Source organism: Choloepus didactylus, chromosome 9, assembly GCF_015220235.1.
Source record: "Choloepus didactylus isolate mChoDid1 chromosome 9, mChoDid1.pri, whole genome shotgun sequence".
In the NCBI taxonomy this organism is placed as follows: domain Eukaryota; kingdom Metazoa; phylum Chordata; class Mammalia; order Pilosa; family Megalonychidae; genus Choloepus; species Choloepus didactylus.
The window spans coordinates 91,333,165-91,405,253 of NC_051315.1; the positions used below are offsets into that span (position 1 = coordinate 91,333,165).

At 38.4% G+C, this 72,089-nt stretch overlaps 2 protein-coding genes across 6 annotated transcripts; one reads left to right on the forward strand and one right to left on the reverse strand.

Moving 5' to 3' along the window:
* Positions 1 to 3,738: 3,738 nt before the first annotated feature.
* On the reverse strand, positions 3,739 to 21,208 carry TYW5 (tRNA-yW synthesizing protein 5). Its single transcript, XM_037849947.1, has 8 exons — positions 20,881 to 21,208; positions 17,949 to 18,103; positions 13,749 to 13,818; positions 11,688 to 11,732; positions 10,678 to 10,815; positions 8,864 to 8,951; positions 8,360 to 8,476; positions 3,739 to 4,043 (listed from the first exon to the last, which is right to left on the reverse strand). The coding sequence occupies exons 1-8, from the start codon at positions 20,956 to 20,958 to the stop codon at positions 3,787 to 3,789; spliced, it is 948 nt and encodes a 315-aa protein (XP_037705875.1). The 5' UTR covers positions 20,959 to 21,208; the 3' UTR covers positions 3,739 to 3,786.
* Positions 20,890 to 32,870, forward strand: MAIP1 (matrix AAA peptidase interacting protein 1). Of its 5 annotated transcripts, XM_037849943.1 has the most exons (6): positions 20,891 to 21,718; positions 26,682 to 26,753; positions 27,183 to 27,309; positions 28,579 to 28,670; positions 28,764 to 28,906; positions 32,630 to 32,870. In XM_037849943.1, exons 1-6 carry the CDS (start codon positions 21,272 to 21,274, stop codon positions 32,706 to 32,708), a joined length of 960 nt encoding a protein of 319 aa, XP_037705871.1. In that variant the 5' UTR covers positions 20,891 to 21,271; the 3' UTR covers positions 32,709 to 32,870. The 5 variants fall into 5 exon arrangements, 3 of the variants coding, with proteins under 3 accessions (XP_037705871.1, XP_037705874.1, XP_037705873.1); XR_005218840.1 differs by lacking the exon at positions 32,630 to 32,870 and having other exon boundaries at positions 20,890 to 21,718; positions 28,583 to 28,670; positions 28,764 to 28,896; XR_005218839.1 differs by lacking the exon at positions 28,764 to 28,906 and having other exon boundaries at positions 20,892 to 21,718; positions 28,583 to 28,726.
* Positions 32,871 to 72,089: the final 39,219 nt, after the last annotated feature.

The window sequence follows — 72,089 nt, forward strand, 5'->3', positions numbered from 1 at the left end:
GCCTCTGGGAAAGAGCCCCCGCCGCGGGTACCCTCCGAGCAATCCTGGGAGCCTAGGATTTAGCAACCGGCCGCCACCCCCCCCCCCCGACGAATCAACTGCGACCGCATGTGAGTATGGAAATGTGTAATAGGCTAAGGCTTAAGAGGTAAAATACCAAACAAATGGTAGTGTATTTGTGAAAGAACTATTATGTTAGACATCACTGAAAGGCCTATAAGAGAATCATGCGTTAGAGGATCAATTGTGGGTGTAGACAGACCCAATCTGTAAATCCAGACTGCTCTTTACAATGGCAGACAGGCCCAGCAACTCTCACTCCAGTTAGTGGTAGAGACAGGCAGAGTCTTGGAATGGTCATTTTAGTTTCCAATTAAACAGACCTTTTAAAATGGTCTGTCAAAATACACCATTTAGGTGTATTTGAAACACTCAAACATTCATGACCTGTATACTCAAAATAAGACTAAGGGAACACCAGGGATGTGTGGGTGACTGCCAGTCTACTTTAGTTCCAATCATGACCAATATGTGCTTTTTTTTGCACTGGGAGAAAGACCCACAGTAGCAGAGTTTCAGTCCTGTCCACACCTGCATTCCAGCTTCCAGCATTTTTTTTATTTTTTTTAAATCTTCTTAGATTTGACTTTGATGCCTGTTGGCAACTTAAGATACACAAGTAAGAAGCCTTTGCCAAATGTTCACTTAGCTGATCAAAAGGATCAAAGGATAAAAAATAGACCCTGTTGACTTTGTTGCCCTGGTTCTGATATTCCATAAAGTGAGAAGTTTGAACTTAATTACTGAATAAACAGAATTCCATTGTAATGATGTACCAAGACAAACTACTGTTAATGTTCATGAACATTAACACTTCACAGAGTATTTTTTAAATGCATTTTCAAAGGTAACGTAACAAGGCAAAAGAAAAGAAATAATCATACAAAACATCTCCAGTTTACCCACCTATTTCAGTCTCTTCCCAGAGGCAACCACTACGACTAGTTGCTTATGTATGCTCGCATAGATAATTCTGGGCATATACAAATACATGTTTATACAGCATACCTTTGTTTCACACTAACAGCAGCACAAACCCATAGTTTCTCACCTTTTTAAATATAATTACCTTGGGAAAATTCCAAGCCAGTACATATACCTCTACCTCATTCTCTGACTGCATAGTATTCCATTTATATAATGGTCTGCTGTATACCTATTCATCATTAATTTTACTTTGAATCCTTTTCTGTGCAGCAAACTGCAGTGAGTTACGTTGGCAAAGGGAAAAACTTCCTCTGTGCATCAGGTCAAGTCCCCAAACATGGTAGTCAAAACATAAACTATATATTCAGAAGCATTTGAGATGCTGCATAGAAAAGAGAAAGGGAGATTTAGTAGTCTAGTCACCACATCTGCTAATTCCAGTCTTTATTACCCAACACAGTCATTTAAGCAATTTAGGTTGATAAGATAATTTCTAACATCCTTCCAGCAAGAAAGGGATTATGACTGGAATTTCTGATAAGTGCAGTTAACATAAACTGCTTATTTATGCTTTAAAAACAAACATCTCATTGGGCAAAAAAGATTAGAATATTTTGAATTTAAAATAAACGGACCCTAACGTTAAAAATCATAACCAGAAAAATAATTTTAAAACTTGACAAAGGGCTCATTTCTAGCTTTCCAAGTATTATAATTCACTATTGCAAAGGGAGCCACTTCAAATCTGTTAGCAAAAAAATAATCAAATGGGAGAACTAGCACCAGCCATTGACTGTATGCCTACCCTTGAACTCTCCTTGCATTTTGTAACAGCCCTATGTAGTATGTTAGCTCTATTTTTAAGGATGAGAAAAATAAATTACAGAAAGATTAAGTTATTTAACTTGCCTAAAGTTAGCTTAGGAAAGTTTATTCCCCAATTAACAAAGTGAATTAAAATATATGTTCAGTGGACAAACTAATCTTAGTTTTACTCCCCAATATCCCCCCTGACTGAAGGAATACTTTGTACCTACTGTTTTTTTTTTTAAGTAGAACCAAGGAGCATTTATTAAAAAGCTGACCATAAAAATTGTGCAAACAGAGAAAAAAGGGTTTTTGTCTTTTTCCCTTTCTGAAGTTAAAAAAAAATCATTAATGAAGCTCTTTGCTTAGCTTAAGAAGATCAGTATCTAATAATTTGATCTGGCAAATATATTAAAACAATTACTTTTTTGACAGCTCTTTTACCTTTGTTGACTCAACTTCGGTGTCTCTTCCCAAAGACACCCAGGAAATTCAGAATAATTTTAAAAACACTTTTATTTACAGTGATTTGCTCTTCACACCTGAAATTATTCCAGTTCCAAACACAGGAACTCTCTTAAAAAGAAAATGATTTTTTCACAGATCAAAATGCCCCAAACTGATGTACTGACATTACTTTAAGATGGGCACATTTATGCTCAGTAAATGGATTTGGTCGTTCTCCAGTGACACTGCAATGCAGTTACTAGATGCAAAACAAAGAATGGCACAGATCCACACACACTGGCTCCTTGTCTTTCAGTGATGACATTATTAGGGTCTCTCATTCAATCTAAAACATTTTTTTAAAAAAAGGGGGACATGGAAAAGTGTTTCAGTGAGGAAAACTTCAGTTGGGTTAAAGCTAAATGTATACATTAAAACTAATCTGAATGTTTTCTGTCATTTAAAATCTGAAAAAGTCATGCCTGAGTTATACTGAGTGGCAAGAAAAAGCAAGATCTGATTAAACATTTGTTTTGGACAAATCACAAAACTAATAATCCTAATTACTATTATCTAATCCAGTGGTTTCAATGCTGATTATGCATCAAAACAACCTGTGAGATTTATTAAATGCAGTACCTATGCCAGATCTCATACCTACTGAATCAGTCTACAAAGTGGGGCCTAGCCATCTATGTCTTAAAAAGCACCTCAAAAGATTCTGATTCTAGGAAAACGTAGTAGACAACTGTTGGTTGTCCATTTTTTTTTTGTTCCCTTTCAGAACCCTGATTGAAAACAAAACAACTCATTCTGCTTCTGTATATACTTCATGTGCCTCAGAGAAAGCGTCTACTTCTGACTCCAGGAGTGGACCTGACTGGCCTAAAATGTCATTCCATTCCCTTTGATAGTGACTGGCTCAGGGATGGACAGGTCTAAGCCACTTTAGACCAATGAGACTCAAGGATTTGCTAGAGGATTCTGGAAAAGCGTTCCCATATTAAGAGGGCCCCTGGAATCTAGCTTGGCTCCTCCACTGCATGTAAATGAAAATGCACATGTAAATAAAGATACACACAGCCCCAACTGCCATTGGCAATCATCCCCTCACCACAAGGGTGGCCAGCCTTATGTTGATGCCAATGATGTGTTTGATAAGAGATGAGGTATGAGGGAGGGGGAAATCTTAGGTTCTTGGTGATACTATTGAATCACTGGATCAGAAACACTGTAGCCCATTCTACAGTAGATTTCATGTATCATGATTCAACACATATTCTTACTGAGTCACTTAAAGTTGGATCTTCAATAATTTACATCTGAAAGCTAAAGAGTGATCCCAATACAGCATTCTTTCAACTATGACAATTTGTAGCAAGCAGAAACCACACAAACACCCATTTATACTTTTTATATCTATATAACTTGATTTATCTTTCCTATTTTGACAATGAATCTTATAAAAAGTAATTATACCATTATATTTTCCCAATATTTGAGTTGAATTTTATTATAAAGTTTATATTCACTATACCACATTATTTACTCAAAGTTCTTGCTGTAGGCTTTGTCTTGAATGTGCAAGACCATTCGCCGTGCATAGAAGTCCCTGTATTCCTCTGGTAATTCAGCCAGTGTTTTTAGGGCTCTGTCCAAAATTTGTGCGGCTCTTGCTGCTGCTGTAGGATCTTTGTTTCCATACGTATCTGTCTTATCATAGCATTCAGAAGGAAGATGCTTCCAAAAGACATTCACTCCCACTCCAAACTCTTCAGAAATTACGTTATGGAACCATAAAGCTGGAGAAAGTTTAAAAAAAAAAAAAAAGTTAAAAATAAAACCTACAGTTAAAAAAAAAAACAACAAAATGTCAGTAAAATATCACGAATTGCATATAACCAGTGTAAGAAATAATCCTTAAAACCAGATTCTTTCGTTAGCACAGCCCAAGCTTTTAACAGAATCCTTTTAACTTTTGTGAATTGCCAACCAATTTAAAGTGTCAATAGCACAACTCTAACTTTAAAAACCTTTAGAAATAGCAATTTTTCCTTTTAACTTGAAAGACAATAAAGTTATGTTTGTTTTGGAGCTCTCTAATTTGGGGCTGTGGTTTGTGTTAATTGGTTGCACTTCCTGAATCATGCAACCACATCAAAAGTGTATATATTTTTTTGGACACAGAACATTTCAATTATTTGAAGAGTATCTCTGACCTTTTCTGATTCAGTACAGCAATCCTGTACTTGTGTTCTCAAAGACTTCCTATTCAAGCTGCAATGTGGTTTTCTAGCTTGCTTATGTTTGCATTCATTGTAGCCTCTTTTAGTTTTATATTTCTGATGCAATTATAATGGTCTTAAGATTTCTTTCAGCTCATTTACAATAAATATATAAAACTGAAGTAAAAAATATGGTGGTGGAAGGATAAAACTTACTAGTTTTATATTATATAGCTAGCTAATTTTAAAAATAAACTAGAAAGTTTCTTAGTTTTCAATTGAATCTAAATATTTTCAAAATACTGGTACTGCAGGAATACTAAAGTAACACCACAATATAACAAAGACGAAATAGTAGGATGTCAAAAAAACATTTAATCTTGTGAACTGAAGAAAGGAAGATTTACAAGATGCTAAAATTTAGAAACAAACTCATTCTAAGTGTATCCTAGGAAAAACAACCTTTAAATATTTTGATTTTGCAAAACCAATTTTCAAACATGGTTTTATACTTTTCCTCTCAGAATCTTTTTTTTTTTAACTTATTCAATACAATAGGGGCAAAAAGCCAACAATTCTGTTAAATTTAAATACAAAGTTGGGGCTTTTGCTTTTGTTTCAAAATGTATGCAAATGTTTAGTGTGTGGGTTTTTGTGTGTTTTTTTGCTTTTTTAAAGTTGTGCACAGAAGAAACATTGCACCATCCTTACCATGCTCCAAAGATATTAAAACCAAAAATTTAAATATAAATTTTAAAAATGTCCCTGCCATTTAAAGGTTAATGGTTGTTTTCAATAAATTTAAGTCAAAGTATCAAACTTTTGTAGACTATTAACTTTATGAAGGACATTGTAGCAGGCTCTTTAGGGAATACAGATTAATAAAACATGATTTCCTTATTGTTGGGGACGATTAAGGTAGCATGTATAAAATCCACCCTCAGTGATGCGGGAGATATGCAACATGACCGCTAGGGCTGATGCAATAGCGGCTTAAGTTGCCCTCAGCCTTCTACGGAAGTGATAGCCGTTCGCGCCTAAGATTCGCGCCTAAAGTGCTAGCTTTACTACCTGCCTTCTACCCCAGCAACAGTAGCCACCAATCCTGTGCTAGCCTTACATCTGCCATCCGCCCTAGCAACAGCAGCAGCCAATCCTAGACCGCCACCCGCCTTTGCAGCCACCAATCCTAGGCCGTCACCCGTTCGTACTAGCCACTCCCTCTACCTTAGAGTATATATACCCTGCCTCTTCAATAAAGTTCAATAAAGTTTTGCAGCTTGATCAGAAACCTGTCTTGTCGTGTCTCTTGTCCCATACCATTCCTCCCTCACAGGGACTTGGAGCCCTCCGTTGAACGTCCCGCCGGCCGGGACACCTTATCCTCAAGGAACTTAAAAATTAGCCACAAATAAGATATTTTTAGTAATACTTATTTTAGTTACTTCTAGCGCAAAAAGTGGTATTAATGATTATTAGTAATTCAGAAATGTGAAATACAACTATAAAAATAGAATTTATCAATGTACCCCTTTAAACTTAATTATGATTTTAATGATTTTCAGGGGTTCACTTTTGAATATTACAGATGTCAATTACTTTGCTCTGGTTATGAACCACATGGAAATTTTATGGACTTTCAAACTAATGCTTATTCATTATATGAAGAAATTAAGTGACACTAAGTCAGACTGTGTATAGAAAAATAATGCACTCAAAAGATACCATAGGTGTTGAAATTATAAAATTTTGATATTTAATAAAATCTCTAATCTGGCTTTGAAAAATATATGCAAATATTTTAGAAATAAAATTATTTAAAGAAACCAAACATTGCTGCAAAGGAGAGGCTAGGCCTCCCTGTATTTGTGCCTAAGAGTCTCCTCCTGAATGCCTCTTTGTTGCTCAGATGTGGCCCTGTCTCTCTGGCTAAGCCAACTTGAAAGGTGAAATCACTGCCCTCCCCCCTACGTGGGATCAGACACCCAGTGGAGTGAATCTCCCTGGCAACGTGGAATATGACTCCCGGGGAGGAATGTAGACCCGGCATCGTGGGATGGAGAACATCTTCTTGACCAAAAGGGGGATGTGAAAGGAAATGAAATAAGCTTCAGTGGCAGAGAGATTCCAAAACGAGCCGAGAGATCACTCTGGTGGGCACTCTTACGCACACTTTAGACAACCTTTTTTAGGTTCTAAAGAATTGGGGTAGCTGGTGGTGGATACCTGAAACTATTAAACTACAACCCAGAACCCATGAATCTCGAAGACAGTTGTATAAAAATGTAGCTTATGAGGGGTGACAGTGGGATTGGGAATGCCATAAGGACCAAACTCCATTTTGTCTAGTTTATGGATGGATGTGTAGAAAAGTAGGGGAAGCAAACAAACAGATAAAGGTACCCAGTGTTCTTTTTTACTTCAATTGCTCTTTTTCACTCTAATTATTATTCTCGTTATTTTTGTGTGTGTGCTAATGAAGGTGTCAGGGATTGATTTAGGTGATGAATGTACAACTATGTAATGGTACTGTAAACAATCGAAAGTACAATTTGTTTTGTATGACTGCGTGGTATGTGAATATATCTCAATAAAATGATGATAAAAAAAAAAAAAAAGCAATTGACCATAAATGTAAGTTTATCTCTGGATTCTCATTTTTATTCCACTGATTTTCTGTGCCTGTCTTTATGCCAATATGACCCAGACTTGAATACTGTGATTTTGAAGTGAGTTTTGAAATGGAGAAGTGTGAGTCCTTCAACTTTGTTCATCTTTTTCAAGATTGTTTTGGCCCATATTTACTTTTGTGGACACCTGCATTCTTTGTTATTCTACAAGGAAATAAAATGCCCATACTTCTCCCTCATATAGACAACCTTATGGCCTTGGAACAAGACAAAATATAAATATATATTTTTTTACAAATGGAAGCTACTGTGGTTTAATAGAAAGAACATGGATTTTGGACTCAGAACAATCTGTGTTTGAATCCTGTCTCAGCCACATTGGAGCTGTAGGACCATGAGCAAATAACTTAATTGTTCTCAGGTTCAGTCTCCTTATATGTAAAATGGGTATAATAATACCTACCTCATAGGATTAATATGAGGATTAAAGAAGACAACAAGAATGAACTATTGATACATGCAACAACATGGATGAATCTCAAGTGTATTATGTTAAGTGGAAAAAAGCCAGCCTCAAAAGGCCACGTACTGTTTGATTCCATTTAAATAACATTCGCCAAATGACAACATTACAGAGATGGATTACAGATTAGTGGTTGTCCAGAATTAGGGTTGGTGGGGGTGGGACGTGTGCCTGTAAAGGGGTAGTGCAGGGGAGATCTTCACGGTGATAACAGTTCTTTATTTTGATTGCAATGGTGGTTACACGAATCTACGCATATGATAAAATGTCATAGAACTACACATACACATTGTACCAATGTCGCTTCCTGGCTTTGCTATTGTCGTAAAGTTATATAAGATTTAATCCTTAGGGGAAGCTAGATGAAGGGCACACGTGATCTCTTTCTGTATTATCTTTGCAGCTTCCTGTGAACTTATATTTCAAAATAAAAAGCTAAAAAATTAAAAAAAAAAAAAAAAAAAAAAAAAAAAAAGAAACCAAACAGGCATAATCTTTTCCCAGATATAAAGGGTTCTGCTTTATGTTATTTAATAGAGTACAGTAATATTATATTTATATGGTTGCTTCTGTTAATTTTATAAGAATTTGCCTAAGTGTATTTTAAACCCACAAACAGTTGTGTACAGAAATTATCTTGGATATATGTAACAAATAAAATTTTATACTAAAAATTCACACAAAGGATGAGTGACAGAATACAGATTTTTAAACACATCACTGAGGTTTAGAAATCTTACCAGGAATGAATAACACATCTCCAGCTTCAAGGAAACATTCATACCTTCTAGCCTTGGAAAAGAGTGGATATTTAGTGAAGTCTGGATTATCTATATTTAGCACTTCTGATTTAGTACCTGAAAAATCCCCAAAAAGGATAATACAAATTGAGCAAAGTTAACATTTTTTAAAAAGCAAACACAATTTGAGAATTTATTCTTCTCTGTACAATTACTTACTGTACTGACACTGTGAGAACAATGGCTATTCTCCCAAATCCTAATAAAATTTTCAATGATCCCCCTCTAATTATGGCCACTGACACCCATGTAATATAATTAACTTGAAAATCTCATTCTTTGTATAGCATATCATTACCTGTATAACAGACACAATGGAGAACACAATACATCGTAATTAGGAAGGACTACTAAGATGTTTTTCTATGGGAATAAAGAGATTTCTGAAAGAGTACCTGATTAAAGTAGACTTCAGAAATATGAACTTAAAAACAGAAAAAGTACCTGATAAATATAAATACTGAGCATCTCGAGGACTGAATAGTACAACACGCTTTTTTCCTGTCACTTGTATTAAGAAGTTATCCATAACCTGGAGAACAAAAACTTATGAATAAGCAGTATCTAAATTTCAAAACAGGTAACTATAAAATACTCTCTTTTTCAATAATGACTTGACTTACATTGCATAAAACACTTCTAGTAATATTTTAATCTAACAATGAAAACGTTCGTATTCCACATACAACTGTGCCTTTAGTAAAGACATTTCTGCAAGACTGCCTTAAAACTGAAAGGAATGGCAAGTCATTAAGAAAACGAGTCAGAAACTGTTTGCCCTTGCCCTACCATGAACCAGAAGTGAGGGTAGATAAACCTATATGAGGCTCCCCTTGGTTAATATTTATTTTATTTATCTGTCAAGGAATGCTGTAAGGTTCAACAGACAACAGATTGAAAGCATGTGGAAAATTAGGTACTGGGAAAATAAAAGGTACTACTGCTACCAATGCTAAAGCCTTTTAATATATAGCCAATCATAGTTTAGTTATAGAAGTCTTGATCCCCAAATTATTTCTAAAGTAATACAATCTGGCAAATGTTCTTAATATACTTATTAAAGGGACAATCATGACTTTCCCTGTGTATGCAAGGATATATTTTCTTGGTGCGGACTGTGAAAAATGTTAAAAGGCAGAGACATTTAATTCTTAGCTAAGGAATCAAAATACATACTATAGCAGGACATATTCATGATTATTTACATATCACTTCTACCTAAGCTTTCTCCTTTTAGCACTAGCTCTTATGTAACTTTAACTCTGTAGTTATAACTACTGTTCCTTTGATATTTAAGAAAAGTTTATATATTATATTTCATTAAAACTCAAGCAAAAGGGATATTAAAATTTATAACAGTCACAGAATACAGTTAAAAATGTATTTCACTTATCACATCATTTTCTTGTTACATCCTTCATGTAAGACCTCTTTAAAAACCAATGTGTTAAAATTGTGTCTGTCTCACTAAATTATTGCTAGCATGTTAAACTCCTCCCAAGAGGTCCTCAGGTAAATTATAAAATATACATATATGATATAATATAGTTTGACTTAGAACTTTAAAAAAAATTTCTTTTATTTTTGGAAACCTATTAGATGTCATCTTAGCTTGCTAAATGTCTCCACACCCCACACATTATATAAGAAACTAACATTTTTAATGATTTAAAAACATATATATATAAAAGCAAATAAAATTACAACACCATAGAATAAATAATCAAGATCAATACTCTATGTATCTTGCCACTCTACAAATAGACACTTAACATTTTATTAAGGGATATATATCCTAAGACCTTCAAATATCCCCAAATTCTTGTAATTAGGAATGGATCTCTATAAGCTTCTGCCTTTCTCCTAAGAATTCCATCCAAAGTCATGTGTATCACTCATATATTCTCATACTATAAATTTACCAGTTTTTCCACTTTCATAATTTCCACCCCCTCATCTAGTGGCCATTTTTTCACTAAAAAAAAACCCACTTCATAAAACTTAGTATATACATGATGAATCAAGAATAAGACCACAGAGAAATACAAATGTGAGGAACTAACTAGGTTTAGGTACTAGCTGAATAATTCACTCTCACATCACTGCCTTGCAGAGCACCTCATTTCAAAACTTGTGTTTTCAGCAAATTACATGCCCAAGATCTTTAGGATAGCCCACAAAAAGCTGAAACCATGAATGTTAAATCCATAAATGCTAAAAATCTACTCTAGCTTTAGAGTTCACATTTTGTAACATACATCATAGTGGGTCCAAAGTTGTAATCCTGGTGAGCTAATTCGAAAAACACTGGAAAAGAACTGTTCTTCTTTGAAGAATTGTGGAAACTTAATATCTCCTTCCAATAATGGAAACTGTTTTCTGATATCTGCAACATCCTGCATTGAGAGAAATACCATAATAAAAATTTAGATAAAAAACAGTATCAGGAAAGAATTTTAATAATAAACACAATATTATCATAATGCTTATCTTATCCAAGGCTGCCACAGACCCCATAATATTAAGGAGGAGTGGGAGTGGGAAGTACTTGGTTCACTACTTTAAAATACTATGATATGAAAACCCATCTGCCAACACATGATCTTTCAAATGAAAGAATAACAGAGTTTATAGCAATTGCAGACTATCACTAATGTTAAGCTCAATATGATTCATTAATATAAAAGTTCTTACTTTAAGCAAGAATTATACATTTATTATCTACTCTATTAAGTATTGTAAGTCAAAAACTTAAAACATCATCAAAGAAGTCTAACCTGTGGGTTCTACTGAGGGAAGAGGATAAAAGGTAGAAGGTTAAGAATTAAATGCTGACACAGAGGGGAAAAATAAAATTTTACTTGTACTATTTTAAAGACTACTCCTTGACATTGGACATTGTAGCTATATTAATTTGACTCTTGAATACATGTCAAAGCCTATACAACAAATAATTCAGGATTTTAAATAATTATTTTATATTAGAATTTTATAAGTTGAATGGCCATCTGTAAAATATGCAGAAGGGATTTCTTAATTGTATGGAGATGAGAGCAGATGCCTTTAAACACTAAGATTCTATGGTTCTACCTGAAAATGAAGTAATCAACTTTTAATTATCTTAATTCTTATTCAGGGACACAAATTACTGAGACAAAATTGGAGAAGGATAAAACAGGTTGTATGTCAGTGTAAAAATTACAGTGCCAGTAAACTTATATACATCCATTTAGGTTTTAAGCAATTTTTTTACATTCAGAATTCTTACCTTTCTAGGATCTTCCCCAAGTGACCGTAAGTAGTACTTCTCATCCTTAAACATCCCAAAGAAAAATAGCATCAGCATTCATTTTAAAATATTAAGAAATAAAGAAGGAAGGAAACAAGGCTTAAAATGTAACCCAATCAAGTTGTTTTCTAAAAAAATTTCAGTTATTTTACCATTTCTTTTAATGCTTTCTGGTGGCCATATAAAGAAATGCCTTTATTTGTTGTTTCTAATGACTGGATCCACAAAACATTAAGTAAAATAAATTTTAAAGGCATCACATACCTACCACATCTAAAGCCACAATGCTTAATTTATACTTTATACCACAAATTATTTAGACTCTTTAACAATGTCTTAAGACTATTTATAAAGGAATTCCCATATGTATAGCACACATGATCTCAAAGTATTGTTGAGGGGCAACAACAAACTTTTTTAATATAATACACATATAGAATAAGAAATCAATAAAATGCCTTGCATTTTAATTTAAAAAAATCTAAAACACTGCATTTTATCAAGCTAAGCCTATGCCAGATCATATAAATTTTCAAGCCAAATCCATAAGAGCTTATGTAATGAATTAGATATCACTTTATAGTAGTAAATTTAGATTGATACATTTAAACAATTATCAGTTATACTTCACTGAATAGCTATAATAGAAAACTTGGAAACATAAAATATTCATTCTTGCCTCCATTTCCTATAAGAGGTAGAGATCTGAGATATACCAAGTCAGGCAAATGGACAATTCAACCCAAGAATTCTGCCTCATTTATGCTAACAGTGACCATTATAACCCACACTTCAAAATATACCTTACTTAGATTAACAACTTATTATTAATCTATGATCAGGAATTTAAACTCTCAGATTCACTGTTTTTTACTTTTAGCTAATAGCCTATCAGAAAAGTTCTATAAATTTACTACTGGCTAAATCATTTCAAAGTATCTTCTTCAAACCTCTACGGGTTTTCTGCAAGTTCAAATGTTGCAGGATTTTCAAAATAAGTTCATGTGGCAGACACAAAGATAAACTACTCAGATTCCCCCTTAAAGAAAGGACTTGCGGCTCAGTGGAAAGGAGTGTGATTAGCTTAGAGCTGCCAACTGTTAACTCCTTCAGATGCGAATAAGCCTTTGAACCAAGGTCATACTTTTCTTGGGATGGTCCCAACAATGATTCAGCATGATGATAAAAGGCCTAGACATTTCCACCAAACACAGGACTCCTCTACTAGGCAGTCTTTGCTCACAAGCTCCCTTTTGGGCAGGCAGAGACTGTCAGATACGTATTGCTCTCTGATGGCTCCCCTACCCAATCCTGCTCCCTCCCTTTTCCTTTCGTAAGTATTCTCCCCAATAAACCTTTTGTACTAATTCCATCTCAGCATCTGCTTCCTGGAGAAATGAACTGATAGTCTATGTTCACCTTATTCTGAGACTTTGTGTAAGTCTCAGACTTTACTCCTTGTTACGGGTTGAACTGTATTCCTTAAAAAGATATGCTGAAGTTCTACCCATGAATGTGTTTTTATTTGGAAAGGGGAACTTAGTAGATGCATTTAATCCAAAACAATCATGTTATAGCAGAAATCACGTTAATAATAATGGACAGTAATAAAATAAGGAAACTAACAGTCAATAAGATACAAAAATAAAGCGCTTAGCATTTGAACTTGGCATACGAGACCAGTGCATCTTCAAAAGATATATTAGTAGTTAACATTTAATGAGTAGTTTCTATGTGCCAGGCATTGTGCAAACTACTTGACAGATTTTATTTAATTAAACCTCACAAAAACCTTTTAAAGTAGGTATTGTTATTACCCCATTTTATAGCCTAGTATACCGAGGCATAAAAAAATAATTTAGCCAGGGTTTGAGAGTTAATGAAGGGCAGAACTAGGATATATGGTACATCCAACCAGACCTTAAGAATGGCTATCAGAGAAAACTACAGCTCTTACAGATCTAATGTTCTTTTATAACCAAATGTATTTAGCATATAGAGATTAATGCTTTCTAAAGAAAATATGTCAAAAACAATTACCTCTGAAATAAAGAATTCTTTATGCTTTTCTTCAGCTGCCCTCTGGACCAACTTGTCAAAAGGTAAAGTTCTAAAATAAACACAAAAGAATCCTTGGGCTTAATAATAAAGCAACTGGTAATAATCTATTCATATTTATAGGCTTGCTGGAATTGGATATGATCTTGTTTTATAATATCCATTAATTTTTATTATAAACTATTATGTAGAATTCTGTATTTTCAAAATCCATTTAGCAGTATGCTTTTTTGACATAAGTTGACTGAAATTTTGGAATTAAAGACTTTTAACTCTATGGTACAAATGGATTCTTCTCACATGTCAACATCCTCCTATTTCCAGTTACTGACAGGAAATGTTTCCATGGTATCTGATTACCTTTGGTAATACACAAACTTTCAGGCTCTGACTGCTACCTGTTTTCAAGTGTTATGGCAAAATAAGTCTTATGATGAATGGAGTACATGAGTAATTCTACTTTGGAAGAGATAATAGGCAAATGGTCCAGCAAATATGAAGCCCCTTCCCCACATCCTTGATGATATTCCTGCCTTTTGGTACTACTCAACCTCCTACACCACTCTCTGTCATTTTAAAGCTTCTGAGGAGCAACTCAAGGAAAATTCCAGTGAAGTGACTGATTTTTATTATTCTTCAAAATGTATGCCAAATGCCTGTTCCCTCCCAGCCTGGTGAACAGGACTGAACAATGTAGAAGCAAAGTTTCCATTTCCTTCACCTCACATTCTTGAGCCTAGAGAGCTATCTTTTCTCTGGGTTCCATCCTAGCCCTTCAACTTTCTAGAATCAAAAGTGCTGCTCCCTAATAAGAAGGTGATACCTATTTAGTAAAAACTAGATGATGAAAAGTTTTCAAAAGCATTTAGGTCAAAAGCCTCTCCTCTGTTCTCCCACTGCACTCCTGCCTCCAAACCTCTAAGTTAAGAACTATAATTTTTTCACTCCTACTACCAAACATCTTTCCACTTAAAATCTATACTGGGGGTGGAAGAGAGGGTAAACAAAATCCTTTTTTCTCTCTTTATGAGAAAATCTTTGGGCTTACCTTCTTTTTGCACTGTTTACCTAGAAACATACTGGGTTACGATAAATGTGGAACGTCAGCTGTGACATCAGGCAACATTTATTGAAAAAATGTCCCTTGATTGGTGAACTATTTCTGGACTGTTCTGAACTGTGAGTAGACTATAAATACTTCTTAGGAAGCAAAGTATTTTGGCTTCCCTGCATGCAGTATAACACTTGTAACTGAGAATGTTCTTTGAAGAAAACTAGATGCTAAGTTCAAGGGATGTTTCAAGCTACTGGTATCTGTAGACCATGTGGCTTGCCTACGTTAGGGTATTTTTGTACCCACCTCCATAGTCTTGTTCCCTTACAACTAAGTTGTCATTTGATGAACCAATTAATGACCCCACAGCTGGTACAAGGACTCTCACTGATACTACCTTACTACAATGCTGTTTGTTCCCTGTATCCTTCTGCAAAGCTAAGTGAATCTAGTGCCAGGTCATAGATGATTGGGTCCTGTGAGTATGTACGTCAAGCTGAATTTGAGCTCACTGCTAGTAATTACGCAAAGGGAGCATTGTAGGAGGGAAGAGAGGAACCTGCCATCTATTCAGACCAAAGCAGGGTAGTATGTCTCCTCTTAAATATAATTTTTGGCCAATAATATCAAATTTACTTGGTATCCTCATAGTCAATATTTTCCATCCCTGACTTCACCATATACTCTTCATTCCTATCAAGGCAGCTTTGAAGAGCTGGGCCAGTAGGAAGGCAATTTCCCAGACTTAGCTTGTTACTAGAGAGAATCCAGAAGTGTTTCAAGGCCTTTGTAATAACAGGGCAGGACAGTAATCCTACAAGAGCAGACAGAGTAGGATTAAACTTTTCAACTTGGGTGCCCCCAACAACCTTCTCCCTTAGGTAATGGTACCTGTCATACTTCTGCAGAGCAAAGCCCAGAGAGGGGGAAATAAGGTACATGAATTGGCAAGTTCCTTGGCCTTGAGGCCTTATCTATTCTATGAATGTTTCAAAAAGGAGGGCCCCTGCTACTACTGCTACTAAAGTACCATTTGTCTGGACTGGCATACACATCAGTAAGGGAAGAAGGATGGCAGAGTGGTTAAGATCATGTGCTCTATGAAGTTAGATAAACCTAGGCAAAAATCCTGGTTCCACCATTTTGAGCCACATGATCTTCAGTAAGTTACTTAACATTTTTAAGCCTCTGTTTTCTCATCTGAAAAACTATTATAAAAATGTCTAGTTTTCAGATTTGTTATAAAGTTTAGATGAGTAATAAATAATCTAGGAAGTCTGGTCAATATACAATAAGTGCTCATTAAGGTCAGATGATCGGGTTAACAACAATAATAATGAAAGTAGTCAACAACACTTTAAAAAGAAGGAAAAATAAAACTGTCATGTTCTGTTGCCCATTTTGGAAAGGCTGCTTTGCAAAATCAACATCAAGACTGAGTGAAGATTTAATAAAGAATACAAGCAGGATGATGACAGGAATTAGATAATGAAGTAGGCAGATGCAGCAAAGCAAAGCTTCCATAAGATTCGGACTATATATTCATTTTTTTAACCTATGACCAGCAGAATCCTTCTACCACACAAGACTCTGTTGCCTAGTATCCTGACTTTGGGAGGAACAATGAGAGTACCAAGAAGAAGGTAGTAAAAGCTAAGCCTTAAAAAATTACTCATCTTCAAATATTTGGTAAAACAGAAAACTAATATAATCTAACCTCAAATTGAGGTAATAATAGTATGTGTGGGGGGAGGGTAAGATTTCTTATTTTCTGGTCATTCTTTGGCCTAGACTCCTTTCTTTCCCACCTCTGATAATTGTTTAAAATGACTAAACATATTTTTCCCTTGAACTAGGAAAATAATCTTGCAATTTTTTTAGGCGCGCTAGTAAAAGTCTTGGAGGAAGCTGGGATAGAAACTACTACATAATTTATGTGCTTCAGAAGCAAGATTTGAAAAGTTTAAAAGACATGACAAAACATCAATTAAAGATGAAGTTTTAATGGCCAATTGTTACGTATGACCTTGGCCCTTCTGGAAGATAAACATTACTTAACTGCAAAACACTCATCATTCCAGCACCTTCCTCCACTTTCTTGAGATTTAATAAAAAATGAAAAGTTCTTTCGCTTGGAAAAACTTCTGTTAATTAAAATTCAATTCATGGCCTATTAAAAACCGAAACTGTAATAGTGAATATTTAAAGGAGAAAAAGCTGAGAAATGCTTTGGCAGCTGCTACATGAGCTTGGAAAACTCTAATGAGAAAGGAATGGCCCTAGACATTAGAAACTCTGTTGAACTCACCTCTAATCTGAAGGCTTTTGTGAACTACACGGTATTTCAATAGACTGAATTTGCTGAGAACTGCCATGTGCTCAGAATTTGGAAATTGTTGTTTAATTAACATTTTTAATGAAGCCCATGGGAATAAACAGCATTATTAAATCTACAAGATACAGCCTTTTAAAAAAGCTTTCAAGTTTAGACATTGCACAGCTTTTTAAATGTCTTATTTACTTTCAGAGATTTGAAAGCGTAAAATGACAATCATGAGAAAAATTAAAGCTATTTAAGGTTATTTTGTCAAAAGAGAAAATGAAATACAATTTTTACCATTATCAAACTGATGAAAGAATATATCAAATATTGCAATTACCTGTCCTATATTTCTCAAGAGGTCAGAAAAACTAAAAATGGGCTTATACTTAACTAAAACAATCATCTGGAATTCGAAAATCTTCCAACAATAAGGACATTAAAAATCAAAACAGGTTACGGAGAGAAGCTTTAGAATTTCTTATTCTACATAACAGTTACAAATGTGGCAGGATCAATCAATCCTAATCTAACTTCAAAGAACTTCTATATTCCTTCCATGACTCCAGGAGGTATAAGGTACCCACCCTATTTTAAAAACGGTCTTTAGAAATGTCTTTGTATAATTATGTAAATTCAGAATTCTTGTATTTTAAAAGCCATTTTTAAAAAAATTAAGTTATCCATGACTATATCATAACTCGCCAAAAGACCAAATACCATATGATCTTTGCATAACAGTACAAAAATATTTTAAAGGTTTTTAGAAAGTATTTGTATTCCCAGAGTAAACCTCAGAAGAAAATACCTATATACAAAGTTCTTACTAATGAAGTCCATCTGTGTAACTGCAGCAACATGAATCTTTACTTCTTTGTTCCCTCCAACTTGGCTTAGGTAATCCACTGTCCATTTGCTTGTACATGCCCCCAAATCAATTCCTTCCAGCACAAGAGGTTTTCTCTGTAAGTGGGGAAAAAATATAACAGTGAACTCAGTGGAAACCAATGATATATCACAGCTATATTTGGTTATAGAGGAACAAAAACAAAACATGATCCTTGATCCCAAGACACTCAAACTCAAAGCTTTTGACAGGAAGAAGTATAGTATATCAAGAACAAAATTTTAAAGAAGAGAAAAAAGAAAGAAAGCCAGAGGTACCATCAACAGCTTAGAAATTAAAAAATCTGGATATTATATAAAGCATTAAGTTTTATGGCAGTATACTGTAAATGATTGAAATTTGTACTTCATAATACTGTTTAACTTTTTATTGACATCATTTCAAACTTACACAAAAGTTGCCAAAATAGTACAAAGATTTCCCATATACTCTTTACCCTGATTCACCAACTGTTAATTTAACACTTTGTTCCATTTGCTTTATCATTTGCTCTTACTCTCATGATGTGTGAAGAGAGGCATATTATTATACATAATTTCATTTTTTTTCTGAACCATTTCAGACTGAGCTGTTGACATCATGTTCCTTATCTCTAGTAACTTGTATTTAGAGTGTGTATTTCCTGAGAACAAAGACACTCTCTTACATAACCACATAATAATTACCAAAATCCCAGGAACTTTAACACTGATATAATACTATTATCTAACTCACAGACCAAGTGAATTCAAATTTCACTAACTGTCCCAATAATATCCTTTACAATTATTTCTTTTCCTGGGCCAGAATTCATGTCACAATGCATTTAGTTCTTATGTCTTTTAGTTCCCTTTGATATGGAATAGTTCCTCAAACTTTGCCTTCCATGATCTTCACTTTTTTCAAGGGTAAATGTCAGTTATTCTATAGAATGCCCTTCAATTTGGGTTGTTTGAAGTTTCTTCACGATTAGTTAGATTCAGGTTACGCATTTTCAGAAGGAGTACCACAAAAAGAAGGTTGTGTCCATCTCAGTGCACCACATCAAGTGGCACATATAATTCATCCTATTATTTGTGACATAACTTTGTTAGGCAGGTAACTCCTGCCAGAATCAAGTATTACCATAATGAGAACAAAAAAAATAATGGTTTTTAAAAATGCCATTATTTCTTCTGTATTTAATTGGCATTCTAATGCAAAAATAAGCTCTGATTTCTCTTTCACTTATTCATCACTGGATTATATTGATAAATTTTGATGCTCAAATTGTCACAGCTCTGGCAAATAGGAGGTTCATCAAGCTGGCTCTTGTGCCTTTTTAACATGAGCATTTCCAAAAGGGACAGTAACATAAACTAGCCTCCTCTATAATTTCTCTGCTCTAGCCCTGCAATCGGTCATTTCTTCAAACAGCCCTGGTTTCTTTTAGTGGGGAATGTTATTTAGAAACTAATATTTGGGTAACTGGTTTGTTCATTGCTATCGTGAAGTCATTATTTCTAGGCCTTCTCAGTGGATAGTGCTCAGAACTATTTCTAGGAGAAACTGTTTCCAGGTGGGTCTTTATTCCTTTCAATTTTGTAACTAATTTCTAGTTATACTGCACTGTGATCAGTGTTGTTTGTAATTTTCTACATCATAAAACTAGTGATGCTTTCTTTGTGACATACTGTATGTCTTGCCTAGGAAAACCAAGTTAGAGAATATCTTATGCTATATATCTTAGAAAGCACTTCGACATACATCATTTAATGTTCCCAGCAAAACTAAGGGCCTGCAGGCATCTTATGACTAACACATCCTGGGGGTTGCAGAAGGGAAGGGAGTCAAGAACAGTGCATCTAGCCCTAGCTCCCCAAATAAATGAAAGCCTCAATTCTATCTTGTAGGTTGCTAACTCCCAAAAGGGGGGAAAAACACAACTCCATCTCTGACTTGTTTAATACTCAGAACTGTCGATCCACGACCACCACCCTTATATATGTAAATATTGGATAAAAAATTGCTGGGGACTTTTCCTACTTTAAAACAGGCTAGCAGTAATTCTATGGATTTTTTTTTCCTCTAAATACCTGCTGGGCTCCTTATTCCCAGCCCTTCTGAAGCCTGGATTCTCTTGCAAAGCACTTAAGTAAAAACACTTTTTTCTCCCCTAATATTTTGTTTGAGTTTTCTTTTTAAAAAATTAAGGTTCAAATTACACATCCAAAAATCTCAAGATGTTTTAGACTAAACGAGAACTCAGGTAGTTAGAATCCAAGACGACAGATGGAAGTTTCCCGGGAGATTCCCACTGTTTCCTTGTTGGCTCAATGGAGCAAACTTGCCCCTCCAAATTTTGATCTCGGAGTAGTCAGGCTGGTACGCGTCGTTCCGACCACCTGGAGTGTGGGCGGGGATGGGGGCGCGAATCCTGCTCTACACTTTTGGAAACCTCACAGAATACGAGTCCCACGACAAAGGCGGGAGAAAGCCGGCCTTTGTCGCCAGGGCATCGACAGACGTCAATTTACTAATACTCTAGGCAAGACCACTCTTCCTGAAGAGGGAAGTGCTTATGCAAATGCGTCGTGCACTGTGTTAACCACTGTTATTCTGCTCCCCAGAAATGTGAAGACGTTTTCTCCGGAAAATTCAATAGATGAGTCCAACATCCCCCTTGCGCCCTCTCCCTTGGCTGCAGAGCCAACCAGCCACCTTCTGCCGCCCGCCGCCCTCCTTCCACACCCAGGGTCGCGGAAAACCAGTTTGAAGCCGCCCCGAATGGTGGAAACGGGTCTGCTCCTGGTCTGCCGCGGGTTGGGTCTTCCCCCGTGGTTTCCCCAAGTCCAGCCCCGCGCGAGGGACTCACCTGTGGATAGAGGTGTTGCATAAAGTGCTCCCGCGAAACGCCGTCAAGCCTTAGCACTGGGAGGCGCTGCACCGCCATGTTTCCTCACGCTGGCCTCTCTTCCACAGCCTCAGAACCTCAACCCACACGCTATCCGCCCGGAAACACTATCCGGCAGAAAAGGTCCGCGAGGCCAGTGGACTCTAGACAGCGGTTCTGAGCACGGGGAGTAGGACCGAATGGCCTCGGCATGGGTTATGTGACAGGAGAGGATGGATAGGATGGTCTCACCAGAGCGCAACGGCAGGCCAGCTTTATCCCCTAGCCTTTCTCCCCGACCTCGCTGACGTGGTTTCCCTCCGACTTCCTTTAGGCCTTGCACTGAACAAGCTCAGGGTGAAAGGTCATAAAGATGGCGCTAACCGCTCGCCTCCTAACTCGCTTACATCTCTCCCGGCCGCTTCTCAGCGGGGCTGTCCGACTCCGGACTATCAGTGTGGCCGAGGTGAGGCCACCCTTTGCCAGACTTTGCTGCTTCTGCCGCCGCCGCTTCGGCTCGGGAGCGGCTGTGTTTCCTCGCGGCGCTTGGGCGGACGCGGCCTTTATGCTGCCTGCTCGCGGCCCCGGGCGCCAGCTAAGCCCTCCAGGACTCCCTGCAGCTCTCGACGCTTTTCTTGGTCTACCTCGACGCTGCTACAGCACTGAGGAGCAGCCCCAGCAGCGCCAGAAAACCAAGATGATCATCCTGGGGTTCTCCAACCCTGTCAACTGGGTTCGGACTCGAATTTACGCCTTCCTTATCTGGGCCTATTTCGACCAAGAGTTCAGCATGGCAGAGTTCTCTGAGGGAGCGAAGCAGGTCTGTTTATTTGCCTGATTGAACTTGCCCGCCTCATGCATTCAGCTATTACATATAGAAGTGTTGAGGTTCTGAGTTATCAAACGTGGCTAGTGGCCCAGACGCAACCCTCTGGCCACTTCTTATCTTAAAGAAAGCTTCAGATCTCCTGCACGGTCGCGCATGAGGAAGAGCTAGCTTGAGGGAACACGGTCAAGTCCCCAGTGACCTATTCCACTGTATTTGAGGGAGACTTGGTGAGGGTAGAGCAGCGTAGTGTGGTGGATAACACAGGTTTTGAATTAGACAGAAATGGATTCACAGCTCATTTTGTCACTTCAAAGCTATATGTTTATCCTTTTTGAGCATGATTTCTCCGAATCAGCAAAATGAGCAAGATAATTTTTCTTCATGGAACAGTGCTTGGCACATAGTAGGCAATCAGTAATTGTTTGTTAAGTAAATGAATGAGTGGATATTATTATTATTTTATACTGTGAGGAATACATGAGATAACATTTCCAAAATTCCATAATGTAATATTTGGTACAAAGACAAAACTTCCTGCCAGTTATTTGACAGATTCTTCTCCCCTCCATCATACTCCTTAAAGAATAACCAGGTGATGAGCAGTGTTCCGCTTTCCAAGAATTTGCTGGAACTGCCTCCTCCCTGAGCACAGTAAACTACACACTGAGAAATACTTAGCCTTTGATGATTAATAGCCTTGGCTTTAGCAAGTATTCCCTCTTTCTGATTGGCTGATAATACCTTGCCTTACCTGTGCAATATAATGGTCACTTTGGGTCCTGAGATTATTTGAAGAATATTTTGTGTATATACATTTTTCTAGGATGAAGGTCCATCTATTGCTTTCTTTTGAATCTCTTTAGACGTTTGTTGCTCTCAAACATTTCAGAACTATTGATAAACAATAAAAGTCATAGCTTATTTCCCAGTTCATACCTCCATTCACCTTCAAATTGTTTCTGGGCATAGTCATTATACAGTATTGATTGAATTCTAAAATTTATTAAATTTTTACTCCTAATTTATTTCAGTCTGCAATTACAGCCATTTATTTTATTTTTGTGACCTATAAATTGTTTTCAACTTTATGTAATCAATTTCAGTATTAACTTCTGCTTCCCTGAGTCAATTCTTGGCTGTTTTATGTGTTTACAAAAAATTTAAAAAGGGGCAAACTTAACATGTCTAGGTCAGCGTCCTAATAAAGGAGTAAATCTCTACTCATATCTGGGCTCAAAATCTTTTGTCTTTGCTCAGTTATTAATATCATGCTAAATTGGCATGATTTTATTATTCTCCATGATGCCCACTGATGAAGTGTGTTTGTCCTCCTTTCATAACACCTACATGACTGTACTGGCTCATTTATGTGCCAAAAAGGAATGGAAATCATCCCCGTCCACCTTGGGCAGGAATCAGTCCTTAGTCCATTTCCTCCTAACATATGTGTACATTGGAGCTTGGGGCACTGTTTAGTCACTGGTCCTAGTGGTCCTCCAGCAGATAATTTTTTCAGCCTCTCTTCAGCTAGTCTGTATGCAGTTTTGCCCTATCTGTGTCCATTTTTGTGCAGTTAACTGTTTTGACTTTGAAAAAAGAATATCTGAGGTCATCCATGGCAAATATTTAGCAATTCCCTTAAACCAGTGGTTACTGAATATAACATTCAGATCACGCAAATCAGTTCTCCAACACCTAAGATTTATATGAACATGGCCAAAAAGTCCTTTTCCTACTAGCTCTCATGATGCATTTGGACCCTTGCATGGGCTTAATTTGGGGGCTTGGAAATTGTCTGGCATGAAAACAGCAGCTACTTTATCTAATCTCCCAGCAGTTAGATATTATCTTGAACTGTGAAGATCAGTTAGATCGTGTTCATTAAGTTTGTTGCTTTTTTTAATCATCGAACATGGAAAGGGACCCTGGAACTCCTCATTTTAGTCTAATCCTCCTTTACAGGTGACAAAATCAAGTTCCAGAAAAGTGAAACCATTGAGTCAAGGACACATAGCGAGTAAGTTGTGAAGTGCGCTGCTCTGAGACCCACTCTGCAGGCACTCTAGGTCTTCCAGGGTCAGTGTAGGTTGAGATGGTTAAATACAATTGAGGCAAGTTTTTATTCATTATGTGAGCCAGGGGAATAGGTGATTCAGTGCTATATAAGCCTTAAACAGCTTTTTTATTCCCACAGATCCTGTTTTCCATTGATACGTGTATATGACATATCTTTCCTCTTACTGCCATCAAATCATGTAATCGTATACTATTTGTTTTCTCATATCATGCTTGCACATTACCTTTTCTTCAAAAACTTCTATGGACATACCTATGTTTTCAAGGTCTTATCAGGGAAGCCTCCTAATGATTCACTATTGTCTTATAGGATAAGTTGCTCAGGTGTGATCTCCTTAGCCACACACACTAGAGTCTCATGGTTGGGTTTCATCATGATAGTTATGGTTTTTGTTTCCTTTGCCCAAATTATCACCTGTCTTCCACATGTGACGGCTTACCTAAACATATAGTGGTTCTAAAACCCTGAGTGCCTCAAAGTGTTTGCACGGGATCCTTGAATCCATTTGGACGTATGCATTTTCTCAGAATTCAACTCCATTATGTAATATCTTCTGATAGGCGCCCCCTTCTTCCTGCCAGTTCTTCATGCTTCAGATTAGGTGTTACTTCTTGTAAGAAGCTCTCTCTGTCCCCCAAGATTAAGATAGGTTAACTTTTCAGTTTGCTTCCGTGCCATTATATTTTTACCGTCATAATTCTTTTTTTTTTGCATTTTTAAGAATTTTTTCCTTTTTTTTTAATTCTAATCAGTTTTTTTAATGCATTTTTTTATTGTGAACTTTAACATATATATATAACAGTGATAATTTTCAAAGTACTATTTAACAAGTAGTTAGCAAATTTCAAAGAATGTTATGGGTTGTAGTTCCACATTTTCAGTTATTTCCATTATTGTAAAATATAACATATATACTGAGAGATGTTAATACAGGTAATTTTGAAAAATGTTATGGGTTACAGTTCCATAGTTTCAGTTCTTTCCTTATTGTGAAATACAGGATATATACAGAAAGGTGATAACTTTCAAAGTACAATTCAGTGAATATCTATAGAGCAAATTTCAAAGACTGTTATAGGTTACAGTTCCACCATTTCAGTTATTTCCTTCTAGCTATTCTAATACCATAGTATCTAAAAATATGTATATATATTTATATAAAGTTTCAGTATTTGTAATCCTTGGTTAAATCCTGTCTTGTCTGTTGCTACCCCTTCCTCATTTAATCACTTTCTCGATCTTCAGGGGTGCCTAGGCAGTGCCTGTCATAATTCTTGAATTTGACAGTTTATGTCTCTCCCTTTCTGAGTAGACAAACACTCCTTGAAGACTGGTAGAGTCTTATACAGCTTCATTTCTCACTGCTAGGAATAAGAATGTAGAGGATTGCAGTTCTTGTTGTTTTTCCCTTTAAAATGGAGACTTCATACTTCAAAGTTGGGATTTGTTGCTTTAACTGTATAAACTTTTTTTTTCCTTAAACTTTTTAGTTTGAAATAATTTCAAGTTTACAGGACCATTTAAAAAGTAATACAAAACACATCCGGAGAACCCAACTGCCCCCTTCCAGATCCAACAATTTTAACTTTTTGCCACATTTGCTGTATCATTCAGGCTATCTATCAATCTATCAATCTATCAATCCATCTATCTGTCTTTCTGTCTATTTGTCTAAATATCTGAGAGTAGGTTGTGTACATCTTGCTTCTTGAAAACATAATACTTTCATCTATGTATATACTCTTTCATCTTTTCTCCCATTTTCCTAAACCTACTTATCTGTCTTAATGAGGTTCAGACTGGAATCCAGATTTCCTAACTCCCAGTAATGTCTAGGTTGTACTGCTTCCCAACTGCTATCTATGCACTATTAAATGAGAGTAATATAATAGAGTAAGGATGGTTGTGTACTTTGGCATTATTCTAAAGGGAAATATATAGGAGGATTTTAATTAAGGTGCTTAGTGTGTTCTCCACACACTTTTGTTTTTCAGATTCTGAAAGTGGATACATAATTAGCACTCTGCTCAGGTACTACTACATATGTGGAAAGGCCATATGAGAAAAGAAAAGTCTCAAGTAATTATACGTGCTAAAAAGAAATATTCTCCCTGTCAGTGCTGCCAAATATGGGTTCTTTAGTTTTCACAGCTCTCCCAACCTGTCAAATGTGTGGGTGTTCTTGAGAAATGCTTGGAAACCAGCTGAAATCAGAGAGTTGTGATTTGGCCTAGACTGTTGAGGGAGGATCTTTCTATTTTCTCTTTCTCTCTATGTGTATCTCTCTTCCTTCCTCCATTCCTTCTTTCCTTCATTTTTGCCTTTGTCTATTTTTTTTGATGTAATTATGTATACAGAAGGTGACAGAAGAGAATAATGAACCCCCATCAACCTATCAGCTGACTTCAATAACTATCACATACAGCTAATCTTCTTTTACCTATACCCTCTCCCAATTCCCTGCACCACTGATATTTTACAGAAGCAAATCCAAAACATATCTTTTTATCCATAGATGCTTTATTATAAATCACTATGAAGAAAGAACTCTCTAAAAAACATAGCTACAATATCATTATACTTTAAAAATAATAAATTCTTTAATATCATTATCTAGTCAAGGATCATATTCCTAATTGTCTCATAAATATTATGAATGTCACTTTTTTACAGTTGTTTGTTTGAATCCTCAGGCTCCCCGTCCCCTGTCCACTCACATTGTTATTATAACATTTGACATTATCACTTTTATCATTAGCCATTTGAGTATTACCACCTTTATCATTAGCCATTTAAGTATGAACATTGTACATTGTATGCTGTTTAGCATGATATTTTGAAATAATAATCAACCCTCCTTTCTATTATATTTTTAAGGCTTTTGCTCATGTATCTAAGTTGCTGTCACAGTGTAAATTTGAGCTATTGGAAGAACTTGTGGCCAAAGAGGTATACTTTTAATTTTATTTTAAAAATAAATGTAGTATTCTCTTGCAATAGAATGATATACATTGTCCTTATTTATGCTTAAAAATAGTGTGTGTGCTGTCAGCCAATGTACAATCCTTGTGTCTATCTCTGGGTATTTTGGATCATATGAAAGCATGACTGACTCCTGCAACTTAAGGAATAAATAGATATGTTGTTTTTCAGCTGCTCTTATATAGTATGTTCTGTTAGGAATGGACTAGTGGAATAATTAGATCTTTCAGCTTTACTTTTGAAGAAATTCCTGTCAACCTTGCTTTTGAGGATGAGTAAATATTGTAATAAATTTAAAAATAGATTTAGAAAAATTAATACCATCATAAAGACCACTTTTGGAAAATATTTTAAAGATAGAATTGGTGAACTAATGGTTTGTTTTTCAAAACGTAGGTGCTACGTGTATTGAAAGAGAAGGTTACTTCACTGCCTGACAACCACAAAAATGCCCTTGCTGCTGACATAGATGAAATTGTATATACATCAACAGGCGACATCTCTATTTACTTTGATGAGAAAGGTAAAGCTAGAGCATGGTGAACTTTAAATGAGCCATAATTTTACAGATAAGTTAGAATAGGAAATAATCATGAAATAGTGGGATTTTGTCCATACCAGTGGAAATTTACAAAATTTCAAAGTAAATAATAACTACTTTAAAGACCTGGCTCTGGAGGAGTTGAGATATGCCGATAATTCTTTATGTCCTTCACTCTAGAAATTGCCTGACTAATATTTCATTCATAGGAGAAAACATTTTCATTTAGGTTTATGAAAATAGTCTGTTTAGGGTAAGCTGCTCCCTATCTCAGATGAAAATATTTGTGTTTCTGATATCCTGACTTGCAAGAAACAATTGAGCATTTTAAATTTCCACCTGTACATTCTACGGAAAGAATAAGTAGTGAAAGAAAATGAAGGTAAATAGTATTAGCTAAAGACTGATTTGAAAGTAAGATTAACTATAGAACTTCCAAATTGGATTTGTTTGGGGATAATGAAAAGAGTTGGGGCAACTTTAGTGGTCATGTAGTTTTTCTACATGTTCAATACATAAATTTTTCCCATAGCATTCTTGAACATTTATTTATTTATTCATTCCTTCTACAAATATTGGTATATCTGTATGATGTGCCAGGCACACAGGCAATCTGAACTCTTCTTATACTTACTGACTCAGTTCTGATACAGTACTCTCAATTGCTAGAAAACTTTTCATACACATGTTAATTTGAAACATTTGTAAAGGTACTTTTAGTGATAACTACTTCTTCTCCCTTTTTATTTCAAATTGCATCTCAACACCATGGTCAGTACTGATTTTTAAACAGGATATTATCAATAATCATCAGGCACAACAAAGTGAATTAGGTAAATAGAAGTCTTTCTTCTTTCTGGTAGGTGGGATTAAATTACCTAGCAGCAAAAAAAAAATGTGTTGTCCCCTCCCTCTCTCCATTTTTGGTTTGACAACAGATATCTGCCATAAGATTATTATAATTAGAGAAAATGCCAAAGTTTAAATAAACCATAGAGTATACTTAGTGAATAGTAGGTATTCAGTAAATGGTAGCTATCATTGAGATACAGGGAAGAAGGCAATTATGTCAGAAGCTGTAAGAGAATTGCCTAAAAACAAAAAGGCACTGATACATGTATCTTAGATTAGATTAAAACAAGCACAAAATTTGATCTGTAATTACTACCAATTTCTGACTTCATTTTGGATATATAGATGATGGAATATTGTGATTTGTATTTGTGTGTGTGTGTATGTTTTTTCTCTAAGGAAGGAAGTTTGTTAACATCCTGATGTGCTTTTGGTACCTAACCAGTGCCAACGTCTCCAGTGAAACTTTAAGAGGAGCCAGTGTATTCCAGGTTAAGTTGGGAGATCAGAACGTGGAAACTAAACAACTTCTTAGTGCAAGTTATGAGTAAGTCTAATCACATTTTATTGTTTTCTTTCTCTAGAAAATGGAAGGTAGTGTGAAGGTACGAAAATCAGAGGGAACTTTAGGAAGGAAAGGATTGAAACTTGACAAGTTATTTACGAAGAGAAAAGGTCATAAAGACACAAAGGCTACGAAACAGGAGTGTTCAGAAATTGGAAAGAGGTAATATTGCTGAATTTATTTAAATGGTATTTCAGCTATCGACTGCTACCTAACAAAACTGTCCCAATATTTAGTGGCTTAAAACAAATATTTATCTTGCCTGTGATTTCATGGCTCAGGAATTTTGGAAAGCTGTGAGGTTTGTGTCTGCTTCACTGGCATCAACTAGGGTATCAGGCTGGAGGTTGCATTTCCACATTGACTTCGTCAATCGCATGCCTCAGTGCTCTTTGGCTTCTCTCTTTCCACATGATGTCTTACTTGCCAGGTCCTCTCCTTGTGGCTTGGGCTAGCAGCGATATTGGTGGCTGGCTTCCAGGAAGCAGAAAACAGAAGCTGCTAGAGCAGTAAAGGGTAATGCCTAGGATTGTAACAACCTCATTTCCACCATAGTCTACTAGTAAAAGCAGCCCGAGTGCCTGCACAGTTGAAAGGAAGTGGAGAGACTCCACCTCTTTATGGGGGAATGACAATGTAAAATTGCAGAAGAGCATGTGGGATGGGAAAGTTTGTTGTGACCATCTTTGAAAAGTAAAATCTACAATAAATGCAAGTGGGCCATTCACTTAGTAGATAATTATTGATCATATGCTATGTACCAAGTATTCTGGTAGGGGTTCAGATCAAAACTAAATGGTTGTTACCTTTAAGGAGCTAATGTCTAGTGGAGATTAGCAAATTATTTAAAAGAGACACTACAGCATTTAGGTTATTCTAATAAAAGTTAGACTAGTGCAGGTCTGTGGAAACATGATTTAAGATTTATTCAAAATAGTATGCTATGATTGTGTAACTAATGTTATACAAATTTACTTTAAAATAACCAGTAAAAATCCCAAAAAATTATTTAAGAAAGAATATGTTCCACTAAGAGAAAGGGAAATTATGCCCTCATTATTTTCATGTTTTTTTGAAAGAAATATGCTATTTCCTTTTGTTTCTCTGAATTTTGCTTTATTTGCAATTACCCAAAATATTCTGTGTATTTAAATGCCTGTTTAATTAAATCTACTGGATTATCTCTTCTTTAAGACGTTGTTTATAGTTTTAAAATACTACAGTGTCTTCCCAAATAGCCAAAATCAACTTGAAAAAGAACAGAGTTAGAGGACTCACAGTGCCGAATTATAGAACTTATTATAAAGCTGCAGTAATCATAACAGTGTGGTTCTTGCATAAGGACAGATATATGATCAGTGGAATTGAATTAAGAGTTCTGAAATAAACCCATACATCTATGGCCAATTGATTTTTGATGAGGGTGCTAAGTCCTCTTAATAGAGAAAGAAGAGTCTCTTTTAACAAATGGTGCTGAAAAAACTGGATACCCACATATAAAAGAATAAAAGTGGACCTTTCTCATTCCATATACAAAAATTAACTCAAAATGGATCAAAGATCTAAATATAAGAACCAGAACTATAAAACTTTTTAGAAGAAAATATAGGGGAACGTCTGGACCTTGTATTAGGCAATGGCTTCTTGGACTTTGCACCAAAAGCACAAGCAACAAAAGAAAAAAGTAAATAAACTAGACTTCATTAAAATTAAAAACTTTACATCAAAGGACAGTTTCAAGAAAATGAAGACACATCCTGCAGAATCAGAGAAAAGATTTGTAAACCACATATCTGAGAAGTGTTTCATATCCAGAATATAAAAATAAATCCTACAACTCAACAACAAAAAAAGAATACTAGAATGGACCAAGGACTTGAATAGACACTTCTCCAAAGAAGATATACAAATGGCCAATAAGCACTTGAAAAGATGCTCAACATCATTAGTCATTAGAGAAATGGAAATCAGAACCATGAGATACGGTTTCACACTCACCTGGATGGCTATTAAAAAAATAGAAAATAAGTTTTGGTGAGTGTGATAGTTTGGAGGCTGTGTGTACCCCAGAAAGGATCATGTTCTTTTAATCCACTCCTGTGGGTGCAAACCTATTATAGTTGGGACCTTTTAATTAGGTTATTTCAATTGAGATGTGACCCACCTCATTCAAGGTGGGTTTTAATCCTCTTACTAGAGTCCTTTATAAGAGGATAAAGCACATAGAAGCTAAGAGATGAAAGTGAAAGAAGCTCACAGAAAAAAAACCCCAGAGAGAAGCTGAGTGACACCCAGAGAAGCTGAAGACATCCACTGAAGCCAGAAGCTGGAGGCAGTGAAACTTGGGAGAGAAGGACCAGCAGGCATTGCCATGCACCTTCCTATCTGACAGAGGGGCCCAGGCTTCACTGGTGACTGGTCTTCAGAGAAGGTATCATCTGTTAATGCCTTAATTGGAACATTTTCATGGCCTTAGAACAGTAAATTTGAAAGCTAATAAATCCCCATTGTTAAAGCCAGTCCATTTCTGGTATATTGTGTTTTGTAAGCTTTGACAAACCAAAACAGCAGGATGTGGAGAAATAGGAGCCTTCATGCTTTGTTGGTGGGAATGTAAAATGGTACAGCCACTGTGGAAAATAGTTTGGCAGTTCCTCAGAAAGTTAAACATAGAATTACCATATGACTCAGCAATCTCACTTCTAGGTAGACACCCCAAAGACTTGAAAGCAGGGACTCTAACAGATATCTGCAATGTTCATAGCAGTATTACTCATGATAGCCAAAAGGAGGAAACAAACCTGAGTGTCCCTCAATAGGTGAATGGATAAACAAAATGTGGTATATACACACAATGGCACATTATTCATTCATAAAAAGGATTGAAGTTCTGATACATATGACAACATTGATGAACCTTGAAGACATGTTGAATGAAATAAGTCAGACACACGAAGCGACAAATATTGTATGAGCTCACTTATATGAGGTAATTAGAATACGCAAATTCATGGTCAGATTAGAATACAGGTTACCTGGGCAGGGGTTGGAAATGAATAGTGCTTAATTGATACAGAATTTCTGCTTGGAGTGATGGAAAAGTTTTGGTAGTGGATGGTGTTGATGGTTGCACAACATTGTGAATTTAATTAAGACCACTGAATTGTATATAGTACTTGAAAGTGGTAAAAAGGGAAATTTAATATTGTATATATGTTATCACAGTAATATACATACACAGTCAATATTAAACATTCTCTCTTCTGATGTTTCTTGGGTGTATTTCTTGAGTGAGCAGGTTCTTAGGGAAGTACCAGAAATAGCAAACTGAAGGGTGATCATTTTTAAATGTTTTACTCCCTTATCAGATTACTTTTTATTTACCTCCCTAAAAGAAATTTGCCAGTTTTCCAGATCATAAACCCTGTTATTTTCAAGATTGATTTGCCACATATAAACCAAATTCCACTATCTCTAAATTCGGAACAATGTTATTTGCAAAATAAGTTTTCATATGTTCTGGGGTGTATATTTAGATTGTTGTATACATCACCCTAAGACTAATTCATTTCTCCCCATATTAGGCATGTGCTATCTTTAGTATTTAACAACATCCAGGTTTCCTCTCAGGGGCTGACATGTTAAATGTGGACCAGTCTATTATAAATATTCCTTTTAGTTGAGAATGTACCTTTATTTTGTGGGTATATATTTTTTTTGTGATTGAATAGTTGATTAGACTTTTTGTTTTGTTTTGATTTTTGTTTACCATTAACCATTAGCTTGTTGCTAAAAGCTGCTTCTAAAATACACTTCCAAATTATATAGTTATACAAAAAGTATTTGGATTGGTATAATTTTCACATTTGTGATTTTGTTTTCTAGGTTCCAGAGAGAGTTTACAAAAGGAGTAAAGCCTGACTGGACCATTGCACGGATTGAACACTCAAAGTTATTAGAATAATCTTTCTTGGAAAAATCAGTTTATGTACTTTTAACAATTGCTGTGAAAAACTAAGGAGAAAAAATTGGGAGATCATTTGATCTTAAGTCTGTCGATTACTTTTGTATTATTTTGAAAAACTACAGAATATTGGCTTGATACAATAAAGCATTTTCCACAGATTATCACCTTCTTTAAAAGACACCAAAAACAACAAAACAAAACAAAAAACCCTACAACAATAGCAACACATTGTTAGAGTCACAGTTCGAATATTAGATATATATGTATATATTCACAAACTATTAATGTTAAAACCATAATAAAGAAGATACTCAAAAATCTATTTATACCTTTTTTAAATTAATAGCCTTTAATTTATTGGTGGTCAATACATTTATACATTAATTCAAGTATGCATAGGGTTTCTTCTTGAAAATCATTGCTGCTGTTGGTTACTTCTTTGGTCACTAGCTGCAATGTGATGGAATGGATCGAGTCATAGCAGATCGATCACTTCAGAATTAAAGGTCAATAAATTTGAAGCATACTAAAGCACAAAGAGAAAAAAAAAAAAACAAAAACTGAGATGCCTCACTCCCTGTGGGATATCAAGTGTTCTAATATACTTGTATTTGGAATCCTAGAAGTTGGGATAGGGGGTAATACAAAAACATGTTAGGAAATGATGGCCAAAAGTTTTCCCAGTAGGTGAAAATTGTAAACCCACAGATCCAAGAAATTCAACAAGCAGGGTAACAAAGAAAAACAACTTCTTATCAAATTGTTCAAAACCAGAGAAAAATTTAAAAGCAGCTGGAAAAAAAAAAGACATTACATATGGAGGAACAGAGATAAGAAATACTGCACATTTCTTTCCTGAAACATTGCAAGTTAGAAACTTTGGCATGACATCTTTAAAGTGTGAAAGGGGAAAAAAATCCTGTTGACTTAGAATTCTATACTCAGAAAAAAAATGAAGGTGAAAAATGACTTTCAGACAGAGAAAGGATGAGAGAATTTATTGCCAGAAGACCTACTTAAAAAAAAAAAGTTAAGGTAATTGTTTAAGCCAAAGAAAAATGATACCAAGTAGAAACTTGGATCTACTTAAAGAAATGAAGAACAACAGAAATACATGTTTAAATATCTTTAAAAGATAATTGCTTAAAGCAAAACCAATAACTGTATTTCAGGGTTTATAACAAAAATCAAATGTGTGGCAACTATAGTTTGAAGGATGGGAGAGAAGAAATGGAAATGTACAGTTTGATGATTCTTACAGCATATGTGAAGTAGTCTCATTTGAAAGTAGATTTTGAATTGAAGATGCAAAATGTAAACTCCAGAGCAAGTAAAAGAGAGATAGTTAAGCCAATAGTGGAGATAAAATTGAGTACTAAAAACAATCAAAAAAATGAGGAAAAGGGGAAAAGACTGGCAAAACTAGAAAACTAGCAATGTGACAGACTTAAACCCAACCCATATAGGTAATCACATTAAATATAAATGTTCTAATTTAACACAATTTTATAATTGGATAAAAAAGCAAACACAAACTATATTCTGTCTATAAGGAATTCACTTTGAATATAAAGACAGATAAGTTAAAGGTAAAAGGTTGAACAAAGATATAGCATGCAAACACTAAAGAAAAGCAAGCCAGAGTAGGTGTGTTAATATCAGACTAGGTAGACATGAGGACAAGATATATTACTGGGTGTTCTAGTTTGCTAATGCTGCCGGCATGCAAAACACCAAAATGGATTGGCTTTTATAAAGGGGGTTTATTTGATTACACAGTTATAGTCTTAAGGCCATAAAGTGTCCAAGGTAATGCATCAACAATTGGGTATCTTCACTGGAAGTTGGCCAATGGCGTCCGGAAAACCTGTGTTAGCTGGGAAGGCCCGTGGCCGGCGTCTGCTCCAAGCTCTGGTTTCAAAATGGCTTTTTCCCAGGATGTTCCTCTCTAGGTTTCAGCTCCTCAAAAATGTCACTCTTAGTTGCTCTTGGGGCATTTGTCCTCTCTTAGCTTCTCTGGAGCAAAAGTCTGCTTTCAAAGGCCATCTCCAAGATGTCTCTATAAGCTGAAACTCCTCTCTCAATTCCAGTGCATTTTTCAAAGTGTCCCTTTTGGCTGTAGCTCCTCTTCAAAATGTCACTCTCAGCTGCACTGGGTTCCTTCTGCTTGTCAGCTCATTTATATAGCTCCAGTGATCTAATTTAGATCCACCCTGAATGGGTGGAGTAACACCTCCATGGAAATTATCCAATCAGAGTTATCACCCACAGTTGGGTGGGGTGCATCTCCATGGAAACACTCAAAGAATTACAGTCTAATCAACACTGATGCGTCTGCCCACACAAGATTACATCAAAGATAATGAAGTTTTGGGGGACATAATACATTCAAACCAGCACACTGAGGATAAAGGGGTACATTCTATAATGTTAGAAAGATAGATTCATAACAATCCTAAATCTGTATTCACCTCCAGAATTATAGTTGGAGATTTCAATACTGCTCACAGTAATTAGAAGTAAAAATAAAGATTTGAACAAATCAACCAATTTGACCTAATTCACATTTTTTAAAGCTCTATTCAGATAAAATCCACATACCACACAGTTGACCCATTTAAAGCACACATTTCAGTGGTTATTGTTATATTTATAGGTAAGTGCAACTATCACCTCAATTTTAAAACCTTTTCATCACCTCAAAAAGAAACCCCGTACATTTTAGCTATCATCGCTCTTTTCCCCCATGCTCACCAGCCTTAAGCAACTACTAATCTTTCTCTATGGATTTTCCTATTCTGTACATTCCATATGAGTCAAATCATGTAACATGTCTTTTGTGACTGGCTTCGTTCACTCATGTTATATAGCATGGATCAGTATGTCATTCCTTTTTATGGATGACTAATATTCCATTGTAAGGATATACCACATTTTGTTTATCCATTTGTCACTTGATGGACATTTGGGTTGTTTACCTTTTGGCTATTGGGAGTAATGCTGCTGTGGTAGATTGAATTGTGTCCCCCAATTTAGACATGTTCTTAATCTGCATTCTGATGGATATGAACCTCTTATAAATCAGACCTTTTAAAGATGTTATTTTTGGTTAAGGTGTGGCCCAACTAAATGAGGGTGGGCCTTAATCCAGATTACTGAAGTCCTTTAAAGCAAGAAGTCAGGTAGAACACAGAAGAGAAGGGAGGGGACATTGCCATGTGACAGAAAAGCCAGGGAACCGCAAGGATTGCTAGCAGCCAGCACCAGAAAGCTACCAATTTTGAGGAGAGAGCAAGCTCTGCCAATTTCTTTTTTTCATTGGTCAAAAGGTAACATCCAAATTTACTAGATCAGTAGATATTAAAACAAACATGAAAGAAGAAAAAAATGAATGTGTGTGTATATATATATACACACACTATCTATACACACACATATACATATATACGTTTTTTATATATACGTATTTATTTTTTTCCCTTAAACCATGACATCTCCTTTGCTTATGAAGCTGCAAACTGGGCAGGGCTTTTCAGGAATGCCTGTCTCTGCTCCATGTGTTGTCAGCTGGGTGGCTGGAAGGATGTTGCTGGCAGCAGCACTCCCTTTCTGGTGACTAGGCAGGGAAGACTCCTGCAGCTCAGGTGGGAATCCTGAAACTCCCTAGGCATCTCCATTCCTATGAGGCCTCCACATGGTCTCTCCTGTACGGTCTCATCAATACCTTGATTTTGGATTTCTGTAGCCTCAAAACTGTGAGCCAATAAATTCCTGTTTTTAAGTCAACCCTTTCCGTGTTATTTGTCATAGTGGTTTGGCAAACCGAGACAGTTTTAGTAAAGTGTAAAGTGGAGTGCTGTTTTGACAAATAACTGAAAATGTGAAAATGGCTTTGGAATTGGGTAATGGGAAGGGGCTGGAAGAATTCTGAAGCATTTGATAGAAAAAGCCTATATTGCTTTGAAGAGAGTGTTGGTAGAAATTTAGGCATTAAAGATACTTCTGGTGAGACCCTAGAAGGAAATGATTAATGTGTTATTGGAAACTGGAGGAAATGCAATCCTTGTTATAAAGTAGCAGAGATTGAGGCTGAATTATATCCTCGTGTTGGATTGAAAATGAAATGTAAGCGCTGAACTTGAATATGTAGCTGAAGAGAAAATACTTACAATGCATATATCTGACAGAGGACTTGTATCCAGAACACACAAATAATTCTAACAGCTCAATAATAAAAAGTCAAATAACCCAATAAAAGATTGGCAAAAGATTCTAACAGATTCTTTACAAAAGATGATACTCAAATAGCCAATAAGCACATAAAAAGATATTCAATATCTTTAGTCATTAGGAAAAACACAAATGGGAACTATGATGCGATACCATTACAACCCTTCTAGAATGACTTAACAACAACCACCTCCATACCAGGTATTGGTGAAGATATGGACCATCTGGAATCCTCATACATTGGTATTAGGAATGCTACTCAGGCAGTTTCTTAAAACATTTAACACACAATTACCATAGGACCTAGCAATTCTATTTCTAGGTATTTTCCCAAGAAAAGTGAAAATGTACATCCACTTAAAGACTTGTACACAAATGTTTATAGCAACTTTGTTTCGTAATGATCTCAAATACCACAAATGTTCATTAATAGACAAATGAGCAAGAGAAGCCAGACACAAAAGGACTTAGTGCATAATTCTATTTATATGAAATTCTAGAGAAGGTACAACTTACCTAAAACAATAGAGGGAAATTTGGTGACTCCTGGAGCTAAGAGGGGTTGACTGCAAAAGAGATTTTTGGGGTAATAAAAATGTTATCTATCTTGATTGTAGTGGTTACATGGATGTATAATTTGTTGTGATTCATCAAACTGTGCACTTAGACTGGGTACATTTTATTACATTGTAAATTATTGTATCTATTTTATTTTGTGTTGGTTAGACCTAAATAAAGTTTGTTAAAATATTTACCAAGAAAAGTTGCAGGAAAATGTACTCAAATGATTCAGTTTTTATAAAATATTAAAATGCAAAAACTGTATTTCATCTAATCTTAAGAGAAATAAATAATAGGTAAAACAGATTACTACAAACAACAAATGCATTCAATTAAACTATCACTTGCCATCAATTGTAAGATGCATTTCTCATTCAGAGATTTTTCAAATGGAAGGGAATGTGTGATTTAGAATCAGTGAAATACAGTACTATACATCATTTGTGAGTATTTGCATATATTGTTAAGCTTTTAGTAGCCATTATTTGGGGAGGGGGGTAGGAAATATAACTGTAATGCTTTATCTCTTCAAAAATGTATGTGAATCCAAAACTATGATCTTTGTATTCCATTTCCATAAAAGGACCTAGAATTTTGGCAGCAAATCCAGGTCTGTGCAAAATAAGCAAGATTATCTTGGGATATATTCTTGGGCCAGAAAGCAAGAACATTATCCAAGATGACTGGAGTCATGTCAAAAGTCACAGTAGCTAACTTGAAGGGGTTCCCATTGGGTAAGATAGGCCAATGTCAGCATCACTAAGAATAATGACTACAGTGGACAGAAAGACATCAACTATATAAAAAACCATTAGTTCCTAATGAAACTCCAAATACAGACAAAAACATTATTGGAAAACCTTGCAAGTTTCTAAGGGACTAATTCATTTCATTATTCTAAAAAATGATAAGGATTAAAATTCAAGGAGTTGTCATGCCTTTCCTGTATAAATTATTCCAGTTATTTGTTGATGTATAACAGCTCCATAACATAAAACATCTATGTCATGGATCTGTTGGGAATTTGGGCAGGGATTGCTTTGACAATTTTTCTGCTCCATGTTGCACTGACTGAGGTCACTTTGGGAATACTTAGCTGAAGGTTAAACTGTTATGGACGATTCAATATGGATTTATGCACATCTGACAATTTATTGGTTATGGCTGGAAGGCTGTGGGTGAGAGGGTAGATTGTGGTAGGTTGAGTAGCAGGCCCCCAAAGAAGTCTGCATCTTAATCTCTGGTACCTGTGCATAAGTTATCCTACATGGCAAGAGACTTTGCAGATGTAATTAAGTTAAAGATCCTGGAATGGGGATATTATCCTGGATTATCCAGGTGGGCTCAGTGTAATCACAAGGGAACCTCTCTCCCACAGAGGAAGGCAGGAGGGTCAGAGTCAGAGAAAAGATGTGGCAACAAAAGCAGAGGTCAGAGTGATGTCGGATCATGAGCAAAGGACTGCGAACAGTGTCTATAAGACAGACAAGGTGAGGAAATGGATTTTCACCTGGAGTCCATGCAGTCTTGATGACCCATTTTGGATTTCTGACCTCCAGAAGAGTAAAATAATAAATGTGTGTTAGTTTAAGCCACTGAATTTGTGGTAATTTATTACAGCAGCAATAGGAAACTAATACACAAGATGATCCTTGCATGAATCAGATATTAGAGTTTGTAAAATGATTCCCTGATTTAATATTTTCTATGGCATTCTTCTCTAAATCAGTGCCCCACCTTATTTTTTAGAAAGCATCACTACAAACTCATGACTTTTTATTCATCCAGTATGTTATAAAGAATTACAGTTTTTCATACTGATGCTTAAATAGTCCCCAGTTTGACCCAGTGGGGACCCTTTTACTCTGTTTTCTGTGACAGACTAAATACTAATATGACACTCTTGAGTGCATCTGTGTTTTCAGATATAACAATGTGCCCATTTTCTTGCCTCAGACATGGAATCAGCCATTTCTTCAAGGAGTCCTGCTTTCTTTTAAGGGGAATGATGTTTAGAAACCAAGATATGGGCATCTCACAGAATTTCTGACATTTTATGTCTGCAAGAGAATGCTTGTATTCCCATATACTTGGGATTTTGTACAATTTCTCTAAAAGAACTGTGGGAGAGCTAAATGTGGATTGTCTGCCTTTATTTCTGTTGCCTTTATTTAAAGTAATGCACCCCTTCACTCCTCTACCACTCTCTATGCCCTAACACTGATTTATAGCACTTATCACTATCTGAAATTATAGTATATATTAATATGCTTTGTTGTTCCATTGTTTGTCTTTCCCACTAAGGCAGGAATTTTATCTTGCTTACCATTTATCTAAGGAACTAGAGCAATATCTGGTGCATAGTGGAAACTCAGGTAAACATTAGTTGAGTTAATAAATAAATGAGTGAGCCCCACTACTGTCTTGCTTCCTGGCTCACATAATAGGGACATTTCTCTTTTTCTTTTGATTTTATGTCTGGGAAAGGTGGATGTGATTTCTCTTATCATGCAGTTTCCCTCTCAAGGAGTATATGGTATTATCAGATATGTGACTTTGCTTTTATGGTCCTAAAAATGCTATTTATTCTAAATACCACATTGTGGAGCTAATTGTTTATGGAATCTAAATGCCAGGATTGGCAGTAAATTTGATAAGATCTGGAGCTACTGAGGAATGGGAAGATTGCTTTACTTACTGTTTCAGTTTGCTAAAGCTGCTGGAATGCAGTATACAAGAAATCGGTTGGCTTTTTACATGGGGGTTTTATTAGGTTACAGATTTACAGTCCTAAGGCCATGAAAATGTCCAAATTAAGGCATCAAGAGGAAGGAACCTTTTCTGAGGAAAGGCTGCTGGCATCTGGGGTTCCTCTGTCACATGGGAAGGCACATGGCGATGTCTGCTGGTCCTTCTCTCCTGGTTCTGGTTTCAATGGCTGTCTCCAAATCTCTTGAGTGTTTCTCTGGTCTTTAGTCTTTTACTGTCTCTTAGCCTCTCCACAAAGGACTCCAGTAAAGTATTAAGACCCACCTTGAATGGGGCTGGGTCACATCTCAGTTGAAACGGCCTCACCAAAAGGTCCCACCCACAAAAGATCTGCTCCTACAAAAATGGATTAAAAAGAACATGGTCTTTTCTGGGGTACATAACAGATTCAAAACAGCACACATATTTTTAGAGATATATTATAGGACATTGCTCCATAAACAAGTTTTATGAACAGAATTTGTTGATTTAACAAGGTTAAGTGCATAGGCCAAATAGGAGGAAACTTTTATTCCCATCTCGTCTCTGGTTGCTAGTACCATAGATTATATAATTCAGTACCTCTATAATTACCCCATTCTCAGGAAGATTTTTCTGGATCATGTGGTGTATCAGTCTGGATAAACTAGATCATGGTGCAGTAACAAGCAATTAAAAATCTCAGTGGATTGAAATAACAACTGTAACATAGTAATATTTTCACATTTTCCAATTTCCCCCAACTCTTTCAATTTTGTCAGCAATTATGCACATCCCTGAACACACTCTCTCAGCTCTGTGCCTCTGTTATCTTTCCCCAACGTTGACTTCATGGGAAGTTGTGTCCTGAGGGACAAACATTAAGAAACAGTGGACTTTTTTAGCAATCATGCGCATGCACTCTCTTGTTCCCGTGCCTTCTTTGTCCATGCCCGCTATAAAACCCTGCCACCCCTCTGGTCAGTGAGGACCATCATAGCAAGGAATTGCCGTCTCTCCTCTCTCTGCCGAGGATGAGGACCCCATGGAAGCCCCCAATGAATGCTCTCTTAGTCGTCAAGCCAGACTTGTCCAGACTTGGAAGGTCTGTCTTATTACACAGACCCTCACCTTACTTGGAAGAACAAAAGGCTGATTTCTTGTTCACACTGCACATCCAATATTAGACAACTGGGGACACTGCTTAGTGGTGGCATCATCTTCTGTCCTGGACACAGGCTGGTAGGCAGCCACTACCTGGTACCATGGCAAATGAGAGTCTCACATGAGTGGTTAAGTGCTTAGATACAACTCATTGGCCAGAACATGGCCCTACTCAACCACAGGGAGCCAGGAAGTGTAATTCTACCATGTGTCTGGAAGATGGGAAATAAGAAGTCCTTGGTGAGCAGCAACAATGATTGTCACATGCAGAAAGTAACTATTTCTCTTTTGTTTTAATGCTAGGAATGGCTACCTTTGAGTCAGTAAAATCTGCTGTTACACTGGAGAGATTAGGAGGCTCAGATGAGAAAGAGGAACTTTCCAGACTTCTGGGGAACCTATTATTAGTTAAGAATTATTGATCACTCTGCTATAGGGACATGAAGATGAGGGTCTCTGTGCCAGTTTGAATGTATTATGTCCCCCAGAAAAATCCATGTTCTTTGATGCAATCTTGTGGGGCAGACATAATAGTGGGGATTAAGTTGGAACGTTTGGATTAGGTTGTTTGCATGGAGATGTGCCCCACCCAACTGTAGATGATAACTGATGGGATATTTCCATGGAGGCGTGGCCCCACCCATTCAGGGTGGGCCTTGATCAGTGGAGCCATATAAACATGCTGACTCAAAGAGAAGGAACTCAGTGTGCAGCTGTGAGTGATGTTTTGAAGAGGCGCGAGCTTGCTAGAGAGGAGCGTCCTGGGAGAAAGCCATTTTGAAACCAGAACTTTGGAGCAGACGCCAGCCTCATGCCTTCCCAGCTAACAGAAGTTTTCCGGACGCCACTGGTCATCCTCCAGTGAAGGTATCCAATTACTGATGTGTTACCTTGGACACTTTATGGCCTTAAGACTGTAACTGTGTAGCCAAATAAACCCCCTTTTGATAAAAGCCAATCCATCTCTGGTGTTTTGCATTCTGCAGCATTAGCAAACTAGAACAGATTTTGGTACCAGAAAAGTGGGGTGCTTTTGCTGCTGAATCTGCAAATACCAAACATGTTGGGATGGCTTTTCAAATGGATAAGAGGAAGAATTGTGAGGAGCTTGATAGAAAAGGCCAAAACTGGTTTAAAGAGACTGTTTATGGAAATATGGACTCTAAAGATACTTCTGATGAGGACTTGAGCAGAAATGATGAATGTGTTGTTGCAAACTGGAAGAAAGGCGATCCTTGTTTTAAAGTGGCAGAGAATTTGGCAAAATTGAGTCCTGGTGTCAGATGGAAGGAAGAATTTGGAAGCAACAACCTGGAATACTTAGCTGAGGACATCTCCAGACTACGTGTGGAGGATGTACCCTGGCTTCTCCTTGCAGCTTATAGTAAAATGCGAGCAGAGAGAGATGAACTTAGAAGTGAACTCTTGGGTTCAAGGAAACCAGAGGCTGATGGCTTGGAAAATTACAGGCTTCCAGGGGGTGGAATTCCAGAAGCTACAGCCCAACGTGAGGATGTAACCAAACATGGAACCCAGCCACCATTTCAGCACAAGCCAAGATTGGAGATGGAATTATCCAGAAAGGATTTGTGGAAACTCCTATTATCTGATGGCTTTGACCCCTGCATGCTTCATGTGAAGCCAACAGAATTTTTGTGAGATCTTTACAGACAGAGCTGCTGCCAGTTGAGACTGGAGGAGGAAAACAAGGAACAAATTGAAGAAAAAATTTCTTCAAAGACAGAGCCATGGAGGTTGAGGTCTGGAGTCAAGAGGCCTTGGGCTGGGAGAGTGGAGCAGCCCACATGCATGGAAAGGGTGAGTTTGCCCTGGAGGTTGAGGGTGGGCATTCCACCTCGATGCTGTGGAAGAGTTTTGCCACCTGAGGTCCCAAAGAGGGTGGAGCACATTCCCAGGGAATTGGGGAGAGCCTGGCTGCCACCACACTGTTCTGAAGGGGTTGAGCGTGTGCCCCGGAGATGGAAGGGAATCCGGGAGCTGCCCCAATGTTTGAGGAGGGTGGGGCCGAGAAAGTGGTCTCCCCAATGTGTGGATATGTTGGAGCACTCACCCAAGTGTTTGGAGAGGAAAGGGCTGCCACAAAGGCCCTTAGGAAGGGTTAGACTCCCGCTCTCTCAAGCCCCAAGGATGCAATGTCGTTCTGTTAATGACTCTCAGACTTTGAAATCTAATGGAGTTTGTCCTGCAGGTTTTAGAAACTGTTTTGGTCCTGTTAACCCTGTTTTCCTTACTCTTTCTCCTTATGGCAATGGGAATGTTTATCCTATGAATGTCCCTCCTTTGTATATTGGAAGTGTATAACTTGTTCTAAGTCCACAGATCCAAAGCTAAAGGAAAAGTATGCCTTAGGACTGACCACACCTATATTTGATTTTGATGGGATGTTGTACTTAACTATTGTTACTGAAATGATTTAAGTTTCTGTGGTATTGTATGATGAATGTGTTTTGTATTTGGAAAAAATATGTTTTTCTGGGGTCCAGGGGGTGGAATGTGCCAGTTTGAATGTATTATGTCCCCCAGAAAAAGCCATGTTCTTTGATGCAATCTTGTGGGGCAGACATAATAGTGGGGATTAAGTTGGAACGTTTGGATTAGGTTGTTTGCATGGAGATGCGCCCCACCCAACTGTAGATGATAACTGATGGAATATTTCCATGGAGGCATGGCCCCACCCATTCAGGGTGGGCCTTGATCAGTGGAGCCATATAAATGAGCTGACTCAAAGAGAAGGAACTCAGTGTGCAGCTGTGAGTGATGTTTTGAAGAGGCGCAAGCTTGCTAGAGAGGAACATCCTGGGAGAAAGCCATTTTGAAACCAGAACTTTGGAGCAGACGCCAGCCTCGTGCCTTCCCAGCTAACAGAAGTTTTCCAGACGTCACTGGCCATCCTCCAGTGAAGGTACCCGATTACTGATGTGTTACCTTGGACACTTTATGGCCTTAAGACTGTAACTGTGTAGCCAAATAAACCCCCTTTGTATAAAAGCCAATCCGTCTCTGGTGTTTTGCATTCTGCAGCATTAGCAAACTAGAACAGCCTTCATTTCTGTATATCAATGACTGCAAATGTCTTAAATCCATTTTAAATGAAAAAGGCTGCAGCAAACTTGAATTCCATTCTCCTGGTTTGACAAAGTCTTCAGGGTGTACCCAAATTCCCTTTAGGTTAATGGGGGCACCATATGAAACCAGAATTGGTCATATGAGACCTTATATAATCTCAATCTTATAAATTATTCATTGTTTCAAAATAAATTTTCAAAACCTAGCTATAACCTTATGAGAGTGCTTGAGCCTGGTTGTTCAATCTTACAATTTGGGCAGATTATGCAAAATGGTTGGTGTATCAGTTAGGATTAGGTAGGGCTTCAGGAAACAGAAACTCTAAAAGATGGTGGCTACAACAAGACAGAATTTGATTTCTCTGACACATAACAAAAGTCCAGTGATACACTGCTTTGAGGGGGTTTGCCAATTCTGCAAAGTCCTCAGGGATCCAGGCTCCTTTCAGTCACCAGTCTGCCTTCCTTAGGGAGTAAACCCTAGTGCTCATAGTAAACACTGGCTGACAGAAGTCCAGCAGAATGGAGGAAAGGAAAGAATGGGCGAAGCTGTCTTTGAAGGTGCTTTCCCAGAAGTTACCCAAAACCCTTGCATTGACTCATAGGCCAGGACTTAGTCATTAGACCACATGTAATTTTGGTGGAGGCTGGAAAATACAGTCTTTTACCTACATTTTTTTTTTTTTTTTTTTTTGCCTCAAATGAAAGTAGGGATTCTAAGACTAAGGAAAAGGGGGGAGAATGGATATTGAGATGGAGAACTCCAAATTTGCCCTAACTGAGATACTTTGAGTCATGGACCCAGAGTAGACTCTGGCAACTACCTGATAGGCTTGCTTTCCCCAAAAGCTTACAGCCAGCTTTTAGAGACATCACACTGGTTTCTAGCTGGGGACTAGTAACAGTCTTAAACATTGCCCAGCTAGTTTCTAAAACTAATGAAATAGAGCATCTGGGGAAGATTTTTTTTTTTTTTTTTTTTTTAATTCCAGTGCTGTTTAAAGATTGCCCCAGTGATATGCCTAGATCTCCAGTGGCCCATTTCCTGTTGTTTACTCTGCACGTATGTTCCCACCTGGAGGATCCTGGGTGTAGTTTATCCCATATTAAAAAACAGAAACCTCTTCCTCATCCCACACCATTTTATAAACCAACCAGTTTACTGGACATTCTATCACATGTAATTACTTTGCATGCTTAAACGGATTGCAAGTATGGCTCACTTGAGCCAATGCTTTTAAGTGAGAAGTGGGTATGGTTATCCTACTCCTGTGATACTTCTTGCCTTCTTGTGAAGAAATTCACCAGGAATGGTGGAAGAATTAATTAATGAACCTTTACTTAGCCTCAGATTTTGTGTGTGTGGAGTGGCTATGGGTAAAGCTCTATAGGTTTAGCAGAGAATCCTGCCTGCCTTCTCCCTGCTCCCCATCCTGGATTTATTGATTCTCGCAATGTTCATTGCTATATTGCCTTCTAATCAAGGCAGCCACAAAGCTCCAATAGAGCAAAATGGGACTGTGTTCTACTCTCCCTTCTTTTTTTGTAAGAATTGCCAAACTGTTTTCTACAGCAGCTGCACCATTTCACATTCTCACCAACAATGTGCAAGGGTTCCAATTTCTCCACATCCTTTCTAATACTTATTTCTCCCTCCACCTTTTTTATTAGAGAAGTAGGTTTACGGAAAAACCATGCAGATACACAGAGTTCCCATATAACCCCTCATCCCTTTACACGCAGTTTTCCCTATTATTTACAATTTGCATTAGTGTGGTACATTTGTTACAACTGATGAGACAATGTTATTATAATGATACTATTAACTGTGGCCGGTAAAATGTAGTCCTTGTAGTCCATACATTAAGCTTCACTGTCTGGGTTGTAAAGTTCTATAGTTTCTAAAAATTTTTATTCTGGTAACATATATACAACCTAAATCTTTTTTTTTTTTTATTAATAGTCACCTTAATGGATGTGAAGTTATATCTCATTTTGGTTTTGATTTGCATTTCTGTAATGACAAAGGATATTGAGCAACTTTTCATGTGCTTATTGGCTGGCAATTTATATATCTTCTTTAGAAAAACATCTATTCAAGTCCTTTATCCATTTTTAAATTGGGTTGTTTATCTTTTTGTTGTGGAGGTTTGGCAGCTCTTTATATATCCTGGATGTTAAACACTTATCAGATATATGATTTAGAACTATTTTCTCCCATTCTGTAGGCTGTCTTTTCATGTTCTTGATACTGTCCCTTGATGCACAAAAGCTTTTAATTTTGATTAAGTCTATTAAATCTATTTTTTTCTTCTGTTGCTTGGGTTTTGATGTAAAAGAGTCTAAGAATCCATTGCCAAATCCAAGGTCATGAAGGTTTTTCCCTAAGACTTTTATGGTTTAGCCCTTATGTTTAGGTCCTTAACCCATTTTGAGTTAATTTTTGTGTATGGTATAAAGTATGAGTTCATCTTCATCCTATCACACGTGGATAGGATGTCTTCCCAGCACCATTTGTTGAAGAGACAATTATTTCTCCATTGAATGTTCTTGGCACCCTTGTTGAGAATCAGTGGGCTGTAGATGTGTGCATCCATTTCTGGGCTCTCAATCGTATTCATTGGTCTGTATGTCTAGCTTAATGCCAGAAGCACACTGTTTTGATTTCTGTGGCTTTGTAGTAAGTTTCAAAATCAGGATGCATTAATCCTTAGGAGTAATTCTATCTCCTTAAAATAGAAACCTACAAAGGGTTAATAAAATTTTAAATCTCAGGACCCCTTTATATTTTTTTTTTTGAAATAAATTCAAAGTTATAGGAACAGTTGCAAAACCAATACTAGCCCCATACACAGAACTCCATCATACCCTGACCCCTCCCCTGATAGCCCAATCCATCAACTTTAACTTGCTGTCACATCGCTATTTCTTTCCCTCCCTCCCTCCGTCCCTGTCTATCATCCATCATCTATTGCTGTCTTCTGAACATATGAGAGCTAGTTGCTCACACCCTTGAACAAACACTATAATTCACATATACACTTCCCATGAACAAGAACATTCTTTTATGCAATCCCATTAAACACAGCTAAGAAGTACAAGAGATTCAACAATGATACAAAGCTTACATTCTGTATTTCCTTTTCCTTATGTCTCAACTGTGTCCCTTTGAGTCTCCTGTCCTCCATCCTCCAATCCCATCCAGGTTCATCCTTGGCATTCAATTGTCATCTATTTAGACTGTCTTTTTTTTTTTTTTTCAATTGTGGAAACATATATACAGCCTAAATCTTCCCGTTCCATCCCCTCCCTAGCCTTCCATTAGTGGGATTAATCACATTTAGAATGTTGTAGTGCTCTTTCCCACCACCCATTACTAGAAATTTCCCTTCATCACAAACAGCAACCCTACACTCATTTCTTAACTCCCCATTGACCCTTTCCCCATTTCTCTTAACCCATACTCTACTTTTCATCTCTATGGTCATATTCCCTGATAATTTCTTTGTGTCTTCTGTGGGGCTTAAAATTAACCTCTTAAATACATAACAGTCTTGTTTTTCTTTGATACCACCTTCACTTCAATAGGACACATAAACTATGTTCCTCTACTCCTCTATTCCCCCGCCTTTATATAGTTGTCTAAAGTTACATATTTTATGTTGAGTTCAAAACCACTGATTTGTCATTAGAGTTTGTATATTTTATATCATGTAGGAAGTAAATAGTGGAGTTACAATTAAAAAATTATTGACTTCTATTTGTATTTCATTGTGGTTGGAGAAAGTGCTTTGAGTATATTCAAATTTTTTTTTTTTTAATTTATTGAGGCTTGTTTTATGTCCCAGCTTATGATCCCTTCCGGAGAAAGAGCCGTGATCACTTGAGAAAAATGAATGTCCTGGTGATTTGGGATGTAAGGTTCTATATATGTCTGTTAAAATTCTCTATATCTCTTTCTCCTTTCTTTGTTTCTCTGTTGGTAGGGCTCCCTTTAGTATCTGAAGTAGGGCAGGTCTTTTATTAGCAAACTCTCTCAGCATTTGTTTGTCTGTGAAAAATTTAAGCTCCCCCTCAAATTTGAAGGAGAGTTTTGCTGGGTAAAGTATTCTTGGTTGGAAATTTTTCTCTCTCAGGATTTTAAATATGTCATGCCACTGCCTTCTCGCCCCCATGGTGGCCGCTGAGTAGTCACAACTTAGTCTTTATGTTGTTTCCTTTGAATGTGGTGAATTGCTTTTCTCTTGCTGCTTTCAGAACTTGCTCCTTCTCTTCAGTATTTGAGAGACTGATCAGAATATGTCTCGGGAGTGGGTTTATTTGGATTTATTCTATTTGGAGTTCACTGGGCATTTATGCTTTGTGTATTTATATTGTGTAGAAGGTTGGGGAAGTTTTCCCCCACAATTTCTTTGAATACTCTTTCTAGAACTTTACCCTTCTCTTCCCCTTCTGGGACACCAATGAGTCTTAAGTTTGGACGTTTTATTTTATCTATCGTATCCCTGAGATCTATTTCAATTTTTTCAATTTTTTTCTCCATTCTTTCTTTTGTTCTTTCATTTTCTGTTCTGTGGACTTCTAGGACACTGAGAAGTTGTTCAGCTTCCTCTAATCTTGTATTGTGAGTATCCAGAGTCTTTTTAATTTGGCCAACAATTTCTTTTATTTCCATAAGATCTTCTATTTTTTTATTTACTCTTGCAAAGTCTTCTTTATGCTCTTCTAGGGTCTTCTTTATGCCACTTATATACTGGGCCATGGTCTTCTTGATGTCCTTTAAATCCTTTGCCATGTTTTTGTTCCTTGATTGTAGTTCTTTGATTAATTGTGCCAAGTACTGTGTCTCTTCTGATACTTTGATTTGGGTGTTTGGAATTGAGTTCTCCATATCGTCTAGTTTTATCATACACAGTAAGATTTTCTGTTGTTTTTGGCCTCATGGCATTTGCCTTGCTTGATAGGGTTCTTTCAAGTTGTAAAAAAAGATAACAATCTAATTTTTCAGAAACACAAATTGGTGGCATACACTTTCTCTAACTAACCGGCAGATGGCGTCTGCGAGTCACCTATACCCCTCAAGTCAGTTCTCAACCTTGTCCCCGCAGTGTGTGGGGAAATGATTCTTGTGGGGTTCAGTTGGTGAATTCAGTTTGGGTGTGTTGCTGGAGCCATCCTCCCTGAATATGGGGCATGTGTCTGGGTGGCCAGGGAGGAAGGGCAGCTTTAATATTCAAACCCCCCAGGTTCCCAGAGATTCAAGGCCACCGCAAGAGTCTAAGCCTTCATTTCAGTTCAGCCCCAGACCCTCTCTCTTGCTGACCCACAAACCACCGGACTTGGCGTAGCATCCCTGGGTTTTCCGAGCGGGCCCCCTTTCTCAGCTGTGATCTTCCAGGACCTCTGCTGAGGTAATGCCGTGCTATGTCACCAGTGTGTGCCATCCCTCAAGGGAAGCTCCGGGCCGTGCAGGGGTGCTTTCAGCCTGATGCAAAGATGGCCGAACGGGGCGTCTCAACCCCCCACTCCTCACACTGTTCCTCCTTCCGAGCTCCGGGACAGCTGGCAGGGCTCTGGGCTGTGGGCATGGCTCCGGGTAGGAGTTTATCCAGCCCTCCGGGGAGCCAGCTGCGAGCTGCGGGGTTTCTTTCTGCTTCTGGCTCTCCCCTCCGCTCCCCTGGCCCTGAGGGTATCTGCAGCGGGCTATCCTCCAGGCCAGACACCGAGAGACCAGCCCAGCCCCCTCTTGCTGTGTTTTACTGCATGGTTCCCACTGTCACAACTGCAGCTGTTCCTGGGTTTTTCCCTTTTTTTTTTTTTTTTTTTTCAAAAGAGCCAGTCAGTCTCCAAACGCCAAACCCTGGCTTCCCCACACTGCCGCGTGGCTGCGGGTCTTCCAACCAGCTTACTCACTCGTTTCAGAATGCAGACTCCCAGTTTCACCAAGTATACGGCTCCTGTAGTACTAGCAGACCTCGTCCAGCTGGCGCATCGCTGTAACTGGTTTTCTGGGTCACTTTTTGGTTTTTATCTAGTGTTTTTTCATGGAGGTGTTTTTTTGTCCTGTCTCACCTAGCCACCATCTTAGGTTCTCTCCTCTCCCTTCTTTTTTAACTTCCTTCTTATGACACCACATCTAGACAAGTGTCTACTTTTGAACAGGAAGACACAATATGGTTTTATCTCAAACCAGAAATAAAAGAGGGGAGGACTTTAAAACTGACTTAAAATAATACCACACAATGAATAACATTTTAGTTATCTTCAAGTACTTTGAACAATCATTTTTCTTAGGGAGCACACCAAGAAGTAGCACTGTCCAAAGCAAGGCATTCTTTGGTGCTTTACTGGAATTTTAGCAACTCTCCATTTATCCACACCCCACTACTCTCTAACCTCCCATTTTTTCTGTTCCTAAATCACATCAAGGTCGTCCTGCTTCCTTGGACAGCTATACTCTTTGCTCATATCTTCAATGGCTTGTCCCTTCTTGTTATTCAGGTTCCAGTTTAAATGCCACCTCCTCAAAGAAGACTTTCCTGACCATCCAATCTAAAGCAGCCCCACCCCATCTCTCCCTATCCCATCCCCTTGTTTCATTTTCATCACAGCATTTATCATCTGCTAATAGTTTCTTGTATATTTATTTGTTTATTATCTGCCCACTTCCCATCCCATTAGAATGGGGCTTCCAGTTTCAAATTACCACCAAACCATATCTGGCTAAATATTCTCCTTCACTGGCATTTGGTTTAGAGCAGTTTTTCAATCTCAGCATGACTGACATTTGGGCCCATAGAATTCTTTGTTGTGAGGTAACTGTCCTACGCATTGTACGATGTTTAGCAACACCCTGGACTCTACCCACCAGATGCTTCCCTAATTGTGACAACCAAAAATGTCTCTAGACATCACCAAATGTCCCCTTGGGGGATAAAATCATCTCTGTTAAGAACCACTGGTTTAGGTTGTTGGTTGCTGTGTTGCTGCTTTGGTTTTCAGGAGGTGATATTGTCTTAGAATAATAATATCTATCACTTATTGAATACTTACCAGGTATTGGGTGCAGTTCTAGGGACTTTACATGTATTAGCTCATTTAATCCTTACAACAACTCTTGCAATAAGTACTGTTATGATCTTTATTTTACAGGTAGGGAAGTTGAGGCACAGAATAATTAAAGAAATTGTCAAGTTCACACTGTTTGTAAATGGTGACATCTGGGATTCAAACTAGACACTAGACTCCAAAACTCTTGCATGCTTTTAACCTCTGTACTTGCAATAGATGGGCACTGCTATTGGAATCTCCCTAGCCCTGCCCCTGGTGGCAGAGGTGGACATCAGATGCCTCCCTCCCTCTCTCAGCTCTCACAGCTGTTCATTCAGGTGACCTTGGACAAGTTACCCCTTTCCTCTCCAACTCTTACTTACCTCTGTAAATAATAATAGCAAAAGTAATGACAACAATAATAATAGTCCATGTAGAGTTGCTGTAGAAATTAACTGCAATAGCATATGTGAAGATACTTAGCCAGGTTACCGGCACATAGTAAAATTCTCCATTCATTTCCACTTGGCTCCGGGCTCCTATAGCACTGAAAGCAGGTCTTGAAGACATTGGCCAGATGCCCCTATTGGGGAATCTGACCTTTAAGCAATCTTCAGGGTGTTTGTTGTTGTTGACCCAGAGTGGAAAAAGTAGACCCCTTAGAAACAGTTTGTCAAGCTGGCATTTTGTCCTTTGCTAATGACCAACAGCAGAAGCCATCAGCACTTTCCCTTTAAGCAAATGGGGCTTTTAAACCTGCACTGATTACATACCCCAGGGCCTGGTTGACAAGTAGCCCTCGCGCTCTATTTCTTGATGTGAGCCAGTTAATTAATTGTCTGACCTATTGTTTTCTAACATGGCCAATTATAAATGAGTTTCCGGGTGACTAGTATAAGCCTTTTAGCCACTAGGGGGCCTCCTTTGCTAATATAACTGAGTTGGTGCCCAAACTAGCCAGCAGAACCTCATTTTTGAAAAGCTTACTTAGAAAAGGGGTTCTAAATTTGGGGGGCACAAATCTCCATGTATAGAATTCTGTGAACTTGGATGGGGAAAAACTTATATATTTGTTTTCACTAACTTCTATCTGAAATTTAGCATTTTCTTCAATTATGAATGTAGGCAACGAATCACAGATATTTGTAGATCCTATTACTTGCTGCGGATATCTCCAAATGTTGTTTATGTCCCTCATTACTTCAAAATTACAGTAGCTATAGGACCTGTCTCTAGATCTTGTGTTTAATGCATTAATAAAGTAGCACATATGGAAGCATATCAGAAGTTTGTTCTTTTTATTGCTGGTATTTTAAAAACTGTTTTGTTTTGTTTTAATATAATTGGTGTGCTTTATAATCTCATGGGTTTTATTTTACTTATTTAAAAATATTATCCCAAGAAGGGACCTATGAACTTCACCAGACTCAAAAGTGTTCATGACACCACAAAAGGGTTAAGAACCCCTGGCTGAGGATCTACTAGGATGGTCTCCAAAAAAAAAGAAATGAGTCTTCAAGGGAATCTTTCTAGTCAGTAATTTTTCATCATGGCTCAACTCTTGCCTTTCCTTCTTTTCGGTGACACAAATGTGTATCACATACTAAAACTATTAGCCATGATGCTTGGCAATGTACAGTTTACAGCCTCAGAACAAAATTTTGGTGTATGTTGACTGACTTACCAGACCTAAATTTTAGAGTGTCCAGGATGCCTGTCATTCTGGTCATCAGAAGGAAGGGGCCTAGCTTTTCCAGCTGCCTTTGACTTCACATTTTGTTGTGCTTGGTTCATTTCCAGGGCTTAGGAATAGTCTTAAATCAATAGGGGTTTCTCTTTCAGACTCAACACTGAAATTCACTTACATTTTCAGCAGGCAGGCCTCAGCTTTCTCGGTGTGTTGCTTCTAGAATTTACTCTTCTCCTACTCTGATAAACAACATTCTGAAATTCCTATGACAGGAGAGGGAGAACTGGGAACTTATACACACTTTCTTTCTCCAGATTCTTCTGTTTTTAGTTTGTTTGTTTGTTTGGTTGGTTGGTTTTGTTTTTTCTGCTTCCCTTAGGGAAGTGAGGACACACTGAGGAGACTGGGCCAGGCTGAGGTGTCCAGTTTGCCGGACTTACCCTAATAACTAAACGCAGGCCTTGGCTGCTGAAGGTACAGGAGTTGAGGAGGTCCAGAGGATGATTGTCCCCTTAGCACAGCTTCTTATCCTTCTGAATCTCCTATTTTCTCTCAGGTGGGTCTTTATGCTGTCCCTTCCACTCTACTTGTCAGGCCTGCTGTTTCATTCCCAAATCAAGCCCTTTACTTCCATTCCCTAGAAAAACAATAACCACCCTCTCTACTTACTATAGACCTATATCATGCAAGTACTATATGAGGTGCTTAAACTGCGTCATCTCATTTAACCTCCTAAGCAGATAATAGGTTGGTATTATTTTCCCCATTTGTCAGATGGAGAAACTGAGGCTTAAAGAGGCTAAGTACCTGTATAGATTTGCATAGCCAGAGAAGCAGCCAAGATTTGAACTCTGGTCTAACTAACCACCCAATATCTTCCACCTCTCTTCAGTTGTGTTGGATTCAATTAATTATTGACCTTAATTGTTGATTAAAGTAATTCGTATTCAAATGTGAGGGGGACATTGGGCAATCCTTTGGTGGTTGTGTTATAAAGAGGAGTTTAGAATTCCTAATGGACTTCTAACCTGTCTGGGGAAGGGAAGGGTAGAAATAGAAGCATCTGTCCACCTTCTTTCTGCTTACAAACTCGGAGTAAATTGCTTGGACTCTGCACTTCAGTACCTTCTTTAGGAAGGTTTACTCTCCTCCCTTCACTTTCATTCCTATCCAACCTATTTTAGGGAGTTCTACAGATTTCCAAAATTAGGAATTAATATCTCTCTCTAAAGCAGGCCTTTTGTCAGCACAGTAAGTCCTCTATTTCCTAGCAGATTAGCTTCTGAAGGGCTACTGGGATTTTTTTTTATAAGCCCTAAATGACACTATAACAGTGCCAGCTAAACTCACCTGTTAGTGGAGAACAGAGAGGACTTGCTTTTGGTCAAGTGTACATTTTTTTTTTCCTAAGGAAAAGGGTGCCTGTCTTTATAAAATCCCTCCCTCCCTGTGGTTCTTGTACGTACTATCATTTTCCATTCACCCAGCCCTTCGGTTTGGTGTTTAAGTACTGGGAACATTCTCCTGGGGACCTCGGATGGTGTCAGCATGGTGCATGGCTGGCCTGTGACTTGCTAGGGTGATGCTGTTAGGAATTCATGATGTCAGGTCACTTGGCTGAGGGGCTGGCAGTATATCAATGTCCCTATCCCTGGCTTGTCAAGAGTTACAAGGTTACACACTGACAGGAGAGATTGTATTTAAAAAATAGAATTTCTAAGACTAGATCAATTTTAGTCTTAGCAGTCCTGATACTGTCACTTTAGGTAAAACTCATCACAAGTTCAAATCCCAGCTCAGTTCTTACCAGGTGGGTATCCTCAGGCAAGTTCTTGAGTTTCCTTGGGCTCTGGAGCTTTCCACTGTGACAACACTAACCCATCTCAAAGGCTTGTGGTAAACAACTGATAATTTAGAGGTCAAAGAGGAAATAAAAATCAGAAAAAGCAAAATAGTAAAAAAAATGAGTGTTATCCCCTCCCCAATTTAATATTGAGTTATAATCAGATGTGGATACAGCCACAGAACTACCTGCCAAAAGCAAAAACAGATTATCCTAAATGAGTTTTTTTTTTTTAAGCTGTTGATCTTCTTCCTTTTATTTCCCATCTAATTCCTAACAGACAAGTAGACAAGGAAGAAAGAAACATATGTTGAGTTGGCAATTTTTGTATTTATGTACAAAACTGTTTTATTACTGATCTTGTGAGGTCGGGGGGTCTGTTAATATGTAAGAGTATTTCTAGTCCTGTTTAGGCCAGACCCTGTGAGTTCTTTTGTATTAGAATCCTAGTATTTTGCAGAAGCAGCCATTAATGTCGGTTGGTTCAACTTCCTCACTTGACAGACAAGGAAACAGAAGGTCAGAGAGTGTCACAGCCTCTTCAGTCTTCACTTTCCTCATCTGTGAAATGGATTTAATAGTTGTTACCTCAGAGGGTTATAGTATGTCTCAAGGATGTAGAACAGTGCCTTGCATGTGATAAGCTCCCAGGTAAGAGTTTGAGAGGCAAAGCTCGGTAACAAAGAGCCACTATCTAGAGTCAGACTGTTGGGTTCATATCCTGGCCAGTCTCTTACTATTTTGTGACAATGGGGCAGTTACTTAATGTCCTTTATAGAGTTTTCAAGAGGGCTAAATTAGTTAATATATGTAAAACACTTAGGCTAGTACCTGGCTCACGGTAAGCAATATACAGGAATTAACTCTCATCATTGTTATTTTAAAGAGGTTATATGTTTTGTATAAGATTGCTCAATTGGTTAGAAGCAGAACTGGAAACAGAATCAAAATTTTTGACCCCTAACCCTGTGTGACCTCTACCAAATCAATTTACCTGTTCAAGGAAACCAGTCACATGTAAGCACACGATCCATTTCTAGCTTTTTTATGGCCATTTCTGATTCCTATGATTATGCTAGAGTTGATTTGTTTATTTCATCCATCAGGACAAGTAAAATTTGCAGCACAGCTTAATTGGGAAATTCACCAATAAGCTATATAAGGCACTGGGACTGAGAAAGATGCTTGGCCAGTTGCCTTCATTAGGGGGCGCTAAATGAAGACAGGAAAGCCGAAGGAAGTGGAAGAACTAACTGCTTCCTGTTTGCTTCCTGTTCCTGTCAGGGTTGCCCAGCGGTGACCCTTCATCCTGACAGAGATAGCAATTTCCAGGTTGCTGTTTTCCCAAACTTCTGCAGGCACCGCCTTGTTGGAGATATGAATCCATCCTCTGAGATGCTGAGGCTTTTGCCTTTTCAATTTTTTTTCACTGGTCAAAATGGCATACTTCCCCCCAGTTCTTTCATTTTTTTCCTTTGCTCTTGATATAATTTATGCTAGGAACAGCGTAGATACTCAGTGAATCGCAGCTATTATTAATATCACACCAGAACTTCACTGCCTGGCTATCCTTGAAAACCAAGCCCTAGGATAATAAGGCATAATGAGTTCATTATAAGATACTTGTGAGTACTTCATTAACTGAATCTCAAATCTTTTTGAGCCCCTTACCAAAAGTACAGTGAGAAGCATTAAGGGAAAACACAAAAATGTATAAGATATTGTCCCTGCCTTTAAATTGCTTGTGATTTAGCTGAGATCCTCTCCCTGACAGTTGAACAGTGCCAAATAAATATGAAAGGCAGTCCATGCTGGAGGAGTTCAGAACAGAAAGAAATTACTTTCAACTAGGGAAGCCAGCAAAGACTTCACAAAGGGGATAGAATTTGAACCGAACTTTTAAGGATGGACTTGACTCAAAAAGAAGCAGAATAGAAAAGCCAGAGAGAGCATTAACAGGTCGTAATCTGTGTGCTCTAGATTGCCTATCACAATGAAACAATTACTTTCTGTATCTTAGAGCAGGATTACACAAAATGCAAAATGAGGTAGACCCCAAGAAGAAAATGTCTTTTTATCTTTTTTATCCAGTCTAGAGTAGAATGTTTCTATATTGCTGTGTCTAACATGCTGTAAAATTTTCTTTATCTTTCCACAGTTCTGATAATTACTCCACTATCCCTCTCTCCCATTCAACACTGCTCAAGGCCCCTCTCCCCACCTCAAAAAACCTAAATTCTACCACCCCAACAAACAACCAACAACAAATAAACAAAAACCTTTTAAATTTATTTGTTTTTAAATTTTCCTGAATTTGCAGACCCTGGTCTTACATTCAAAGTCAAGCAGCCCTGTTGCATTATCAGCTGTAATCCCCTTAGATTTTTTTCTTAACATCTCAGTGAAATTCTCTCATAAATCCCCTTCTTTGCTGACCAAGTGCTGTGCAGTTGCTGATTTTGCAAGATACGTGCTAATGTAAAGTATGTCTCCTTTGAGTCGCTTTATCATTTGGTTGCTCTCTGCTCCACCTTCTCCATATTTATATCCTTATCAGAGCTGCACACAGTATTTCAGATGCGCCTTGGTGTTCTTCCTGCCATGCCAGAATATTGACTGTAATGTGATAACCTATCTTGAAATTAGTCTATGAGATCCTTTTTTTTTCAGTGTGGTTCAAATAGCTTGCCTAGTAAATGCCAGAATACATTTTTGCAGATGAGAGTTTTACAAAGAATTGTGTCAAAATGCTTTCCGGAAAGGTGTTTAAATTATTTAGATAGGCTGCTTCATCCATTAACTTTTCCCTTTGCAGTTTAACCTCACAGGTTTGCAGGACAGTTTCCCCACTGAAAATCTGTGCTGATTTCTTTGTAATTAAACATAACTTTTTAAGAGATTCTTACATTCAAGCTGTGGCTTAGAGCTTCAAAACACTTCCCCCCTGCTGTTGAAATCATGAAATCCGTGGTCTCCCAGATCTTTTCTAAAAGCCTTTCTTTAACAGAGAAGAAGCCTTCACAGCTTCTGTCCTATTCAGCTGTTGCCACTGATAATTTCAAAGACATATTCACAGACTCTGCTCTGCATCAGGCAGCTGTTGTGTGGTTACTGAGTGTTTGTGTGAGAATTCTCGTGGCTCGGTATCGCCTTTCAAGTTTCAGTTGCATGTAGGATTGTCTGTTTGAGAAAGCGTTTGTGTTTTCCCCCAGTGCAGTGTTTCCTGTTTTCCCTTGGGAGGGCTCTGTACTGTAATCATTTTTCCAGTCCAAGTTCCTTCTAGGCTGATTTGTTTACACTGTTTTGAAGCCTTCACTGGGTCTAAATGTGCATTTCTGCAATTCAATTTTTGGCATTTTTTCATATGGTTAGAGCACATTTCACATTCATCTCATCCCTATCAGTTCTCTCTACTTGATTTATCTAAGCCCGTGTTACCTCCTTCTAGACCTGGAACCTCAGTTTTGCTTTTCTACTGCTTAGATTGATGTCAAGATGATTTATAAAGCACTCTTATCCCAGTGTCACGGGCCAACAATACCATCAGTTTAGCAGCTTCTAAACTGCTTACCTGGACTTGCCTATTGATAAGGCACTGCCCAATGCAGCTCGTTGCACATGCTCCATCCAGCAAGCCCTGGTTTACAAGCCAGTCATTTATGATGAGCATCATTTCAGTCATCATTGCATGACATGCCTTTGGCACTTTTTTGATTCACATTTGTAGACTGCAGTCACCCATAATTAAATTCTGTAACTGTTGCATGAATTATTTTACCTAGTCATATTTGATTCACTTCCTTATTCTTTTGGAACTCTCAAGTGAGGTTCAGACTTCATCCTTTAGATCTTTTGTCTGTTTCTGAAGCTAAAGCTAGATTGATTACATATTCCGGCCTTTGAATACTTTGCACTAGCCCTCATACCAGGAATAAAAAACCACTCATTATCAATCTAGTTTTCTTCTTTATATCCCCAAATTTTCAGATCTCTGAAATCCACCTGAAAATGGTGAGTGGTTCTCGACCAGGATGATATTGCCCCTCAGGGAACATTTGGCAATCTCTAGAGACATTTTTGGTGGTTACAACTGGAGGTTCGGCATCTGTTGGGTAGAGGCAAGGGATACTGCTAAACATGCCCATTGTGTACATGGCAACACCCCCATAGCAAATAATTATCCCACTCAAAATTTCAGTAGTGTCAAAGTTGAGAAACCATGCATTAGACCAAGTGATCACAAATAAACTTATTGCAGTGATAATGTATCTCTACATGTGCGTTTCCAGATCCTTGAAACCAGAGCAAGGTCAAAGACTATCCTTTGATAAAACACACATATTTTCAATTCCATTTTTTAGGATTTTGCATCTGAATGATTAAAGTTATGGGAGCAGAGCCCAAATTTGCTATTAATCCTTGCTACCTTCTTAATTTATCTACACATAATTCTTTTGACCAGAAAATAAATAATACAGTCAGCATATTTCATTCATTCATTCATTCACAAATATTTCTTGAGTGTCTAATGTGACAGACACTGTACTAGATGCTGGAAAACAACAAATAGACTGTTGCTTTTTGCATTCTTGGAACTTATTCAGGAAGACTGGTATGTTCAGATAAATAAGATGATTAAAAATTGAGAAAAGTATTAGGAAGAAAACAGAGTGTGGTGATAAAGAATAATGAGGGGTGGTGGGGAGAAGGGGGAATAGAGGATGGTTCTTAATTTAGATAGGCAGGTCAGAGAAGACCTCTCTAAAGAGGTGAGGTTTGGGCTAAGGAGGATCCAGTCATGCAAGAGCAGGGATGGAGGGGAGAACATGTGAGCAGGTTCCTAGGCCAGCTCAGTTTGTGGGAGGTGCCGGTGCTGCCAGCTCACAGTAAGAGAAGGGAAGGTGGGACTATCTGGGGCAGGGTGAAGAGGCTGCCTGGTGCCATGGAAAGCAGTGCGGATTTTATTCTAAGTGAGATGGGGCCACCACCCTCATAATCTCCAATAGTCCTTTCTCTCCCCATTCTTTAATTGCTGCTTCCTCAATCATAGATAAGTGATACAACACACAGTTTTCAGTCCCTATTCCAACTTACATAGAAATTCTGAAACTGCCACCCCATTGGAGGCTTTGGTAGGGCACTGTGGCAGCAATCTAGGTTTGGGCTAGGGTAGTGTCAGTGTAGAGGGAGAGAAGGAGGTAACTTTGAGAGAGATAACTCTCTACAAGACTTGCCAATTGATTGAATTTGGAGGGAGTTAAGGAAAGGGAAGAATCACCTCAACGCCTGTACCGAACTACGCAATGAAGGGATCAAAAAGACTTTGGGCCACCTCTTGTCCACAAACATCAGTCCAGAAGCCCTCTGGATTCTTACTTCTGGATCTCTCCCAAGCAAGTTGCACCCAAACGTGGAAGGGAGAGTCAGAGCAGGATTGTTCATTTAGTCAGTAAATCTGACCAAGTGATTTTGCTTGACCTAGGCTAGGGAGATAGCATTCAAGAAGGCAGGAGGCAAGGAAGGGTGTGAGAGAGGAGTTGGAAGTAAAGTCACGTAGAGAACAAGAAGGCACCTCTCCTCATCAGAGGGCCTGTGGATGGCCCCAGGTGGACAGGCCCTAGCTGTCTTCAAAGTAAAAAAATCCATCTCTGTTTCCCTTTATTTCTGACTTGGCTTCCACAGATGTCTAGGGAGAGACAGAAACCTGGAGGTAAAAAGCTACCTTATTTGACAGCTCAACGGTGGGGAAGAGGAGAGCCACAGGAGCAGCAACAGCCTCTTATTTCCCACCTCACCACAGATGGTGGGACAGTCCTGTTTCTAGCCCTCCTATAATCCTCAACATGTATCTCACTCAGTAACCCACAGAAAAATACATGCAGATCATTTGTTTATAGCCCTATACCTCATAATTTAAGCATAGCAACAATGGGTCAGAGCTCTTGCTATGGTATAAATTCTTCTGTATTCCGAGACTTAGGTTTTTTGGCTGGAATAGTCTAGAATCTACCAACTTCTACTTAGAGCAAAAGAGAGCCTTCTTCAATCCCAGACTTGAAGATTGAGAGTGTACTTTGCTCTGAGCTCTGGGGAGTCAGCTATTATGTTCCTTGGGTAATCTAAACATGACCTTTCTGAATGTTTTCAACTAGAGAAAATGGTTTCAATCTCTTTCACCAGAGGAACATAGTCCTTTTATTATTTTCTTTATTGGTTCTGAGATGTATGAGGTTTCCCATGTGCTTAAAGTTGTTCTTTAGAAATCAAGTCAGACCATTCCCACTGGTGTTACATACTTTGCATCCAAATGAGAATGTCCTTATTCTTCCTTAGCTCTGATCTTAACTGAGACTTGTGTAAATGTCTTTAAATTCTTTCCCCAGTTCACCCTACCAGATTTGGTTACTTGGGCTACCTAGAGACAGGGTATAACTGGTATCAGTCTGAGGGGTGGTGGGGTGGCTGGTAGACCCAAGAGTCGAGAGTAACCTCTTTTGCTCAGATTACAAACTCATGACTGATTAATAATTGGATCTAAGAGATTCTGGCCCATGCACAGGAGTTCTTTGGAAAACAACTCAAACAGTTGTCCAAAAAATATATATAACCACTATTACTATAGGCACATCTAGTAATAAATATACTTCTCACTTCCAATAATGGGTCCATGGAATGTGCAAATAAAGTGGGGTAAAATAAATGTTTTTTTTTTAAATCACAGGATCCTAAAGCCACTCTGTTTCTAAGGAACTGGACTATTTCTCTGGGAGTAGATTGCCCTTTATTTATTTGAAAGTGACCGTCCTTTTCCTCCTCCCATCCCCTGCTTCCCTCCTACCACCTCAACCAGATTCTGGTTTCAAGGACCAGGAAGAGTGTTTTAAACTGCTCTCCAAAAGAAATGAGTGTAAGAGCAAAGGGAAGAGAGAAGGAGAGGCAAGAAATGGCATCAATGAAAAATAAAAAATGGCAGGGGTGATGGTGGTGGTGGCTAAAGAAATTCTGAGGACAGGAATGTTTAAAATTGAAATTTAAAGTTAGTTGTTTTGTAGTGCTATGGTGTAAACACTCTGTCACTGTCCTACCTGCCTCTTATCCATCCTCACCATTGCCCCAACACTTTAAGAATGTCTGCTCTATCCTCAAATGTCTGGTCAGGTGGTATTTGGGACTGATAACAAAAAGCAAGCAGAGCTTCACATCTGGGCCATGTTAGAGCAGAAAGCAAAGAACATCTGTGTGAGATGAGATACAAATGAGACTGAAAATTTAACAGGACCAGTAAATTAGAACCAGAGGTGCTCTTGAGAATATGAGACTCCAGGAATTCACAAATATCCTGAGGAGTCCATTGAACTTTTGTAGGAAAAGGAGTTCCTGTCAACTATACGTAAATCCTGAAGAATGGGCACTTCAGCTAAGACCTGAGTTATATAGCATTCAAATCACTGCGAAGATGGAACCACACATCTGAAGAATCCTCATGTAATTTGACAGGTGAAGTACACATAAGTCATTCATTCATTATTCAATAAATACTGAGCAAGTGCTCATGTGCCAGATCCAGTGGAATATAATGACGAACAAGATAGACAAGGTCCCTGACTTTATGAAGTTTATATTAGTGTGTGTGTGTTGAGGAGTGGGGAATAAGGGAAAAGGTGGAGAGAGATGATAAACATTTAAATAAGTAAATTATCAAAATAATTACAGATTTTCTTCAATGATAATAACAGGATACTGTGATAGAAAATATTAAGGAGGGCTATTTTAAGTAAGGTTGTTTTAATCAATGAAAGTCTCTTGGCAGAAGCAGCATTTAAACTGAAGCCTAAAGGCTGAGAAAGAACATTCACACAGAGAGCATGGAGATGAACCCTCCAGGCAGAGTGAGTAGCAAGTGCAAAGGTCCTGTGGTGGAAAGAGATTGTACAATTCCAGGAACTTGTGGAAGACCAAGGACTAGAACTTAGTGAAAAAGTTGGAAAGGGCATGAGATGAAGTTGAAAGAGTTGGTGATGGCTATTCAAGGCTTTATACGGCAAGGATGGAGTTCAAATTTCCTTTTAAGCCCAGTGGGAAGCCTCTGAAGGTTTTTAAGCAGAGGAACAATATCATCTGATGCTATAAAGAGGGCAAATTGGCAAGGAGCAAAAATGGAAACATCAAGAGAAGAAGAGAGGCAACTTCAGAAATCCAGGTGAAAGAACATCAAAATGGTGGCCATGGAGATGAAGAGCTGTAGACACTGGTGAATATGGTTTGGAAGTTTAATTAATCAGACTCGGTGATGCGTTGAATGTAGGACATGAGGAAAATTAAGGGAATCACTCATTCAACAAATAAATAGCAAGTGCCTACTATGTGTCAGACACTGTTCTAGTTGTTTGGGATATATCAACAATGAAAATGAAAATCTCTACACTTGTGGAGCTGACATTTATCAGCCATCATTGGCTTGAGTAACTAAGTGGGTGGATTTGTGATGCTTTTTTCTTGGTTGAGGAAAGCTGGGAAAGAAACAAGGGTTCAAGGGAATCAAAAGTTCCATTTTGATGAGAAATCCAATGGAGAATTCTAGAAGTCAGTTGATTATCGGAGTCTAGATCTCAGAGGAGAGGTCTGGGGAATAGTTATGAATTGGGGAGCAATCAGCATATAAATGATATTTAAAGATATTTAAACCCATGAGAATGGATGAGCATGTCTGGCCCCTGAGGACAGCTGAGCAATGAATGATGCCAATATTTAGGGGTTGGATAGAAAAGAGGGTGACTGCTTAGTAGGAGACAGTGGTGTCATGGAAGCCAAGAGAGGAAAGGATTAAAAGGACAGGATGGTCAACTTTACTGAAAGCTGCTGTTAAGTCAAGATGTAGACGGATAGTATTCTCCTGGATTTATCAATGTAGAAATTGTTGGAAGTCTTGATAAGAATAGTTTTAGCAAAGAGAAGGGATGGAAGCCAGATTGGATTGTGCTGTGGAGTGAGCAGGAAGTGAGAAGTGGAGACACAGTGTACTGACCCTCCCCCTAAGACGTTTTGAGAAGTGGGGTGTGGTGAGGAAAGGGTCTCTGATTTGTTCATCTATTAAGTAGGAGATAATAAAACATGCTTGTATGGGGTTGGGACTGACTCAACCCAGAATGAAGCATTGGTAATGAAGAAGAGAGAGGGAAATAACTGAAGGAGACACTTTAAGAGCCTGGGACCCGAGCCCATACAGAGGGCTGACTTGAGAGGGCAGCTTCTGTGGCAGGAGGAGTTGGCCTTATGGAGGAAGCAAATCCGAACCAGGAGCAAGTTCTTGTACTTCTGCCATTCTGAGCCCCCCAGTGGTAACTGAACCATCCTGGTGAGGCCAGGATCCGGGGCCACTGCTAATGTTACAGATGCAAGGAGCACAAGGGGTGTTTGTACTGCAAGCAGATGCAATAGCGCCAAGGAGGAACAATCTCAGTTCTGGCTCTCTCTGATTAGTCTCCCATCCTGCTCCACCCCAAGAGAAGATTTTCATCACTGTGCGGTGTTCCAGCAGGCCCTTGGGGTCAGGGGAAATTCAGCCACTTGGACGTCATGTTTCCACAGCTGTGGATTTATGGACACCCTGGGCTAGCCAGGCCCAGGTCATCTGAGCTGAGGTACCGCTTGGCCAACAAGCAGTTTTTTGTGATAGGAGAAATTAAAGACTTCCTCCACAAGTCTCTCTGGGGCATGGAGAACTTGATGAGGGGTCAGGCAGCTGCTGAGAAAGGACATTCTGTAACTGGTGAGAAAAGAATTGGATAAGGATAAGATTCAACCGGAGAGTCCAGAATAGCAACAGGAAGGAGATTGGCTGCTAGGAGAGATGGGAGTGGGCAAAGATTATTACTACAGCAGTTTTAATGGGCAAGTTCTACATATGATTCAGAGTTTTCAGTAGGAGAGAAGAGAACATGGAAGGAAATGATAGCCTGTATACCTGAATGGGTTAGGAACTGACCTAGGATTTTTGTGCATATTGCCTTTTTTAAAGCCTCGCAGCAATCCTATGAGGTTGTTTTTTATTTTCCTCCTTCATTTACAGGTAGGGAAATTGTGACTCAGAAAGTTTTGTTTTCAGATGACATCACTAGTAAACAGCTGATCTGGAATTTTAATCTGGCTTTACCTGACTCCAAATTCCATGCACTTGCCAGCAAGGTATTCTGTCTCTCTGGGCCTTCTCTGGTAACTGATGGCATTAGAAGGTGTTCCAGTACATAGGTATTAGGTGAGGCAAGTTAGTGCTCAGGGTTAGCCTGTGTGGTGGCTTGTTTGCTCTGCAATGGATTAGTGATGCTGTCTTCTCTAGGCTGCTGTGTGAAGGCATTCTGATGATCTTTTTCAGTGGGCTCCCAGGAAGTCCTTAAGGTATGAAGGAAAAAGAGGACAGATTCTCATGGGGAAGACTTATCTATGTAGATAAATCCCTTGTTCCTTATTTCCACTCCCCCCACCCCATTTCCCATTTCAATATCCTCTCCCTCCCCAACTTTGCCACATTGGGCTGATAGGAATTAGAACCCCCCTGCACCTCCAGGATCCATTTAGCCAAATCAAACTTCCATGGGGTTATTGATGTAGAGCATATCCTCCAGTGTTTACACATTGAATAGTTTATGATTTGCTCTACATCTGATCAGGCAGAGTCAACTACCAAAACTGCTGATCCATGGAAACTTCACAGCCTTTCTGGACATAATAACAGCTACAGCTACAGCTCATTCAAAGAGAGAAATAGCCTTTGATGAGCTGTGCAAGGACAAATTAAGGCGTGAGTCTTGCCCAGCTTCTAGATAGTGGGCTGCTGCTCCAGGCTTTACCTGAAATGGGCTGGGGCTGGGGCAGCTGCAAGGAGGGTGGGGGGTGACTTCTACCACACCCTCCTGAACAGGCACAGGAGGACCAGGACCGAGGACTTTTCAGTGTATCAAAAGTCAAAAGAGACCCTGTTGCTAAGGCAACTCTTTTCTGTCATTTATTCTCTTCCAGTCTATGGCAGAGTCTGTCAATTGTTCCTAATTATTAATTACCTACTTCTCTTTAGTAATAGAATACCTAATTTTTAAGGCCAATCCTGTTCAACTGGAATAAATTTTACATTTCCAGCTTCCCTTGCAAGGTGGGTGTGGCCATATGTCTAAATTCTGGACAATAGAAGTGGAACTGCCATGTTTAACTTCTGAGAAATGTCCTTAAAAGGGAGATATATACACTTTGCTCGTCTTCTTTCTTGTTGGCTGGAACGTGGATGTGATGACTGGAGCCTGAGCAGCTACACTGAACCATGAAGTGGAAGTATTATTGAGAATGATAGGTAGCAGGAAGGAGCCTGAGTCCCTAAAGTTTGTGACAACCAAGATTGCAAGCCCTGGACTACTACCATGGAAGCCATTGATATTCTTTTTGGCACTCACTGTCAAACCTAATCTATCTTTCATGCAACCCCTTCCTTGAGATACCTTCAAATGTGCTCAGTGACCTCTGGAAAGCCACGTACCTCACTAAAATGGTGTTGCCATGAAAGAGAGAGGCAATGATCTTTGCATTTGCATTGTTAGGAGTGGTGATTTCAGAGGCACTGTGAATCTCCCCTGTCTTTAACAAGGTACTACCATCTGTCAGCTAGTGTGGGAAATTCCACTTGGTTTCATTTCTTTAGCTCAGTTATGATAAGGTTTCTACTGTATGTGATTCTTCAATCAAACTTTATATCCATGTTTCCAAAGGCCTGCAGGACTTCTCCACATGGGTTTCACACCAGCCTCTCAAACTTGACACATCTGAAACCAAACTCTCCCTTCTGCTGCCTCTCAGAACAGCCTTTAGCCTGGGGAAAGAGGAACTCCTGTGCGGGGCGTCAAGCTAATTTAGAGGACCTTGTTCTCGCCTGTCTCCACTTCCGAGCCAGTTCTTAAAGGGCAATGGGTCAGGAGGATGTCCCTGTTCCAAAGCCCACATCTCCCCTTTTAGACCACACTTCAAGTACCCAACCGGGATCTCAGAATCCTCTGTCCAGATAGCCCCAAGTCTGCTTCCAGGGCCTGTGCAACATCTTCTCTGAGATGGCCATCCTGAGGACAGGGTGGGCAAGGGCAGCTGTTTTCAGTAAGTGTGGGTGGAACATTCCTGTAATATCTGCACCTGTTCTTGCAAGGCCCCTCAGCATGTGGGCAAGACCGGGTCAGAAAGAATGGGGTTGTGCAGCAGGAATGGGGGGCTGGTTCTCACCTGCCTCTATGTTCTGACATAACTACTGAGGAGTCTAATAATTTTAAAAACCAATCTGGACTTCAGGACACTATGAAGGTATGTTTTTCAAGGTAAGAGGATAGGATGTGTTTTATTTAACAGTTGATCAGCTTTAATATATTTAAAATATTTAGACAAATGGTATGTGGGCCTCCATTTGTACTTCTACCCAGGTCCTCCATATTGCATTGCCTGGAACTTAAGGGTCTGTTGCCCTAGGGAAGGCATCAGCAATACCAGCTCAGCCAGGGTAGGAGATGACTAATCAGAGAAATGCTCTAACTGGGTAAGCAAGAGGGATGCTAGAGCACAGGTCAAATGAAGTCCATGGGGCAGCTTCTGCTAGAAGAGTGGAGTGGAAAAGACAAACCAGATGAGATGATCAGGGGGTGGAAAGAGAGTGAAACAGAAAATTCTGTATCCAGAAATGGTAGGCCAGAGGAATGGGATGGAGAGGAACATCTGGTCCCAAGGGCTGAAACCAGGAGACATCAAGGGTAAAAACAGGTGGGCAAGGCCAGCTGTGTGGGACCCTGCTTGAACCACAAGCCTTGCTTCCTATTGCCCTGTGTTTGCATCTTGTCTGTCTCAATTAGCTGGCTGTACATGTGTCCAGGGTTTTGAAGGGGAAGGAACAAACTCTAGATGGCCTCAATGGATGGGGAGTAGCATTGGGAATACAGGCAGCCGGTTTTGTCATCGTCAGGTAGATAGTGGCACTATACATCTAAATAATTTTATTGAGTGAGGCATCCAGCTCATCCCTGGGAAGATGGTTTAGATTCCTAGGCTATTTAAAGGAAATACCATGATGCGGTTTGGCTTGAACAATGGGAAATTTATTAGCTTACAGTTTGAGGCTGAGATAATGTCCAAATCAAGGCATCATCAAGGGTATGCTTTCTTTCTGAAGACTGGCTGCAGGTGATCCTTGGCTCCTCTGCCACATGGCAAAGCTCATGGTGGCTTCTGCTGGTCTCTCCCTTTTCTTCCAGGTTTCGTTGATTTCAGCCTTTTCCTTCCATGGCTTTCTCTCTTCATCTTGCTTCCATTTATAAAGGACTCTAAGAATAGGATTAAGACCCATACCAAATGACATGACCCTAACTGAAGTAGCCTCATCAAAACGTCCTACTTAGAATAGGGATGGATTAGCTTTAAGAACATGTTTTTCTGGGATGCCTACAGCTACAAACCACCATAGAAGAGCAGCTGGGAAGAAACTTGGGAGGGTGTCAGGGCTCCAATTGAGGATGCTGGGAGTCAGGGAAGGGTTCCAGTCCTAGCAAGTAAACTGAGTCAGATTATACAGTTTGCCAATATATCATGGAGAGAAAAAAAGCTAAGGACAAATATCAGATTTACAGCAATGCCAGTTTTAGGCAGAAATATGGCCATGCCAATTGTTTATTGTTAGTGTCTATTTTTACTGGTTAAATGCACTTTCTGATTGGATGGTGTTCATGCCATGCTGGTTTTAGATTTTTTTTTTTAATTGTGATACCATATATATAACATAAAATTTTAATCAAGTGTAAAATTCAGGTGTATTAATTATCTTTACAGTGTTATTCTGGATTCAACACCATCCATCACCAAAATTTTCTATCATCCCAAACAGAAATCTATACCAATTAGGCAATAGCTGCACAATCTCCCCACCCTTCAGCCCTTGGTAACTTATAATCACCCTTCTGTCTCAATGTCTCTGTAAATTTGCTTTTCTGGATAGTTTGTAAAAGTGGAATCATACAATATTTATCTTTTAGTGTCTTGCTTCTTTCACTTAGCATAATGTTTTCAAGGTTCATCCACGTTGTAGCATGGATCAGAACTTCATTTTTTATGATATAGTAATATTCCATTATATGGATATACCACATTTGTCAAGCCATTCATCTGTTGATGGACTCTTGGGTTGTTTCTTTCCACCTTTGGCTATTGTATATAATGCTGCTATAAACATTGATGTACATGTATCTTTTTGAGTCCCTGTTTCCAATTCTTTGGGGGAGACCTAGGAGTTGTCTACATTTAATTTTTTGAGGAACTGCCAAACTGTTTTTCACAGCAGCTGCCCTGTTTTTCATTCCCACCAGTAGTGCTTGAAGGTTCCTATTTCTCCATATCCTTTTCACACACCATACAATCCATCCAAAGTATACAATCAGTGGTTCACAGGGTATCTGGATTTCCATTTGTCCTCTTGCCCCAGGCCCCAAAAATGTTAAAAAGTGCATATGAAGGAGTATGGAAGCCATTTTGGTAAGAGGTGTAATCCTTCTGGCATAAAGCTGCTGATGTAAGTCCTGAATCTAAACATAACACTTTAGAAAGACCTTCCAAACCGTATGGTCAGAGAGAAGTTGTGACCAGAAGGTTGGGGTGAGCCGGTACAACAAGGTTTGGCAGGCTGTGTATCAGTGTTTCAGATGGCTTTTCCTCTCCTCTCTGGTAAGTACTGCAGTTGCTACTTCGCTACCATATTACTCTCCATAGGTGAAACATTATCATTAGAGAAAGCATTTAAAAGCAAGGCCTCTGTGGACCAGACAGAACCTGATAATGCTGACATGTGTAGACCCTCCTGCATTTTCCAAAATCTCTTCAAAAGCACCACCTTCTTTGTTCCCCACACCTACCCTGTGAGGGTTGGCAGGGGCAGGTTGCATCAACCATTAGCAGGTGAGAAAACTGAGGCTTAATGAGACTAAATAACTCCATGATCTCACAGCATATAAACAGAAGGGCCTAGCCCAGAAACCAGGACTTCTGACTCCTAGTTTAGTATCCCTTTCACCTCCCAGAGTCCCAATTAAATTCAGAAACAGAAATGCCAGAAGAAACTCCAGCATTTCTTCTCTGAAGGAGCTGGTGAACTGTATTTGGTCAAAGGTTGGCATGTTTATTTATGAGGCTTCCTTAGTTCTGTTTGGTTAATGATATTTAATCACACGTACCTTGTGGTTGGCCTGGATAATGGGGAGAAATGCATAGGGGTCAACTAACAACATGCAGTTTGATAAAATCCCAAAGCTTTTAGGGAGCACAACTGATCCATTATATAAGATTTCATAAGCCAAAGGTAAAATTAAGGTTAGAGAAACTGCCTAAAAATGTCAGGTAGGTGTACTAGACCATAAAGTTACTTTTTCCCAGGCAATTTCAGAATCTGCTAACTTAGCAAGATTGAATACTCCATGTGTGAAAGTTGGATATATAAACCAAGTCAGTAATCGGAGTGGCCAGTGTTCTCTCTGGTAAGCTGGTATCTTTGGTGTCTCCAGGGAGTCAGATAATGAAGTATTAGGCAGTACTAACCTGGAACTTTACACAGACTGTTTGTGGTGCTAAGGTTCCAATCACTGGGGTCCCATAGAGTTACTGTACCAGTTAATCTGTGCTGCGTAAAAACCACTCCAAAAAAAGTAGTGGCTTAAAACAGCAGTCCTTCACTGCTCATGATGGTATATGTTGGGCCATTTGGCTTGGACTCAGATGGTCTCTGCTGGTCCTCGCCTGAGCTCATTCATATGGTTGCAGTCAGCTTGTCGATAGGCTGATGGCTGGGGCCCATTTCTTTAGCCTCTGTTCTTTCAGGAGGCTAGTTTCCATTTGCCTAACAGGAGTCCTGAGCAGCAATTCCAAAACCCAATGCACAAGCATGTCTCAGCTTCTCTTTGCATCACGTTTGCTAATGTCCCATTGGCAAAAGCAGACCACATGACCAAGTGACAAAGGGAAGACATTCAAAGAATTTGTGGTCATTTTTGCAAATCTATTTCAGTCATCACAGGACCCCCAAAGTCTCATCTGATTATAACAACAGACTTGAAGTCCAGGATCTCATCATCTAAATCAGGTCCAACTCCAGGTGGGTTTCCTCAGGTACCATTCGTCAAGCGCAGCTCCTTTTGATCTGTAGAACTCACTGTGAACTAAAAAGGCAAGTTATCTCGAGCCTCTTCCTCACTGACACACACCCTACTCGAATGGTGAGACAGGGAAAGGATAAGCCAAATAAGCACTCTCATTTTAAAAAGGGAGGAAGGGGAGGTTGACAGAAGTTGCTGGGTCATAATTCTGAAATCCAGCCAGGCCAATGTGGAATATGACTCCCGGGGAGGAATCTAGACGCAGCATCGTGAGATGGAAAACATCTTCTTGACCAAAAGGGGGATGTGAAAGGAAATGGAATTAAGTTTCAGTGGCTGAGAGATTCCAAAAGGAGCTGAGAGGTCACTCTGGTGGGCACTCTTAACGCACAATATAGACAACCCTTTTTAGTTTCTAATGAATTGGAATAGCTAGCAGTAAATACCTGAAACTATCAAACTACAACCTAGAACCCTTGAATCCTTGAAGACGATTGTATAAAAATGTAGCTTATAGGGGTGACAATGTGATTGGGAAAGCTGTATGGACCACACTCCCCTTTGTCTAGTTTATGGATGGATGAGTAGAAAAAATGGGGGAAGGAAACAAACAAACAGACAAAGGCACCCAGTGTTCTTTTTACTTTAATTGCTCTTTTTCACTTTAATTTTTATTCTGTATATTTTTTGTGTGTATGGTAATGAAAATGTCAAAAATTAATTTGGTGATAATGCACAACTATATAATGGTACTGTAAACAATTAAATATACTTGTATGACTGCATGGTATGTGAAGATAGTGCAATAAAATGAATTTAAAAAAGAAAAGAAAAGAAATCCAGCCAGGCACGTATTGCCAGGTTCCCCTACTCTAG

Excerpts from the sequence above, each read along its gene's own strand:
- TYW5 (XM_037849947.1), bottom strand. The coding sequence starts at position 20,958 with ATGGCGGTGCAGCGCCTCCCAGTGCTAAGGCTTGACGGCGTTTCGCGG. Across the intron at positions 10,816-11,687 it reads TTGGGGAAGATCCTAGAAAG|GATGTTGCAGATATCAGAAA; the intron begins GTAAGAATTCTG and ends CTCTCAATGCAG. Across the intron at positions 8,477-8,863 it reads TCAGTATTTATATTTATCAG|GTACTAAATCAGAAGTGCTA; the intron begins GTACTTTTTCTG and ends GGGATTTTTCAG.
- MAIP1 (XM_037849943.1), top strand. The coding sequence starts at position 21,272 with ATGGCGCTAACCGCTCGCCTCCTAACTCGCTTACATCTCTCCCGGCCG. Across the intron at positions 27,310-28,578 it reads TATTTACTTTGATGAGAAAG|GAAGGAAGTTTGTTAACATC; the intron begins GTAAAGCTAGAG and ends TTTTTCTCTAAG. Across the intron at positions 28,671-28,763 it reads GAGGAGCCAGTGTATTCCAG|AAAATGGAAGGTAGTGTGAA; the intron begins GTTAAGTTGGGA and ends TTCTTTCTCTAG.